The sequence below is a fragment of the Entelurus aequoreus genome, linkage group LG18, assembly GCF_033978785.1.
Source record: "Entelurus aequoreus isolate RoL-2023_Sb linkage group LG18, RoL_Eaeq_v1.1, whole genome shotgun sequence".
In the NCBI taxonomy this organism is placed as follows: Eukaryota; Metazoa; Chordata; class Actinopteri; order Syngnathiformes; family Syngnathidae; genus Entelurus; species Entelurus aequoreus.
This window is the reverse complement of record NC_084748.1, coordinates 34,220,129-34,282,201: the sequence shown is the minus strand read 5'-3', so window position 1 is coordinate 34,282,201 and position 62,073 is coordinate 34,220,129. Positions and strand designations below refer to the sequence as shown.

General features: G+C 40.0%; 1 protein-coding gene and 1 long non-coding RNA gene across 2 annotated transcripts in view; both read right to left on the bottom strand.

Annotated features, from left to right (window-relative positions):
• Positions 1-3,731: 3,731 nt before the first annotated feature.
• LOC133633584 (uncharacterized) lies at positions 3,732-30,071 on the bottom strand. The gene is made up of 5 exons (XR_009821793.1): positions 29,998-30,071; positions 29,504-29,565; positions 8,093-8,169; positions 7,901-8,017; positions 3,732-3,810 (listed from the first exon to the last, which is right to left on the bottom strand). It is a non-coding gene; the product is annotated as an uncharacterized LOC133633584 (long non-coding RNA).
• A 15,180-nt stretch (positions 30,072-45,251) lies between these two features.
• LOC133634058 (alpha-1,6-mannosylglycoprotein 6-beta-N-acetylglucosaminyltransferase B-like) overlaps positions 45,252-62,073 on the bottom strand; it is a 274,128-nt gene continuing 257,306 nt past the window's right edge. The window contains 7 exon segments of the mRNA XM_062027016.1: positions 45,252-46,028; positions 48,192-48,322; positions 48,324-48,455; positions 52,058-52,132; positions 54,095-54,211; positions 56,752-56,898; positions 57,033-57,188. Coding sequence (XP_061883000.1) covers positions 45,830-46,028; positions 48,192-48,322; positions 48,324-48,455; positions 52,058-52,132; positions 54,095-54,211; positions 56,752-56,898; positions 57,033-57,188 — 957 coding nt within the window. The 3' untranslated portion in view covers positions 45,252-45,829.

Sequence of the window (62,073 nt, the reverse complement as noted above, 5' to 3'; positions counted from 1 at the left end):
TCACAGACAATAGTATCTCTTGCTCGGTCTTATTTGCCAAGATCAGGGGTTGTTGGTGAAAACATGTTGCCTCAAACAAAACGCACATCAGCATGAGACCAGGCGTGCTGCAGGGGAGAGGAAGCAAGCAAAGGTAACATGTAGCTAAAAGCACACGAATAATTCACATTGTGCCGCCTTGACATTTGCAGAGGTAACGCAGGAGCTAATTACCTCCCTGTTGTTGGACAGCGTGTGTGTGTGTTAATTATTAATTCATTATAATAAATGGGACATCCAGTAAGGGAGGACGAGCTTGGTTGTCACATATTTTACTTAAGTGTAAATTAGGGATGGGCGATACGGCCCAGAATCTATATTGTAATTTATATTGCATCCTCCAGCAATAACAATAGATATCACAATATATTATCGGCATTTGAATAATGGGATTATTTCAAAACATGTTCCTAATTTAACTGCTGATGTGTGCAGCAACATATTGCGTAACTTTCGGATGTCATCTTTTTACAAAACTATTATTATTTCTACTTGCTAATTTACTGTTAATATCTGGTAAGTCTCTCTTGTAATATATGGTTCTAATTACACTTTTGTTAAAATATAAGAAGTGTGATATTCTTCTATTGTTTGGATACTTTACTGTTGTTTATTTCCAATATTACACATTTGGGTATCCATCCGATACCAAGTAGTTAAAAGGACGCTCACTGTGCTCAAGCTGAGATACAGTCTGGTGTGCCGTGGGAGATTATCTAATTTCACCTATTTGGGTTAAAAATATTATTTGCAAACCAGTAATTAAACCAGTAATTATAGTCTGCAAATTATGTGTTTTTGTTGAGTGTCGGTGCTGTGTAGAGCTCGGCAAAGTAACCGTGTAATACGCTTCCATATCAGTAGGTGGCAGCCGGTAGCTAATTGCTTTGTAGATGTCGGAAACAGCGGGAGGCAGTGTGCAGGTAAAAAGGTATCTAATACTTAAACCAAAAAAATAAACAAAAGGTGAGTGCCCCTAAGAAAAGGCATTGAAGCTTAGGGAAGGCTATGCAGAATGAAATTAAAACGGAACTGGCTACAAAGTAAACAAAAACAGAATGCTGAACGACAGAAACGACTTACTGTGGAGCAAAGACGGCGTCCACAAAGTACATCCGAACATGACATGACAATCAACAATGTCCACACAAAGAAGGATAAAAACAACTGAAATATTCTTGATTGCTAAAACAAAGTAGATGCGGAAATTAGCGTTTAAGGAAGACGTGAAACTGCTACAGGAAAATACCAAAAAAAGAGAAAAGCCACCAAAATAGGAGCGCAAGACAAGAACTAAAACACAACACACAGGAAAACACCAAAAAACTTAAAATAAGTCACGGCGTGATGTGACAGGTGACAGTACACCTACTTTGAGACAAGAGCTACAGTGATGCATGGTTGGTTATGGTTTACATTCATATCCAACACTTGCAACAATTACTTTTTATTGTCTACTGAGTTTCATTTTTGAATGATTTCTGCTGCTGGTGTGCCTCTGGATTTTTTCAATGAAAAAAATGCGCCTTGGCTCAAAAAAGGTTGAAAAACACTGCTGTAATGAAACAACTGGACTTAAAGAACAATTTTAGAAGGTTAAAATATGAATTAAAAGGCATTAAACACATTGGGCTTTTCTTGTTGCACTCAAAGAACAATTTACAATTGTCCATTTTACATATAGTTTGTCATAATCAATGATTAGATTAGAATTAGAGGGGGTGGGATTAAATAAATTATCTTCTTCCCACTCCCTTTCAGGCAAAACAGGACAATAATGCATTACATACTATACATTACCTTTTGCACTATATTAATTTATATTATTAGGTGTTGTCAACTTTGTACTTTTTTATATCATTGCCTGAAATAAATAAATAAATGAAAAACAAAAAAAAGATTAAAAAGCTTTATTGACATTATATTAAATGCTTCATGATTTTTTGGTTTCCAATCCTGGTCTGTGCTTTAAGAAAAATACAATTATTAGTAAGTACTATAAGCAAAACTGTGGATAAAACTACACAGATAAGCCATGTAGCAGGTCAAACACATTTATTAAAGATAAAACACAAAATTCGGTCATTTCACTTGCATTCGTTGACGCTAGATGGGCAATTTTAAAGGCCTACTGAAACCCACTACTACCGACCACGCAGTCTGATAGTTTATATATCAATGATGAAATCTTAACATTATAACACATGCCAATACGGCCGGGTTAACTTATAAAGTGACATTTTAAATTTGCCGCTAAACTTCCGGTTCGAAACGCCTCTGAGGGTGACGTATGCGCGTGACGTAGCCCGGCGAACACGGGTATGCCTTCCACATTGAAGCCAATACGAAAAAGCTCTGTTTTCATTTCATAATTCCACAGTATTCTGGACATCTGTGTTCGTGAATCTGTTTCAATCATGTTCATTGCATTATGGAGAAGGAAGCTGAGCAAGCAAAGAAGAAAGTTGTCGGTGCGAAATGGACGTATTTTTCAAACGTAGTCAGCCACAACAGTACACAGTCGGCGCTTCTTTGTTTACATTCCCGAAAGATGCAGTCAAGATGGAAGAACTCGGATAACAGAGACTCTAACCAGGAGGACTTTTGACTTCGATACACAGACGCCTGTAGAGAACTGGGACAACACAGACTCTTACCAGGATTACTTTGATTTGGATGACAAAGACGCAGACGTGCTACTGTGAGTATGCAGCTTTGGCTTCTAAACATTTGATCGCTTGACCGTATGTGCGCAACTTTTTTTTGCGTATGTACGTAACTTTTTTAAAATATATAAGCTTTATGAACCTTGGGTTAGGTGAACGGTCTTTTGGGCTGAGTGATTGTGTGTGTTGATCAGGTGTTTGAATTGTATTGGCGTGTTCTATGGAGCTAGGAGCTAGCATAGGAGCTAGGAGCTAGCATAACAAACACGCAGGTGTTTTTATGCAGGATTAATTTGTGGCATATTAAATATAAGCCTGGTTGTGTTGTGGCTAATAGAGTATATATATGTCTTGTGTTTATTTACTGTTGTAGTCATTCCCAGCTGAATATCAGGTCACCCCCGGCTCTCACAGCATCTTCCCTATCTGAATAGCTTCAACTCCCCACTAGTCCTTCACTTGCACTTTACTCATCCACAAATCTTTCATCCTCGCTCAAATTAATGGGGAAATTGTCGCTTTCTCGGTCCGAATCTCTCTCACTTCATGCGGCCATCATTGTAAACAATAGGGAACTTTGCGTATATGTTCAACTGACTACGTCACGCTACTTCCGGTAGGGGCAAGCCTTTTTTTTATCAGATACCAAAAGTTGCAATCTTTATCGTCGTTGTTCTATACTAAATCCTTTCAGCAAAAATATGGCAATATCGCGAAATGATCAAGTATGACACATAGAATAGATCTGCTATCCCCGTTTAAATAAAAAAAATTCATTTCAGTAGGCCTTTAACTCTGCTAATATTTCACACCCCCGTTTTAGTGTTTATGAAACAGAAGAGGAAGAATATATTTTCATGTTTGTTTGGACTGAGATAAAGGTTAAATGCAGCCAAAAATGCAGATTTTTCGTGTGTCCTTTGTGGTTTTGTGCTTTGTTTCGATTCGACCAATCAGTGGACATCAGTCAGGTGGCTTTTGATCAAAATATGAACCTCATCAAGCCACTCACATTTTTAAAAGTTTCCCTCTTTCGAAGTGGTCTCGCACAACTTTTCCAAACGCCTAATGATGTTGTTCTGCTGGTCGCACACACACGAAGCCTCTGGGGAGCACACAACAGATTGTCTCATTGGTGTCTGTTATTGCCGAGAACACATATATCTTTTCATGTGGCGAACACGTGCCGCCATATGTAGTGAACAACGTGGCGCTGCAGGAGCATGAGCCACGCAGTCCTCAGGGGACGGATGATGGACTTTAAGAACAGCGTTGACACAAATAGAAGCGCGCCACATGACTGCACACATGCATCGCAGTACGACTGCTGAAGCATCACATGACTGACAGATAAATATTCAAACAATAGAAATATATGTTATTACTGCACCAAGCACAGTCTCTGGGGTGTTTGGACTTCATAAACAATCTATACATTCTCAGTCTGCTTTCTCAAGCCTTTAAGATATATTATACTATCTATTTACCACATATTTTAAATATACAATACGTACACATTTTCATTTAGGAGTGGACTTTATTTTGTTGCCACACTTTTTGTGGCCCAAAACAAGATTTTATTTGTGGCCCAATTTTGGTTTTTGTTTGCCCTAGCTATGAAAATATTCAATATATAAATATTAATGCGAACTGCTTCGGAAATGTATTGACCACGGGCAGGCCTGGAACCAATTAGCTATCATGAATAAACAAGGGTTTATTTATTTATTTATTATTTTTATTTATTTAAATTAATCAATCCAACAAAATATTACACAATAATACCATAATATTCCAATTCCAATTCCAAAACCAAAACCCGGCCCAGCAACATTCAGAATAGCAATCAACAGAGCAATTGAGAGGACACACAAACATGACACAAAACAATCCAAAAGTAGTCAAACAAAAATGAATAATATCAACAGCAGTACCAATATTAATAAGAATTCCAACATAGCAGTGATTAGAAATCCCTCATTTAGATTATCATCACAGCCATTTATAAAAAATAAAATAAAAACATTTAAAAAAATGAACACTTACACTTGCATCACATCTCATGAGCTTGACAACACATTGTGTCCAATATTTTCCACAAAGATAAAATAAGTCATATTTTAATAGTTAAAACAAATTTAAATAATGGATCCCATATTCCAATATCTGACTCATTATCTAAACTAAATGCAGTTTTTTCTACTGATATCATCTCCATAGCTTGTGTATACCAGTCAGTATGAGTAGGACTATCAACATCCATCCATTTTTTTAATATTACCGTTTTTGTTATGATGCATATTGAAAGAAATTCATTTTTAATCTTTGAAGGAAATTGTAATTTTATTGACCACGGCCAGGCCTGGAACCAATTAACTATAATGAATAATAAAGGGTTTATTGTATTACATGGGAGCCTGAGTGTGTGCATAAGAGACACAACCAACACAAATATTTTTAGTTAGACATTAGTTATACATAATAATGAATTATTAATATTTGATGTACATATTTGTATTTACAATAAAAAAACCAAACACGTATGAACAATACACAAAAAGACTGTGTTGACAACTACAATTCAGTTTATTCCAATATGTTCAATTGTTATGTGTTTATATTCCAGATAATGTCCAAAGTTTATATGCAAATGTGCAAAAGGTTGACAGGTCCCAGGGGAAAGTGTTTGATGTCTCCTACATGAGTGATGCACATTCAATTGAATGGAAAAGGTAAACAAAACACAACAAATGGGCAAAAACTATGAAAAAAAAAATAGTTTAGTGGTAGAAGATGAATAATTAATCTACTTGTTAATTTACTGCTAATATCTGCTTACTTTCTCTTTTAACATGTTCTATCTACACTTCTGTTAAAATGCAATAATCACTTATTCTTCTGTTGTTTGATACTTTACATTAGTTTTGGATGATACCACGAATTTGGGTATCAATCCGATACCAAGTCGTTACAGGATCATACATTGGTCATATTCAAAGTCCTCATGTGTCCAGGGACATATTTCCTGAGTTTATTAACATAGTACAATTTTTTTTTTAAACGAAAAATGATTTTGTGATGCTAAAAAATATCGAGATGTAATCATAGTAGTATTGACTGGATACACTACTGTACTTGGTATCATTACAGTGGATGTTAAGTGTACATCCACCAATGGCTAGGGACATATTTCCTGACTTTATAAACATAATTTACATTTTTTTAAAACTACTTTTCAGAGGCAGTATAGTACTGAAAATGATTCATTAGTATCGTTGTGACAATACGTGGACTATGGGTTGTTTGTTTTCCCGAGATGCAAGTAAAGCTGGATCGGACATGGCTTAGAGGTGAGTACATATTTATTCTAACAAAGTACAAACAAAAGGGTACAAACAAAAAGCGCGCACAAGGGCGGAAGTACAAACTTGGCTATGAACAAAATTAACACATAAACAGACTAAGGACATGAAACAAAACTTACTTGGTCAAGCATGAAAAGATCATAGAACCATGGTATGGACGCGTAATCATGGAGGTATCAGAGTTAATGTCGCCAGGCTGACTTCCTGGCAACAATGGGCTTAAATAATACAGACATGATTTGTGACAGGTGCGCAAGTGCAAAACGTGAGACAGGTGAAACTAATGAGTAGTGATGGTGACAAGGCAAGGGAGTGAAAGCAGGAACTAAAAAGTGTCCAAAAACCAAGCAGAACATAACTAAACAAAAACATGATCAACAGACATGACAGTGGTACTATATAAATACCGGAATATCGTACAACCCTAGCTACAACATAAACTTAAAGAGTGTGGTCGTTTTAAAAGTACAAATTTAAGTCTGTCACAACAAAGCGATGCTAAAAGAGCAATTATCTCTACGGGCCTTTGAATGGACGTGGCCAAGATGCTGCTAAACCGAACTAAAACTGTTACAAAGGACATGTTGACTCACCGCTGAATGAAAAACACAGTACAATTGTATCCACGAGGTCATTCAGTCCGTCAAAGTAGAACAAGCAAACACCTGTTCTAAATCTCTAAATGTACGACAAACTGTCTTGCTTTGAACTTCTTTGTAAGGAATTAATGCTTGGCTTTAAATGTATATTGAATTAACTGTAATGCTCATATTTGACTAAACAGTCAGATTCATTTCTATGTTTTTTTTGCACACAAACACGCGCAAAAACAATGAAAAAGCCTGACCCACTTTTGGACTTAATCTTATAAACGCTCACTGTGTTGTGGTTTGAGCTACAAGTTGTGTTTAAAGTTGTGTAGTTGTAACATTGTCACCTTCTATCTTATTTTTATTTTTTTTAAACCAGTGGAGCTCAGTAACAGCCGCTTGTTTTGGTCGCGTAAAAATAAGAATAACACAAAAAGAGTCATGTAGAACAGTCGGCGCATGCTACCAAGTGAGAATGCACACACAACAAGACACGCATTGTCTTATCAGTGTTGTATGACACACACACATGCATGCATGCATGCACACACACACGCACGCACGCACACACACACACACACACACACACACACACACACACACACACACACACACACACACAAATAATTAATAAGAATATAACAAGAAAAACTATTAGTGAGAATATACTTATTTTAAGGTATTTTTGGGTTCATTCAGGTAAGCTAATTTGACTTGTTATGGAAAGTCTTGACAAGCCAAATTTTTCTTGTTCTTTCTGACTGTCACTCTGATGCTGTTATGCCACCCCCCCCATCCCCCTCCCCACACACTCACCCCACACGCCCACCCCCTATGGAAATTTGACTTTAATTAGCACAGCAAAACATTTCCACAGCCAGCAGCCTCGCAGGGGAATGAGAAGCTATTTGTGCTTATGCATATACGTGTGTGTGCGTGTGTTTACACAACACCTTTGTTCAAATGTGTCTTTTGCAGAGAAAAATAATCATCTACCATTTAAATGCAAAAAGGAAAGAGGTGATCTGATGAGTTCAGTAAAGTAAGGTGAAACAACAGAAGATGTAGCGTGTCGCTTCCTGACACTGTTTGACATGCTATAATTCACAAAATAATATTGCATATTTTGTGTATAAACGAGCTTCAAGCCTAAATCCTGCGCTATTCCTGGTCCAACCATGCAAAAGTATAATGTTATGTTAAAAAAAACTATGTTTGAAAAGCGTGTTATTTCACTCACCGGTTCAACAGCGATATAGCAACCACTTGTGGTGGGTACATGATGCTCCAGTGAGTGTGTGGCACACTCACTGGCTGTATTGACTCAGCGCTGATACTGTGTTCATAATGGCGCCATCTGTGGGATTAAAAAAATATGAAATGCGCAACTCTGGTCAATGAGTCAAATAGTAAACAGGAATATAACCATTACCTTATTTGGCGCCAGGAGCGAAGCACCAAATTCTGGACTCCGACACACAAGACCATTGAAGGGCACTCCATCCCACCCTAAAGCCAACGTCGCCGCCCCATACACACACTTGGTATGTTTACATGCATTAAAAAAACATGCTTTTTAAAACACATGTAAAAATGTTATTTAGGTTATGGACTTTTTAAAAAAAGGGATAACATATACACAGTCACGGTCAAAAGTTTACATACACTTGTAAAGAACATAATGTCATGGCTGTCTTGAGTTTCCAATAATTTCTACAACTCTTATTTTTTGTGATAGAGTGATTGGAGCACATACTGTTGGTCACAAAAAACATTCATGAAGTTTGGTTCTTTTATGAATTTATTATGAGTCTACTGAAAATGTGAGCGAATCTGCTGGGTCAAAAGTATACATACAGCAATGTTAATATTTGGTGACATGTCCCTTGGCAAGTTTCACTGCAATAAGGCGCTTTTGGTTGCCATCCACAAGCTTCTGGTTGAATTTTTGACCACTCCTCTTGACAAAATTGGTGCAGTTCAGCTAAATTTGTTGGTTTTCTGACATGGACTTTTTTCTTCAGCATTGTCCACACGTTTAAGTCAGGACTTTGGGAAGGCCATTCTAAAACCTTCATTCTAGCCTGATTTAGCTATTCCTTTACCACTTTTGATGTGTGTTTGGGGGTCATTGTCCTGTTGGAACACCCAACTGCACCCAAGACCCAACCTCCGGGCTTATGATATTAGGTTGTCCTAAAGAATTTGGAGGTAATCCTCCTTTTTCATTGTCCCATTTACTCTCTGTAAAGCACCAGTTCCATTTGGCACTTTTGACCCAGCAGATTTGGTCACATTTTCAGTAGACAGATAATAAATTCATAAAAGAACAAAACTTCATGAATGTTTTTTATGACCAAGTATGTGCTCCAATCACTCTACCTTCAAACTAGGAAAAATAACATTTATATCATGTGCTGTCATCTGTGTCAGTAGAAATGTTCACGTTTCAGCCTACAAGAATTCTCCTTCTAACTAGAGGAAACATGTTGCAGTAAATCGTATATGATTTTTATGTTTTACACACGCATGCTCACATCAACTGTAATTGTAGTCCAAAAAATACTAAATACATCAGAAGTTACTCACAAATTACTCAATACTTGAGCAGTTTTTTTCACAGAATACTTACTGACTCCAAGTAATAATTTTGATGACTACTTTTTACTTTTACTTGAGTCATATTATTCTAGAGTAACAGTACTTTTACTAGAGTACAATTGTTGGGTACTCACCTGTGTTCATAAAACAGGGTTCAGCAACTTGCGGCTCTAGAGCCACATGTGGCTCTTTAGCGGTGCCCTGGTGGCTCCATGGAGCTTTTTCAAAAAAGTATGGAAATGGAAAAAAAATTGGATGAACATTTTTTTTTGTTTGAATATGGTTTCTGTAGGAGGACAAACATGACACAAACCTTCCTAATTGTTAGAAAGCCCACTGTTTAATATGTTCATACTTGCCAACCTTGAGACCTCCAATATCGGGAGGTGGGGGGGGCGTGGTTGGGGCAGGGGCGTGGTTAGGGGCGTGGTTAAGAGGAGAGTATATTTACAGCTAGAATTCACCAACTCAAGTATTTCAATATATATATATATATATGTAACTGCTGTGTACCCGTCCCACCAAGAACCCACACACAGGCTGGATTGGATGATGTGGTTCTTTACTGGTAGCTGCAATGAGTGATCAGAACGCACATACAAACAATATATGGTTAGCACGTCTGCTGCTTTCGATGTCAATAGCAGAGAACAGGAAGTCTGCCAATAAGCTTCCGGTTTGCGGTCATATCTACACACTTACAGGTACCAGCAGATGGCGCAATTGGACCTCTCATTGCATAACAAACCAATATACATATTTTAGCAGGAATTTCACTCAAATAATCAAAGTATTTCTTATACCCGTTACATACATATATATATATAAATACTTGACTTTCAGTGAATTCTAGCTATATATATATATATATTTATTATTATTTTATTATATATATAAATAAAGGAAATACTTGAATTTTAGTGTTCATTTATTTACACACACACAACACTCATCTACTCATTGTTGTACTTGAAAGTACAATGCTTTGTTAAGGGTTGAATTGTCCATCCTCTTTCTATTCTCTGTCACTATTTTTCTAACCATCCTGAACACCCTCTCTGATGATGCATTGCTGTGTGGCACGCACAAAAGTGCTTTCATCAAATGCACGAGAGTGTGGAACCTTCCATCTCTCCCTAGCATGGCCCAAAACCGGTCAATCCTTGCTTCCTGGGGAAGATCTTCCCTGGCAAGCAATTGGTACTCCAGTACTTGTACCCGGAGGCTGGTCAGGTCCAATCGCAGCTGCGGCAGACTTTTTTTTTGGGGGGCGTGGCCTCCAGCTCCGGCTGAATACCTTGGAGATTGTCGGGAGAAAATCTCTATCGGGAGGTTGTCGGGAGAGGCGCTGAATATCGGGATTCTCCCGCTAAAAACGGGAGGGTTGGCAAGTATGATATGTTTGTGCTTCACTAATGAGAGTATTTGGTCCTACTAATTTCAGCGGCCCTTGAACTCACCGTTGTGTGGACTGTGACTCAACAGTTTGTTTACATGTATAACTTTCTCCGACGCTGCCACAGAAAGACGTGTTTTATGCCACTCCTTCTTTGTCTCATTTTGTCCACCAAAGGGTTTATACTGTGCTTGAATGCACAAAGGTGAACTTTGTTGATGTTATTGACTTGTTATGGAGTGCTAATCAGGAATATTTGGTCACTGCATGACTGCAAGCTAATCCATGCTAACATGCTATTTAGGCTAGCTGTATGTACATATTGCATCATTATGCCTCGTTTGTAGGTATATTTGAGCTCATTTAATTTCCTTTACTTATGTCCTTTGTGTAATTAATTTATATTTGTTTCATGACACATTATCTGTATGTAATATTGGCTACATTTCTGATAGTTTTTTGAGTGCCATGTGTTCCAGACCACAGCAAACATTACCCAGCTTGCAAAGATTGTAATAAATCCATTAGAAGAAGACAGTCTGTCGTTTCCTTTAACTTGGACACACACACACACCTTTAGCCATTCTAAGAAAGTCATTTCCAGGAGTCATTTCCAGGCTCTGAGAAGTTTTACTAATGTTTTCCAATGTTGTAAAAATGTGTAGAATAAATATTACATTTCAACATTTCTGTCAACAAAGATTTGTGTCAGCCTGCGACACACAGTCATTTTGATAGTAGGCTAATATAGTTCATTAGTTACTTACATCATGTGTTGCCATCATTATAAGACTTACATAAGTCTTTCAATTTTTTGCAGCTCCAGACCGATTACTTTTTTGTATTTGTGGTCCAATATGGCTCTTTCAACATTTTGGGTTGCCGACCCCTGGCATAAGACAACCGAAAGCATTTTAACTACCCTCTTCGATTTTAATTTGATTTATGATTATTTTATATTTTCATTCTTGTGATTCTCAGTAAAGCACTTTGAGTGGCTTTGTGCTCTGTAGATAAACTTGCCTAATATTGAATGGAGAAGTCCGGTCCTTAGCTTGAAGGAGATGACAACCGACTACTTCCTCGCCCTAAAACGTGACGCCGTCCCAAGAATGGTCGTCGCGTGATTTCCTGAGGTTGGCGAGGAATCCATCATGGACTTACTTGACTTCCTTCACACAGTCTTTGCCTCGTTGTGCCAAGCTGGCCACTGATAGATTCCCCCTCATTAAAAGACGGCCCCTGAAGGGATCCTTATCGCTTTCTCCCCGCAGAAGCAGCCGTTAAAGAGGTCGGCACAGGATGGACATAAGGACTTTGACAGGAGCTAAAAGAGGAGGACGAGAAAGAGGAACGGCACAACCTTCACTCGTGGGATTGCTCATCGATTCACTTGCGTTTAAATATGGCGCGGTGTCTTTATTTAAACACAACGTTGTTTATTTAGGCTGGTGTGGCGGATCAGGAGGAGGCAGCCAATTAGCCATGAATTATTAACAAAGACACCTCTTCCCCTCCCGGCTCATTCCTTTCCTCCTCCTGACCAGCACCCATCCTTTTATTTACTTTTATCTTGTCACCCTCTGCTCATAAATCTGCCGAGATAATGTAAGCAGGCCATTGCTGAGGTGAGCAGAAGCCTCGCAGAATTAATGTACAGGAGAGGAAGTTACTGGACAATGTTCGACGGGGAATAAACAACGTATGCTGGAAGATTACGCCATTGAAATAGTGGAAAAGCCTCAAGAAGCTCTCCTGAGTTGTATTAATAAATTGAGTAATCAAACAAGAGTCCAAGTATGCTGGCATGTTTAAATGCAGAATACTTAAAACAAATCCATCCATCCATTTATTTATTTATTCATGTATTTATTTGACAGGGACAGTACAATTTAGCATTGCTACCCACAGGTAACCGATGTCATAGTACATAAGGCTAATTTGCAACCCTTGTCCCTGGATAGGCTTTTTTTAAAAAAAAAAAAAAAAGATGAGAGAAGTGTAAAATACACACAAAAGGATTAAGACGAGTACAGAAATAAAAACACATTGAAAATAATTGGCCCCATTTGTGCATACTACACCCAGTTCTAGTACTCACACTTCTGATTTTCCTTAAGCCACTTTTTCCGTTTTGTGGAGAAAAGTTTAATGTCCGACTGGGACTTTAACTCAAGTGGCAAAGAGTTTTCTACCGCAATTGTCTCTTTCGAGCATACTTGCCAACCCTCCCGATTTTCCCGGGAGACTCCCGAATTTCAGTGCCCCTCCCGAAAATCTCCCGGGGCAAGCACTCTCCCGAATTTCTCACGATTTCCACCCGGACAACAATATTGGGGGAGTGCCTTAAAGGCACTGCCTTTAGCGTCCTCTGCAACCTGTCGTCACGTACGCTTTTCCTCCATTCAAAAACAGCGTGCTGACCCAGTCACATAAAATATGCGTCTTCTACACACACATGAGTGTATGCAAGGCATACTTAAACAACAGCCATACAGGTCACACTGAGGGTGACCGTATAAACAACTTTAACACTGTTAAACCCACACCAAACAAGAATGACAAACACATTTCGGGAGAACATCCGCACCGTAACACAACATAAACACAAAAGAACAAATACCCAGAACCCCTTGCAGCACTAACTCTTCCGGGTCGCTACAATATACACCCCAGCTACCACCGAAAAAAACCCTGCCGCCCCCCCATCTCCCGAATTCGGAGGTCTCAAGGTTGGCAAGTATGCTCTCGAGATCATCAAATATTGTAAAATGCAGTGGCGGGCTGTGCGTTTCCCACCTAAGCCTTCAGTGACCTCTCAAAATACCAGAATTTATGTCACCACATGACCATTGCTGGATAAATACGATACAGTAACACATTTACACCCTACTGGTCATTGAATCACATCAACAGTATACAAAACGGGTTATTTACTGGCGCATATAAAATAAATCAAAACGCATCAGCAATTAAAACATATACTGTAAATTTCTCTTCTTTGCTTATGCAACTTCCGGTCAATGAAGTTTGATTCAAAGTACACACTTCTCAAAGAGATATTAACTGTCCTGACCACATGATGGCGACAAATATACATGTAACAATGTTAATTAAATGACAAGCATGACACACTTTAACAAGAGTTTACAACTTTTAGTTGTAACAGAACAGCTACTGTCAACAACATGTGATCTGATTGGCTATCGCAACTGTCTCTCAACTCTATGTGTTCTCAAATTCATCCGCTAACGTCCCGATGAGTATCCAATCACAGGACGCGTAAATGTCACGTTCAACGTTAGGCCATCTAGAAGGCCCTACTGACAACAACTCGTGATCTGATTGGCTATCGCAACTGTCTATCAACTGTATGACGCCTGCATTGTTGATTCTGAAGGTGTCTGGCAGATTTGGTACAGCATGGCAACATAAGCTGGCTGAATTCTGATTGGATACAAATTAAAACTAAAAACAACAGCACTGGAAGGAGCATACTAGGACATGAAGAGGATATGAATACTTTTAAATATTTAGAGAAAATAAATAAAATAATAATTTTATCTTTAATTATGATCAGGATTTCTGGTTATGTTAAACCAGCAGAGAAGGCCTTGCTGGCCTTGACGGCCCACCACTGGTAAAATAATACAAAGAACAGTTTATTTGAGGTATGCTTGGATTTGTGCGTGCAAACACTTTAATTAATCGGAATTTTAACTTGTGCACGCCGTTTTCTGTCTATTTTTAATAGGGAAGCCAGGCAACTGTTGTCACATGAGGCCCCTGGGCCTACTCGCTAGCATTAGCTTATAGCTAAAGATGGACATGAATTAGTTTTAGGAAAAAAGTGAGTGTGAGAAGAAGAAATTAAAGAAAGAAATCATCAAAAAACATGACTGACCATGTTGCTGACTTGGTGAAGCAATGTGAGCGAATCATTGCTAGTCTGCGTCACCCTGAAGCAGAATGAGTCTAACGCCCGGCAAGAATGCTAAAAAAATATCTATCCATAAAAATATGGAGAAGCTGCTGATGGTGTGTTTGATAGATATACCGTTGAAGTCCACATTATTATTACATCACCTCACCAAACTACTGTTGTTAGTACTACATTCTATGTTATTGTTTTTATAAAACACTTCCTGTCCAAAAGTGTTTTTTTCCTTTTCAAAAGGCATGCTACGTGTTAAGATTGTGCTGTTTCGGTTACATTGATTACAAATGATTTCAATGGACAAAGTTGATTTGAGATACAAGTGTTTTGAGTTAAGAGCTCCGTCACAGGAATACAGGAAGAAAGAAGTGACAGGAACAAGTTATTGTAATCTTCAATGCAGGAAGTACATTATATTGTTTGATGCAAGAATTCTAAGTTCTTATGTGCAATAATACATTCATTAAGTCACTTATTGTACAAAATATGAATATGTTAGCTGTATTGTTCCTAAGTGTACTGTTTGATTTCTTATTGGTTAGCAATCCTTTGTGTTAAATGTTGTTTTACCTTTCTTTTTCCTGGTTTTGAAACTGATGGTACCTTCAGTATTTGTCCGCTTTAATCAGTACTTGGGTTTCATCCATAATCCCATACTTCCTTAAAGGGGAACTGCACTTTTTTTTGGAATGTTGCCTATTGTTCGCAATCAATATGAGAGACAAAGGTGTTTTTTTTGGTATTCTCACATGTAAACATGGGCTCGTTCGAGGTGGCTAGCAATGCAGCTAATGGGAGATATCAATTCTACCTCTAAATCACTTTAAAATGCATTCAAAAACTGTCAACAATACTTTATTCACGTTCCGTAACCTGTATAATGACCAAGCTGTAGCAACATTGAGCGAACAATGAGGAACTATTTTTCTGGGTAAGCACTCCACTTATGTCGAAATAGCTTGGCTCCAAATTTCCATATTTGCAGCTTCGTGCCACGCCGACCTCACTCTCTCGGCTTCCGTCTGCTCGCTTCTAGAAGCAGCAGTTCATCCTCAGTATATTCAGCTTCAAAAAGATAAGGTTGTGAATCCTCTTTTGTCCAAAAATAGTTGTCCATTACCAAACCTGCCATGATATCTCCAGCTAATGGGAGATATTAATTCTACCTCTAAATCACTTAAAAAATGCATTCAAAAACTGTCAACAATACTTTATTTACGTTCCGTAACCTGTGTAATAACCAAGATGTAGCGAACAATGAGGAACTATTTTTCTAGCGTAGTAACACATTGACATGCTGCGGTATTAGCCGCAAAAGCTAAGTACGGAAAGAGATAAGCTAGCTTCTATGACAACACGATCGCACTGCGATAAAACACCAATCGGTACTGACTGAAAAACATGAACAACCATATTACAGCGTCTGTAAAGTATTAGCCCACATTTCCAGTTTTGTCTGTACAGAGCTAGCCAAACAACACATGTACTATAGTTGTAATAACACACATGACGTGCTACGTATATCATGAACAGTATTAAAGTGACTCACTCGATGGTTGTGGGTTTGGTCCAGCTGGCCGGAGACATTTTTTACCTGATTATTTGGGTAAGCACTCATTTATGTCGAAATAAATTGGCTCCAAATTTCCATATTTGCAGCTTCGTGCCACGCCGACCTCACTCTCTCGGCTTCCGTCTGCTCGCATCTAGAAGCAGCAGTTCATCTTCAGTATATTCAGCTTCAAAAAGATAAGGTTGTGAATCCTCATTTGTCCAAAAATAGTTGTCCTTTACCAAACCTGCCATGATTAGAAAACACATATGCCTTAGTATCTGGAAACAGAAATCAGTACTGTAAAAGATTAAAATGACCAAAATGCGGTAATATATTGTACATATTACAATATTGCTCCCTTTTAAGTCGCGTCTTTTCGTGGCAATGTCGGCGTTGCGTTTGGTCAGTTGTGTAATGTTCAGACGTTTGCTCCTCTGCTTCAGCAGTGCTGTTTTGTCTTTCTTTTGGGCAAACTTTATGATGAGGTCAGGTGCGGTGCGGTCTAACTGCCCCCTTATGGTGACGCCCACGCCTCGACGTTGCTGACGCAAACATCATTTCCCTTTGATTGCAGGAAGTTAGCTGCTTGTTGCGCTTTTCAATCAGCAGCTGTTGATTCTTGTTCTCTTCTTCTCTTAGAGCCGTTTGTATTCTGAGCTCAGTCACAATCACAATGTACGTCATGTGTTTCCTTGAATTGACCTTTTACCTTTGCTTGCAAACACTTGGCTCCAAACTTGGGATTTACTGTATATAACTGATCGGAAACCAAATCAGTGGTATCGCACATCACTTCATCACTACTGAAAAGTATGGTAGATGTTTGATGTCCTTCAATCATTTGGACTCCTGGCACACACCACATCTGTCATGTCCACTTTTATTCTTCATGCTGACTCACTTTTTCCACTCGTCTTGTCCCTTTCCTTTGTTTACGAGGACTTTCTGGGATTCTTCCCATGGTCTAGCACATCTTAGGAAGGACACGGTTGTACTGAACTCTTCAGCTTTTAGTTTTATCTCGCATCTTCAGATCAACCACAGGCTGCCTCCACAAATCAGAACCGGACAATGGACGGACTTCTCCAGTCCAGAATTTGTGGAGGTTTAACTGCATGCGAAAAGTAGACACCATGCATAGTGGGCTGGCCCACTTGACTGGGAAATATCCAGAAGGGTTTCTTCCCCCACTTGACAGGAGAGTTATCTTCATTTCACGTGAATGTGCCATGAAACCTACTCGCCTGAGATCTGTATCGAGATCAAGAACAACCGACTAGTGCACAACGAGAGGCTGATCACACATTAGTGTGTGTGGGTGTGTGTGCGTGTGTTGGGGTAAAAGCCAGCACAAGAAGTAATTAGAGAGGCACGAGCTGGAGCAGCTTAACTGTGCTCCCAAAGTAGTGTGTGCCAAAGTTTGGCAGTCAAATGAGAATGAAAGTCCAAAAAGTGAACAAGCGAGAAGACAGACAGAAAAATAAACAAACAGTGTTTAATTCCTGTGATGGATTATAAACTATTTTGGTACATTTTTGTCCAGTGGTTCTCACACTTTTTCCACCTCAAAAAAAACAACTTGGCTCTCCAAGTACCACCATAATGACCAACATTAAAATACAGTAGCATAGTAGGCCTAAAGATTCATTAAAAACAAGTCAGAGGTTTTAATCAACAAGTATATTTAATATTTTGGTAACACTTTAGTATGGGGAACACATATTCACCATTAATTAGTTGCTTATTAACATGCAAATTAGTGACCTATTGGCTCTTAATTAGTCATTATTAAGTACTTATTAATGACTTATTCTGCATGGCCTTATTATACAACCAGTAAGCCATTAACTAAGAGTCTAAGGCTGAAACGACGCGTCGACATAGTCGACGTCATCGGTTACGTAAATACGTCGACGCCGTTTTTGTGCGTCGACGCGTCGCATAATGACGTCACACTACCGTCATGGCGAAGCGCAAAGCAAACGATCAAAGAAGACGATGCGAGCGGTGCGAGCGAGGGGGGAAAAGCATGCCAAAAGTGGTCAAAAGTGTGGGAGTATTTCAATAAACGGCCTAATAATGTTGTTGTATGCACACTGTGTCGAGCGGAAATGGCCTATCATAGCAGCACAACGGCTATGAACGAACATTTGAAAAGAAAACCATCAACTAGTCAATCGTCCGCGCGAGCATACGTTGTCATCATTACACAAAAACATGAATGTGTCATTTGTATCTGCTAGGGGTGTAACGGTACGTGTTTTGTATTGAACCGTTTCGGTACGGGGCTTTCGGTTCGGTACGGGGGTGTACCGAACGAGTTTCTAAGCTAAAGCTAAAGTCTTAACAAGCTGCTTTGCTCCGTCTGCCTCTGTCTCAGCACGCAGCATTGTCCCACCCACACAACCATCTGATTGGTACACACAAAGCATTATCAGCCAATCAGCAGTGTGTATTCATAGCGCATGTAGTCAGCGCTTCAGCGTGGAGCAGATAGGTGTTTAGCAGGTGAGCATCAGGCAGCGGACTCTCCCCAAATGATAATAAACACCTCCCAGTCAACTACTAGTAACATCGCTATGAGCCCGTTGACCTTCTAGAAACTTAAACTGCAGCTCAGCTCGCTCGCAATCCTGGCTTGAGGTGAAGGCTAATTACCTCTCAGTTCCAGCCACATCGACCCCTTCTGAGCGCCTATTTTCAGCTGCTGGGAATATTGTAAACAAGAAAAGAACCAAAGCAAGTAGACATGCTAACCTTTCTTCATTACAACTGTTAGTCACTCACTGGAATGAGTAGAATTGGTTATTGTGTACTGTGTTGGACTGGATGTTTATTTTGCACATTTTAAAAGCAATACTTAATGTTTACAGTGCTCCAGAATATTTAGATTGGCACTTTTTTGTATTGGATGTTTATCTTTATTTTTGCACATTTTAGCAAATAAGTAATACTTTCACTTTTGTTGAAATGTTTACAGTTGTTACAGAATATTTCGTTTTGCACTTTTTTGTATTGGATGTTTATCTTTATTTTTGCACATTTTAAAGCAAAATAAGCAATACTTTTACTTTTGAAATGCTTATACTATTGCAGAATATTAAGATTTGCACTGGATGTTGACTTTTATATTTGCACATTAAAAAGCAAATAAGCTACTTTTAATTTTGTTAAATGTTAAAAGTTTTAAATGTTTACATTGTTACAGAATATTTAGTCATGTTGTTGTCAATGTTGACTGAGTGGCCATACTTCTTTTTTTTTGTAAATAAAAGCCATGCCTTTTGAAAAAACGGGCCTACATTTATTTTTTCATCTTCATTTTGAATAAAAAAATAATCGGTAAAAGGAAAAATAATCTATAGATTAATCGGAAAAAATCTATAGATTAACCGATTAATCGAAAAATATTCTATAGATTAATCGATAGAAAAATAATCGTTAGCTGCAGCCTTATAAGAGTCTTCCCTCAATAACCTCAGAATTATTGCTTATTAGTAACCCTAACCCTTATATGTTCCCCTATGTCCAAATAACTCTAAATTAAGTCTTTGTTACTTTAATAAGCAACTAATTAATGGTGAATATGTTCCCCATACTAAAGTGTTACCAATATTTTAAGCCACTGTAACATTACACAGTTTGAATATAGAAAAATAAAACACTGTACTTTAATTGATTCCACATATACCACAAATGGTCTAATAGTCTATTTTCTGACAGTTAAAATGGAATAAATCGCAAATGTATAGGAGTCTATTAAGAAAGAACTAACCAGCGCCAGGCTGGAAGAGTCCTGCACACATAGCATTTCTCGTAGAATAATACATGACTAGGGATGATACTCGAAACCGGTTTTCCCGGTTGATCGATAAGAAAATAACCGAGTCCTCGGACTCGAATCCCTTTTTGAGAACCGGTACCCGTTATCGAGACCACTATAGTAAAGAAAAGAGTTGGTTCTTTATTCGAATCCCTCGGAACAAATCCCGTCCCGACCAGAAATGCTCCGTGTGACATCACAATAAATCAGTCACGTAGCTCAGTCATTAGGCGCAGATAGCGAAAGCAGGAAAACAATGGACGGGAAAAAGCGCTCCAAGGTGTAATAAAGTTCAAAACAAAAGGTATAATCCAATGAATAACTTTACTGAGAGATTTGAGCAGGGTACAAACTCATGAAGAACACTTTTACGACCCACCGGAAACATAGCAACCAGGCTAGCAACGCACCTCCTTTACGGCAGCTGGCGCAACGTTCTTAAAGCAACCGCAGCACATACATATATATACACAACACATCTCCCTTTTTTAACTTTTGTTTTTCACACTGTATATGTGTTGTCTGTCTAATTATAAATAATGCAGACGAGGCGTGTTGGCTGAGTTCTTGACGTTTACTTTCACGGGTGACGACATGCAACAACACTTTTCGGGGCTACCGCGCATGCTCGTCACTCCCGTTGCATGACGGGTAGTGTAGTTGTTATTAGGGCTGGGCGATATGACTAAAAAATGTATCACGATATAAGTGTTTCATATCGGTCGATATCGATAATTATTGATAAAAAAAACAAAAAAACATATTCTAAATAAAGACCAGGAGAAAAAAAGTCTGAATTTAAATACTTTTATTTTAAATATAACCTTTAGCCTTTAGAACGAGGTCAGCATTATGAAACAGTTAAATAAATGAAAATACTGGTCGATGTGCAAATATTGACATTAAATAAATGCTTAATCCAACAAAATGTGCAAAGTATTGTAATTAAGAAATGAGTAGTGTACAACTCAGGCTTTAAAGCCATATTGGTAACAATATATGCAAATAAATAACAGTCACATTAAGCAAGCAAAAACAAACATGTCTTACAGAATATTGTAAACATCAGAATAAACTTGCGTCTGAACATTTGTGACAAAACCAACCTGTTACCCTCTTCAGTCATTTATGGAAAAATCAAACCAACTTCAGTATCTCCTTTTCCACGGATTCCCTGCACATTGTGTAAAGCTTAGGAATAGCTGTCTTGGAAAAGTGCTTTCGGCCAGGTAGAACATAACGGGGGTCGAGCACGTGTATGAGATTCTTGTACCCAGACTTCTCAACTATGCTGAGCGGTAGCATGTCCTTCGCTAATTGATACACCACTGCATCCGTTATTTCTTTATAACGTTTTGAATTTTTGTCGTATGGCACTGCTGCCGAGTAATACTGTCTGCGGCAACAACAGACCACCATCGAATCGATGGTGGTCTGTTGTTGCCGCTTCGGTGCTGTTCCACTTGCACCGGCTGATGTAGATGGTTGTGGCTGTTTGATACTGTTGTACTCCAGCGGGTGAGAGCGGCTCAGGTGCTAAAATAAGTTTGTCGTGTTCCCAGACTTGGTCGGGACGACGACCTTGCAAAGTTTGCAGACAGTATTACTCTGATTCGTATCGGATTTTAAAAAAATCCAAAATACTGCCAAACTGGTGACGTGACGTTTCCTTTTTTATTTACAATTTCCTCTCGTGCTGCCGCGCTCATATTCCCGTTTGGTTTCACTCCTCGTCGTCAGCTAGCCGTTGTTGCTTTCTTTTTTTTCCCCAGTTAGCATTTCCCAGAATGCCTTGCGGTTCAGGCTCGGCCATGATAGGTCGAGAGGCCAAAGCCCTTCTTCTGCCTACACCCCCCAGAATGCCGTGCGGTTCCGGCTGCGCCTTTCTTCCTATTTTTTTCTAACAGAACTCAGTGACATTATCGAACGTTCTATCGACCCCATTTTCTATTAATATTGATCACATGTCTATCGCGATATATATTGTTATTGTTTTATTGCCCAGCCCTAGTTGTTATATTCCCTAGCTCATAACATCTTTCCCCCTATAAAGAAATAATGTTAACTCAATAAAGTGTATTTCTTTTTTTAGCTTTAACTTTTCATTTTTTAGCATTGTAACCACATTTGCAAGCAACTTTTCTCTTCATAGAATTTTCTTTCTTTCTTTAAAGTGCAAAAATGTCAAAGCATCATAAACAGTTATGTCAAATAGCAGCAGAATTGCACTTTTTGGAGAGCTGTATTATTTCCAGTTTTGAGCCCAAGGGACTGATTTTATTTAACACTATATTATTATTTATACACCTATAGTGATCACAGAGACAGGTTGTTTTTGTGTTACTGTATATATTTGTTTTTCTGAAAAATCCCACTTAATATACTTTGGGTAACAACAGTCAATGTTTATTTTTTTATTTTATTTTTTTTAGGGGGGTAACAGTCAATATTTATTTATTTATTAGATTAAATTGTTTTCTTATATAATAAAAGTGAGCTTTTGTTAAACCAAATATTGTGTGTTTTCCATATACAACAACCTATCTGGACTCGATAAGAGAATCGATAAGGAATCGGTTCGATAAGAGGATTCGATAATAGACTCGAACTCGATAATTTCTTATCAAACATCATCCCTATACATGACTCACATTATGTTTTTTCCTTTAGTGACTGAGCCAGAGGTAGACGTGCATTCTACTGAGGTGGTAAATTATGAAGCGCAGCACCAAGCATATAATCTCAAGATCCCCACCGTAGCAATTCGTAGATGTGGTCGAAATTATTTGAGGCGCACTACGCAATATAGACATAATGTTATTAATATCAGTACTACGGATACCATTAACAAAAATGCCTCAAAACAGCACTACCTATAAAATGGACTATTTAAACATCAAATTTCTCTCCCAAAACATTATTAGTTAATGAGGTCATTAGAGACAACAATCTTAACGTCATTGGTCTCAGTGAGACTTGGCTAAAACCAGATTATTGTTTTTCCGCTTAACAAGGCATCTCCTCCTAACTATACGAGTTCACATGTACCTCGTCACCTTAAAAGGGGTGGAGGGGTCACACTAATATCCAATAAAAACCTAAACCTCACCCCTAACCTAAGTAATAAATATAAACCATTTGAGGTCTTTACCATGAGGTCTATTACAGCGCTACCTCTCTATCTGGCTGTTATCTATCACCCCACTTGGCCCTATTCAGACTTTATCAGCAAATTCTCAGAATTTGTTGCAGATCTAGTGACAAAAGCAAATAATATAATCATAATGGGGGATTTTAATACCCATATAAATACCCCTATGTGCTTGGCTCTCCAGACCATAATTGACAGCTGTGGTCTTACACAAATAATTGGGGTTGAGGGGGCTGGCCTCCTAAAGTTTCTCATTGTTCCCATGGGGTTGAATTTTTCCCGGATGTGGGTTCAGATCCGAGGATTTAGTTTTAGTTTGTGAAGCACTTGTGATTTACAGCTATATAATAAATACATTTTGATTGATCGATTAAAAAAACATTTATTCTTCTGTTGTTTGGATACTTTACATTAGTTTTGGGCGATACCACACATGTGGGTATCGATACAAAACTAAGTAGTTACGAGAGCAGTATCGGTCATTACAATGCTGATACTGATCGTTTACATTTTCATTATCTCTTAATGATTCTATTTTTTTTTTAAAAATGTAATCAGACAAAAACACAGGACAGCGGTATAACAATATCTATTAAATATTCAACTTTTTTCCTTAAATACAATATTTTGATTAAAATACAAGTCAATAGTGAAAAATAAGACATTTTTGTACTCAAAGTCCTCCTCTGTCCAATGACTAATTCCCTCAGTTTGTAAAAATAAAAACAACCTACATTTTTTTTTACAAAATACTGATACAATACTTGATATCGTTACTATCGATATTTATAATGATTCTCCCACCTGTTTACGCTCAAGAGTTAGCGGTTAGCATGTCTCTTTGTATCCTTCTACAGCAGGGGTGTCAAACGTACGAACAGGTTTCATCCGACCCGGGGAATGAGTTTGCTAAGTATAAAAATGAGCCGAAATTTTTGAATGAAAGAAACTGCTGTTCTAAATGTGTCCATTAGATGTCGCATAGCAATATGTAAAAAACACACAAAAAAAACACATGATCTTAGTGCACCAGTCGAGGAAAATGATCAAACTACATAAATAACATCCTGTAATTTGATTTTGATATTATTTTATCTTGATAGATTGAAAATGAACACCAATGAGTTGACTGAGGAACATTATCACATAATTTATTCAGAAAGTATAAATAACGACAAATAAAGATAGAATACTATTAACCGCAGCATGTAAGTGTAAAAAAACCACCAACATTATGATTTGTACATTTTCAGAATGTGCATGTTCTATTTTTAAACAAAGAAAACAATCTGAAGTTCTCTTTATTTTGAAGTTATCGTGCCGTGATTTTACCAGTCCGGCCCACTTGGGAGTAGATTTTTCTCCATGTGGCCCCCGATTTAAAATTAGTTTGACACCCCTGTTCTATATTGTGTAGTGTAGCATGTTTAGCTAGTCCACGTCCTCCAAAAACCGAGAGTCGACTTGTCAACGGTGTACCTCGCCTTCCACTCGAGTGCAGCTGGGTTAGCCCCGAGAGGGACAAGCGGTAGAAAATGGACGGAAAGAAGTAAAAGTCCCCTCGATGACGCCGTAACAGATAAATTCCCTTTAATGAGGATGAAGAGCACTCGGGAGGTTCCAGGGCATCTCCCAACCAGTTAATGGTTTACTGTGACGTGCTCCCACTACAACAACGCACTGTCTTGTGAACAAGGCCTAAGTGCTTTTTTATCACCACTGTAAATATTTCACTCAAGCGCAGTGGATTTATGAATTGAGGCGGTAAGTATTCAATGTGGTGTGAAGCACCTCTCTTGTCAGCCATTGACATCATCCAATAGATTATCAAGGAGACTTGATTTACACTGCTAAGTCTGTCCATGTGGAAAATGATGACGTTTGTCAGCGAGTGGAAATTACACCCGACTATCAGGGCTGCAGCTATCGATTATTTTCGTCCATTAATCGAGTAATTGGATAAAACACACTTATAGCGTCAATGTGTTTTTTCAGATTTCCATAATCTTTAGAGATGTCCGATAATATCGGGCTGCAATATTATCGACCGATAAATGATTTAAAATGTAATATCGGAAATTATCGGTATCGGCCGCTGTACGGAGTGGTACACGGGCGCAGGGCGCCAATAAACCTTAAAGGCACTGCCTTTGCGTGCCAGCCCAGTCACATAATATCTACGGCTTTTCACACACACAAGTGAATGCAAGGCATACTTGATCAACAGCCATCCAGGTCACACTGAGGGTGACCGTATAAACAACTTTAACACTGTTAAAAATATGCGCCACCCTGTGAACCCACACCAAACAAGAATGACAAACACATTTCGGGAGAACATCCGCACCGTAACACAACATAAACACAACAGAACAAATACCCAGAACCCCTTGCAGCACTAACTCTTCCGGGACGCTACAATATACACCCCCAGCTAGCCCCCCCCCCCCAACCCAACCTTCTCATGCTCTCTCAGGGAGAGCATGACCCAAATTCCAAGCTGCTGTTTTGAGGCATGTTAAAAAAAATTATGCACTTTGTGACTTCAATAATAAATATGACAGTGCCATGTTGGCATTTTTTTCCATAACTTGAGTTGATTTATTTTGGAAAACCTTGTTACATTGTTTAATGCATCCAGCGGGGCATCACAACAAAATTAGGCATAATAATGTGTTAATTCCCCGACTGTATATATCGGTATCGGTTGATATCGGAATCGTTAATTAAGAGTTGGACAATATTGGAATATTGGCAAAAAAGCCATTATCGGACATCTCTAATAATCTTTATTGGGTTTTTTCCCCCAAAAACTGCTCATCATCAACATTGAAATTGCACTTTTAAAATGTGTGTATTAAAAGCCTACTGAAATGATTTTTTTTTACTTAAACGGGGATAGCAGATCCATTCTATGTGTCATACTTGATCATTTCGCGATATTGCCATATTTTTGCTAAAAGGATTTAGTAGAGAACATCGACGATAAAGTTTGCAACTTTTGGTCGCTGATAAAAAAGCCTTGCCTGTACCGGAAGTAGCGTGACGTCGCAGGTTAAAGAGCTCCTCACATTTCCCCATTGTTTACACCAGCAGCGAGAGCGATTCGGACCGAGAAAGCGACGATTACCCCATTAATTTGAGCGAGGATGAAAGATTTGTGGATGAGGAACGTAAGAGTGAAGGACTAGAGTGCAGTGCAGGACGTATCTTTTTTCGCTCTGACAGTAACTTAGGTACAAGGGCTCATTGGATTCCACACTTTCTCCTTTTTCTATTGTGGATCACGGATTTGTATTTTAAACCACCTCGGATACTATATCCTCTTGAAAATGAGAGTCGAGAACGCGACATGGACATTCACAGTGACTTTTATCTCCACGACAATACATCGGCGAAACACTTTAGCTACGGAGCTAACGTGATAGCATCGTGCTTAAATGCAGATAGAAACAAAAGAAATAAGCCCCTGACTGGAAGGATAGACAGAAGATCAACAAGGAGACACCGAACCAAACACTGGACATGTAACCACACGGTTAATGCTGTGCCGCCTGTCGAAGCCTAGCAATGCTGTTGCTAATGACGCCATTGAAGCTAACTTAGCTACGGGACCGCGTCAGAGCTATGATAAAAACATTAGCGCTCCACCTACGCCAGCCCACATCGGCTCATCAACACTCGTGCTCACCTGCGTTCCAGCGATCGACGGCGCGACGAAGGACTTCACCCGATCATTGATACGGTCGGCGGCTAGCGTCGGATGGCGCGTCTGCTATCCAAGTCATAGTCCTCCTGGTTGTGTTGCTGCAGCCAGCCGCTAATACACCGATCCCACCTACAGCTTTCTTCTTTGCAGTCTCCATTGTTCATTAAACAAATTGCAAAAAATTCACCAACACAGATGTCCAGAACACTGTGGAATTTTGCGATGAAAACAGAGCTGTTTGTATTGGGATACAATGTGTCCCAATACTTCCGCTTCAACCATCGACGTCACGCGCAAACGTCATCATACTTAGACGTTTTCAACCGGAAGTTCCGCGGGAAATTTAAAATTGCACTTTATAAGTTAACCCGGCCGTATTGGCATGTGTTGCAATGTTAAGATTTCATCATTGATATATAAACTATCAGACTGCGTGGTCGGTAGTAGTGGGTTTCAGTAGGCCTTTAAGAATTAAAAAATGAAGTATCCGCTGTATGCCGCCACACGTATCCTGGCAACACTGTCTCTACTGCAGTGTTTTTCAGCCTTTTTGGAGCCGAGGAAAATTTTTTTCATTGAAAAAAATGCGAAGGCACACCACCAGCAGAAACAATTTAAAAAATTAACTCAGTGGTCGATGTTGACGGTAAAAAGTCGTTCTAGCAGTTGTAGGATATGACTTTAAACCATAACCATCACTATAGCTCTTGTCTCAAAGTACTGTCACGACCTGTCACGTCACACCGTGACTTATTTGGACTTTTTCTGTGTTTTTCTGTGTGTACTGTGTTGCACTCCTATTTTAGTGGCTTTTCCTGTTTTGTTGGTATTTTCCAGTAGCAGTTTCAATGTCTTCCTTGAGCGCTATTCCCCACACCTGCTTTGTTTTAGCAATCAAGAATATTTCAGTTGTTGCTATCCTTCTTTGTGGTGACATTGTCTATTGTCATGTCATGTTCGGATGTACTTTGTGGACGCCGTCTGCTCCACAAATTGTAAGTCTTTGCTGTCGTCCAGCATTCTGTTTTTGTTTACTTTGCAGCCAGTTCAGTTTTAATTTTGTTTTCCATAGCCATCCCTAAGCTTCAATGCCGTTTCTTAGGGGCACTCACCTTTTGTTTATTTTTGGTTTAACCTCTTAAGGCACAAGCTGTTTGTTTACATGCTTTTTTTTATTTCTCTTTGCTATTTGGGCTTATTGGACCCTAATTAGAATAAAAACTAAGAATCATCTTTTCATATGATGTACTTAGTCCATAAGTAACAAACGTGTACTTCATGTTTAGTGACATGCTAATTCTTATTTTTACACTTTTTTTTTCCAAATTCCATAGTATGTTATACTCTTCTGTATAAGTGTCCACATAAGGGCCATAAGACCCCAATTCAGTAGTGTAGACAATTTTGGAAATAAGAGCTAAAAGGTGCTGTCCACGCATGTGGCCACTCAGGCCTTTAGAGGTTAAGCATTAAATACAACGTTTACAAAGCAATTAGCTACCTGCTGCCACCTACTTATACGGAAGAGTATTACACGGTTACTCTGCCGAACTCTAGACAGCACCGACACTCAACAACGGCACTTTATTTGCAGACTATAATTACTGGTTTGCATAAAATATTTTTAACCCAGACTGTATCTCACGACACAGTGGTTGAAAAACACTGCTCTACTGTATGTTGGGAGTTGGTTGCAACGATGAATCGATTATTGCCATTCGAAAAAAACTCAAGTGCAACCTCGATGTACAAAGTTAGGTCAGGTCCACACCAACACGGAGAGTTTCAAAAACACATATTTGGGGTTAAAACGATCTCCATCCACACAAGTGTGGTTTCAAAACTGTCTACGTCTACACACAAACACATACACTTGCTGTCATTACACCTCTGTTATGTTTATGTTGATATACTTTAGACCAGGGGTTGGCCCAAAATGTTAAAAGAGCCATATTGGACTAAAAATAAAAAATAAAAATCCTTCTGGAGCTGCAAACAATTAAATGCCTTATATAAGTCTTATAATGCAGGCAACATATGATGTAAGTGTTTATACTAGCTATTAACCATCACAATGACTATGTGTCGCAGGCTGACGCAAATCTTTGTTGATAGAAATGTTACAATGTAATATTTATTCTACACATTTTTACAACATTGGAAAACATTAGTAAAACGGAGGCTTCTCAGAGGGTGAGATAACTCCTGGAAATTACTGGCTTAGAATGGCCGAATGTATAGATGTGTGTGTCTAAGTTAAAGGAAGCGGCCATTGGTGTATTTATTATAATATTTGGCAAGCTGGGTAACGTTTGCTGTGGTCTGGAACAACATGGCACACTAACAACTATCAGACATGCAGCCAATATTACATACAGATAATGTTGTGACGATCTGTCACTTCATTTCTGTTTGTTTTCCTTGTTTTTGTATTTACTTCCTATCAGTGCTCTTATTTTGGTTTCCACTTCCTGCTTGTTCCGCTGAGCACGGTTTGTTCACACACCTGCTGTTGATTGGCAGCTGGTCCACACCTGCGGCCAATCAACATGTATCCTATTTATGCTTTGTCTTAAGCACTCCTCAGTGCTCGAAGATCACTCTAAGTTTGGAACCTTTGTATGCAAGACTCCTTCATTTTTCTGTCGTGTGAGATTAAAACTCATTTTACCTCCTCTTAGCTCTCCTGGTTCCCGCATCTTGGGGTCACAAAAACGGCAGCCAAGCAAGTTCCTAACAAATGTGTCATGAGACATGCAAATATAAATTAAATACACAGAGGACATAAGTAAAGGAAATTAAATGAGCTCAAATATAGCTACAAACGAGGCATAATGATGCAATATGTACATACAGCTAGCCCAGGGGTCGGCAACCCAAAATGTTGAAAGAGCCATATTGGACCAAAAAAAACAAAAACAAATCTGTCTGGAGCCGCAAAAAATTAAAAGCCATATTACATGTGTCATGAGATATACATTTAATTAAGAGGACTTAAAGGAAACTAAATGAGCTCAAATATAGCTACAAATTAGGCATAATGATGCAATATGTACATATAGCTAGCCTAAATAGCATGTTAGCATCGATTAGCTTGCAGTCATGCAGTGACCAAATATGTCTGATTAGCACTTCACACAAGTCAATAACATCAACAAAACTCACCTTTGTGCATTCATGTACAACGTTAAAAGTGTGGTGGACAAAATGAGACAGAAAAAGAAGTGGCATAAAACACGTCCTAGAAAGTCGGAGAAAGTTATGCATGTAAACAGACTATAGGTGAGTTCAAGGACCGCCAAAATAAGTAGGACAAAACGGCGCTCGCCAAATACTTGAATCAGTGAAGCATATTTAATATAAACAGTGTGATTTATAACAATTACGGAGGTTTGTGTCATGTTTGTCCTCCTACAGAAACCATACTAAAACAAAAAAATTGACTTTTTTCCCCCTCATCTTTTTCCATTCTTCATACATTTTTGAAAAATCTCCAGAGAGCCACTAGGGCGGCGCTAAAGAGCCGCATGCGGCTCTAGAGCCGCGGGTTGCCGACCCCCGAGCTAGCCTAAATAGCATGTTAGCCTCGATTAGCTTGCAGTCACGCACTGACCAAATATGCCTGATTATCCCTCCACACAAGTCAATAACGTCAACAAAGCTTACCTTTTGTGCATTCACGCACAGCAGGAAACGTTTGGTGGACAAAATTAGACAAAAAAGGAGTGGCATAAAACACGTCTTACTGTAGCAGCTACATGTAAACAAACTACGGTGCATTCAAGGACCGCCGAAATTAGTAGGACAAAACGGCGCTCGCCAAATCCTCTCGTCAGTGAAGCATGTTTAATATAAACAGTGGGATTTCTGACAATTAGGAAGAAACAATATTAAAACAAAAATCATGTTTTTTTCCAACATCTTTTCCTTTTTCATACATATTTGAAAAAGCTCCAGGGAGCCACTAGGGCGGCGCCGGTTGCCGACCCCCGCTTTAGACTTACAATAATGACATGTAAATAATCTTTAAATCCAGCCTGCATGTACACAGAGACCTGGGAAGATTATTAAAGAGCGAATGCGCGCCTGTGCTGCTGAAACCCAACACTCATAAAATTATAACGTGTAGTGTAATGTGCAGGGAAGTGTATATTATTTCTAAAATCAGCACGCACTAACGAGCCAAGGAAACCATTTTGCATGTTTAAGTGTCTATACAAAGCAATATCTATATATATATAGATATATACAGTATATATTCTAAAATACTGTACATATATTCTATATATGTTTAATTGTACATATAATATACATATTTATTGTATAGATATATTCTATACATACATATATTCTATATATATATATTCTATATATATATATAGAATATATAAATATATTATATACATATATATATATATATATATTTATATATATATATATATATATATATATATATATATATATATATATATATATATATATATATATATATATATATATATATACTGTATATATATAGAACAAAAATATAATTTTTCAAGAGTTGAACTCAAAGACCTAAAACTTTTACTATATATACATTACTGTATATACAAAACTTTTGTATATACAGTATTTGAGAGGAATAGGTCTTTTGTAACAAAAGACCTATTCCTCTCAAATACTGTTCCCTAATCTGTCTAAATCTGTGTTAGTGAGCATGTTTTCTTTGTCAAAATAATCCACCCCACCTCACAGGTGTGGCATATCAAGATACTGATTAAACAGCATGATTATTGCACAGGTGTGTCTTAGGCTGCCCACATTAAAAGGCCACTCTGAAATGTGCAGTTTATCCTACAGCACAATGCCACAGATGTCGCAAGTTTTGAGGGAGCGAGCTGTTGGCATGCTGACTGTAGGGATGTCCACCAGAGCTGTTGCCCGTGAATTAAATATTTGTCTTCCATAAGCCGTCCTCAAAGGCGTTTCAGAGAATTTGGCAGACATCCAACCGAACAATATTTGAGAGTAATATGTATTTTGTGTACATAATAAAAGTTTTAGATCTTCGAGGTCATTATATATATATATATATATATATATATATATATATATATATATATATATATATATATATATATATATATATATATATATATATATATATATATATATATATATATATATACAAATACAAAATATGCACAATTAAACAAGAATATAAATAGAATAGAAACTAGAATATAAAACATGTTTTCAGTTATTTCACCTTTTTTTGTAAGGTACATAAGTCCACGTGTGTTCATTCATAGTTTTGATGCCTTCAGTGACAATCTACAATGTAAATAGTCATGAAAATAAAGAAAACACATTGACTGAGTAGAAAGGTGTGTCCAAACTTTTTGTCTGTACTGTACATTTTTTTATATATATCTGCCACGTTTTAAACAACAGCCCATCATAATATTCATTGTATTTCAGCTGCTATGGTGGTTTAACCCATTTATGCTTATCAAAGCTCTGAGAATCATGCCTATTGTTTTCCGGCGCCATCTGGTGGCTTGTACAGTCCTTTGAGACACTTGTGATTTAGGGCTATATAAATAAACATTGATTGATTGATTGATTGATTTTTCCGTCCAATGTTTAGTTTCGGCTCCATGGCCATTAGACAAGAGGTGAGAGCGCAAACATGTTCAATTTAAGTGAATGGCGTCCACTTTATTTTTTTTAGAGGGCGGGAGAGCGGGAAGAAAGGTGTTTCATTTTGTGAACAAAATGTCTTCCTGGCTCGGACGTGGCTCGAAACTATGCTGTCACCCTGAAGTGCCCTATTGGTCGGTACCTAGATTATTTTCTGTCTTGCCTCTGGTGAGGGCGGTCACATTTTTTTCCGCTCCCTTCTTCTCCCTGCTTGCTCTCTTTGTTTTGTCTTGTTTACACTTTTTTTTTTGGACCTCCCTCCCTCCTCAACGACACCTGGAGTCGAACTTTTGCTTGCATGCAGAACGGCCCCAGGCCTATGGACACTACATCAACACACCCAAGACAATGAGCATATACACACACACACACACACCCTCCCCCCACCCCACGCCTTCACCACCGCTTGACTCCTCTTCGGGGTGATGGACGGCTGGCAGTGCTTCATAGCAGCAGTCGACCTCCAGGGTCCCAACCCCCCCCCCCCCCCCCCCTGTTGCGAGTTGCCGTGATTATATGTATGGTTTTTTCCCACTCCAGACTGGGCCCCCTCAGGAGCCCAGTCTAGATTGTATTTTTTACTCATCTTCTTCCTCAGCGTTTTACCTTTTCCCCACCTTTTACGGGGCGCCTCGTGGCGACCCATCAGCGTTCCTGTTCTGTAACCCTGTACACTGTTTGTTTGTCAAATCTTGAACGGGTTTGTGCTGAACACATAATTTTGTTGTACTTGTTGCAATGACAATAAAGACTTATCCTATCCTATCCTTTTCGCAGTGGCCGCAGAAAACTGCTTCTCGCCATCAAACTGCTTCTCGCCATCAAACTGTACTTCACTTCAGATTATCGGATCTTCTTCCAAACTGACAAGAGGCTTTAAGGTCGAGATCTGATCATGTCTGGACATAATATCGACAGCACCCCTTGTGGTGAAAGATTATGACAATCATAACTTCCTTCCAGATGCTTCCCAAAGTTTTGATGGTGTGTCAGTGCATTGGGAACATTAGCTAATGCTAACTATTAACATGCTAACATTAGCATCATGCTAACATTTTAAGCTAATGTTTACAGCTGTACACCTTAGTGTAATATTGATACTTGACACATGCTAACTTTGTATTTATTTTTTTACTTAATTTTTCAGCCATACACCTTAGTGTCATACCTTGGTACTTAAAACACACTTATTTAGCTAATTTGACAGGCATACACCTAAGTCATATCATTGGATACTTGACACATGCTAACTGTTAGCATGCTAACATTAACGCAATAACTTTTTCAGCCGTACAGTCGTATAACTCGGTACTTGACACAGTTACTGTTGGCATGTTAACAATAATATGCTAGCATACTAATTTTTTTAGCTAATGTTACAGCCGTACATGGCAGAGTCTTATAACTTTGTACACTTGACACATGCTAACTGTTAGCATGCTAACAATAACACACCAACTTTTTAAGCTAAATTTACAGCCGTACAGTCATATAACTCGGTATGGCGTGGCGAAGTTGGTAGAGTGGCCGTGCCAGCAATCGGAGGGTTGCTGGTTACTGGGGTTCAATCCCCACCTTCTACCATCCTAGTCACGTCCGTTGTGTCCTTGGGCAAGACACTTCACCCATGCCCCTGATTGCTGCTGGTTAGCGCCTTGCATGGCAGCTCCCGCCATCAGTGTGTGAATGGGTGAATGTGGAAATACTGTCAAAGCGCTTTGAGTACCTTGAAGGTAGAAAAGCGCTATACAAGTACAACCCATTTATCATTTATCATTTACTTGACACGGTTACTGTTGGCATGTTAATGTTAATATGTTAGCATGCTAACTTTTTTAGACACTTTTACAGCCGTACATGTCAGAGTCATATTACTTGGTACTTGACATATGCTAGATGTTAGCATGCTAACATTAACGCACTAACTTTTTCAGTTAAATTTACAGCCCTACACTCATAACTTGGTACTTGACACGATTACTGTTATAAATGATAAATGGGTTATACTTGTTTAGCGCTTTTCTACCTTCAAGGTACTCAAAGCGCTTTGACAGTATTTCCACATTCACCCATTCACACACACATTCACACACTGATGGCGGGAGCTGCCATGCAAGGCGCTAACCAGCAGCCATCAGGAGCAAGGGTGAAGTGTCTTGCCCAAGGACACACGGACGTGACTAGGATGGTAGAAGGTGGGGATTGAACCCCAGTAACCAGCAACCCTCCGATTGCTGGCACGGCCACTCTACCAACTTCGCCACGCCGCCCTGTTGGCATGTTAACGTTAATATTTTAGCATGCCAACTTTTTTTAGCCAATTTTAAAGCCGTACATGCAGAGTCATATTACTTGCAGTGGCGTGCGGTGAGGTTAATGTCTGGTGAGGCACTGCATCATCACAGTCAGATTTACAAACATATGAACCCTAAATAGTATCTTATTCACCATGTGATTGGCAGCAGTTAACGGGTTATGTTTAAAAGCTCATACCAGCATTCTTTACACAACTGTAGCACACAAAAAAGCACATTTAATTAAAAAAAAAACATTATGGTCTTACCTTTCTTGCTGGCCAGCCTTTGCGTGTGTACCACGCCGTTTGAAAAGAACGGGTCTTCTGTCCCGAAGTCAAAAGCAAACCTTTTAGCTCCGGCGTTGGTCTACCTTTAATTATTACCTCCTGCTTCGATTGAAAGTCCAGTTTAGAAAACTGTTTTATTTTACATATGTAATCCTCCATGTTTTAATAAAAGTCCAGGCTAGAGGAAATAAACAATCGCTTGCAAACTTTTTTTCTTTTTTTCTTCTGCGGCCGAGGAATGATCTCTGGGATCACTACCGCCCTCTACCACCAGGAGGCCGGATTACTGCGAGCCTCAACCAGTACGTCTTTTGCAGCAGATTTATGATTGCTCAGCACAAGAAATACGTTACACACATCCAGTTGTTGACAAAATACACTGTACATTATATACCTCAGCTAACTAAACTATGCCATAGTTTAGTTAGCTGATATAATTCATATAGCAATACAGTCTCACTGCACAGCAGCTCAGCAGTTAGCCGAGTCATTGTGCACAATCCATGTTGAGGCACAAATCAGTGACGTGCCTCATCTGGCTGCACCGTCTCTTCTCAGTATTTGAACGGCAAATGTGAAAATAAAAATTAAAATAATCTAAAACTGGTGAAGTTAAATGGAAAATAACTTTAGTATTGTTGCGGCGATCTGCCTGGAGGTGCGGCTGAAGGTGTGTGTGTGACAGCGGCTGTGCTGCTGCATGCGCGTCACAGCAGAAGCGCTGCATGCGCGTCACAGCAGAAGCGCTGCTCCGCGGCGCGCCTCACCAGGTGCGCTCTCCAGCAGGTGAGCGCAATCAGACTGATGAGCAGCGCAGACAGGACAAAGCAAACAAATGCACCCGTTTCATTCAGTGTGCAGGACGGAGCTGAGAGACAGAGACGATCACTAAAACCACGAAAGCACTTCACAAACGCATGGGAAAAAGGACTCAAACCAAACGGACTACCGGTGAGCTCACCTCTTTCCACTGGACTGTTTAATCATGATCCGACTGTTGAAGTTTATGCGCTGTGATTGATGGCAGAGCTCAACTTCAGAAGAATGTTTATTTAGATAATTGAACTGTTAAATAAGGTACAATTGGTGCTTATTTTGTTTCTTTTCTTTATCTTATTCACCACAAATATTTGTTTTACTTGTAGAGACAAGAAATGGGCAATTAGGGCGCTTAAAGCCTTGTAAATGTAATTTGAAGTATATTAATATAGAGAGTGGATTTTGCTTTATTAAAAGGCAAAGTAAAACATTTAATTCATGTATAAAAATAGTATTTCTGTTAAAAGTGTTTATGTTAAAAACTACAGTAATATTGGTTTAAAATGCTTGATTTCATATGAATTAATAGAGAAGTGTCAAGTTAAACTTGTTGTAGAAATTCATGTCTAAAGTCTGTATAAAATAATTTAGGCTAAAACTTAAGGTAAAACACGTTGCTTTAAAAGTAGATGGTTCTAACATGTGAACTATATTTCTGTTTATTTAATGCCTAATTTACCTTATTAATCTAAGTTAATTAAGTTAAGTGAAATGCTGGTTAATGTGTATTAATTAATGTTAAAAATGTACTTACCTTTATAAAATACCTGAGTTAATGTACTTACTTTGTTTGTTGCAAAATGCTGTATTTTATTTAAAAGCTTTTATTCTTGTGTGTTTAAAGGTTTTTCACCTTCCAAGATTCCAGTTAATAAACTGAAATACGAGTGAAATCCTGAGCCTCATCGAGTCCTTCCTTTTCAAGTGTGGGAAGCCATGTCGTTATAAATACACCTGACAGTGAAAAACCGTCTGTGACCAGCAAAAGACTCCACTTGCGGCCACCACCGAGAGGGAGGACACTCCACCTGGGGCCTGGAGGACAAAGACTGCTGTCTGTCAGCCAAAGAGAGCAAGATGGCTGATCCAAAGCCAACAGATGAACTGAAAGTGGAGAGGGCCACAGCTAAGAGACAGTTCTCCCGCCTTGCCAACAACATTACGAGAACCTACATAGAGATGTCTAAGGAGGAGTTACAGGAGAACTTCAAGAAGCTGATGCTAGAGAGCTCTCGTGTCTTCGAGGCAAACGAAGAAGTGGAAGCCGCTTACATGGCAGACGCTGAGGAGCTGAGCGACCCCCAGAAAGCCGACATAGCAAAGACGGAGAAAGAATGTGAGCAGAAGACGAAAGAAGTCAAACTCCTAATCCGAGAGACGCTCTGGACCACATATGGAGAAAAGGAACTTTCCCTGGCTCTACAAGTTGCAGAGGCCGAATTCAGGAACGTCTCCTTCCAGCCAGACACAACTCTGGAGGCTTGTGAGTTCATGCTGACCCACCTACAGAAGTTGGTGGACAAGGCAAAGGAAGCGCACCAGAACTGGAACCACTGGGCTCCGCTTGCCGAGAAAAAGGACTTTGATTACCGTTTAAGAGAGCTCGAGGTGGTCCTTCCCAAGCTGGTGTCACAGAAGGCCCCCCTCATCCAAGCAGCAAGTATAAAGAAAGACGCTGGACCCCAGCCCATCTCAGCCCGCAGCTCAGCTCCAGTGGCAGCGATAAAGCTAAAGGCCACAGCCTTACCAAAGTTTGCCGGCAACCAGCGAAACTACTACAGATGGAGGAAGGAATGGGAGGCTCTGCAGAAGCAAGGTGAACCAACCGGATCTTCAGAGGTTAAGAAATTCCAACTACTGGATAGCCTTGATGAAAAGGTGGCCAGGGAACTACGTCTGTCAACGTACAGCTCAGCAGATGAGATCTTCAGAGTCCTGGAAAACCGGTTTGGGAACCAAGCCAGCATTGCTCTTGAGATCATAGAAGAGCTACAAGCAAGACCATCAGCCAGGAGCGGCCATCCAAGGAAAATCGTAGAGCTCATCCAAACTGTGGAAAAGGCCCTTTATGATCTAAACGAACTGGATAATGCAGACGCCTTAAAGAACCCACTGGTGATTAGATCCATCGAGAGCAAACTCCCAGAAACTCTGAAGAAAGACTGGCTCACCTATGCTGCTGACAGAGGAAACACTGTTAACCCCCAGAACCGCTTCGACAAGCTCATCACATTCCTAAAGTCCCAAGAATCTATATATGAGCAACTAGATCAACTGAGCAACGTCTTTGAACCCGCCAAGGAGCAGACTAAGCTCATCAAGTATGCCAGAACAAAGTCAGCCAAGTCCAGCAGTGAAACAGCAGGCTGCATCATTTGTGGTGACCCAAAGCACAGAAGAAGACTCTATTTCTGCAGAAGGTTTAGGATCAACCTAAAGCCATCGGAGAAGAGGGATGCAGCACAACAGCTCGGTGCCTGCAAGAGATGTCTCGAGGTCCACAGCAGCGACCCCTGCAGAAACACCACGTATCTGTGCGGGAACCCAGAGTGCAAAGACCAACACCATTACCTTCTCTGTCCAGTTGCCAGACCCCAGTCCCAAAGAACACCTAAATCCAGTCCAGTGAGAGCTGAGGGGAAAAGATACACCGAAGCTCAAAAAGACTTCCTATCCAGGCTTACCCCTGAGCTGGCGCAGCAGTGTCGAGACACCTTCTGCAACGTCACATCCAGAGCATACAACACCACAGCAGTTGAAAGAGGTCTTCTAGAGGAAAATGGCTTGCATGAGTATCCAGTGATCCTGATGCTCTCTGATGTCACTGCCAACGATGGACAGAGAATTGGGACCCTCATCGACCTGGCATCAGACACGAACTATATAACACATAGAGCTGCCAGCAAGTTGAACCTGAGAGGTGAAGATGTGACACTGGTGGTTTACGGCGTTGGAGGGATGAAGGTGTCTGTTGCAACTAAGCGCTACCTCCTCAAGATTCGGGTCAACACTCCGAGAGGGACCCTCAGGTCACATCAACTAATCTGCTATGGCCTTGATAAGATTGCAGAGTTTCACAGACATGTTCCAGCTATTAAGCTACAGAAAATCTTCCCAGATGTTCCCCTAAGAGACCTTGCTAGACCCAAAGAGGTGCAACTCCTGATCAGCCACAAGGAAGGCCAGCTAGTACCCCAGAAGGTTCGTTCTGTTGGCAACCTTGTGCTCTGGGACGGCCCCCTCGGCAAGACGATCGGAGGCACACACCCGGACCTCTTTGAAGAAGTCACCTTAATGGCCCACACATCAAAGACACACTTCGCAAGATCCATGAGAACTGCAGCAGTCAAATACAGTGAACTCATCTGTAGAGATCCAATCTCCTGCCAGTCTCCCGACAAGCCCCACACCCAGTCCAATACAGCCACTAGCAGCAGAGACTTTCTGAAGTGGTGGAAGTGGGAAAGTATTGGAGCTGCTTGTGAGCCAAGATGTGGAGGATGTCGCTGTGGGAATTGCCAACCCGGGGGAAAAGAAATGACACTGGCTGAAGAAAGAGAGATGGAGATAGTGAAGAACGGGTTGATGTATGTGAATGGAGACCATCACAGCCCTGATCCCCACTGGCATGCCAAGTATCCCTGGACAGAAGATCCAGCATCTCTACCCAACAACAGGAGAGCGGTTGAAGCCACATTCCTCAGGACAGAGAAGCAGCTGGCAAAGGAACCGGAGTTGAAGACAGCCTACATGTCACAAGTCCATGAAATGCTTCATCGCAAAGCTGCAGTGAAGCTATCCAAAGAGGTTCTGCAGAGTTGGACTGGGCCAGTGTGGTACATAAGTCACCTGATTGCACCAAATCCACATTCAGTCTCCACCCCAGTGAGGCTAGTATGGAACAGCAGCCAGAAGTACAGAGGCCTGAGTTTGAACGACATACTAATCAAAGGTCCTGACGTCCTGAACCCAATCAGAGCTGTCCTACTGAGGTTCCGAGCTGGTGTCTTTGCTGCCCTCGGTGACATCCGCAAGATGTACAACTCTGTCTGGTTGGAAGAGAGAGAGGTCCACCTGCACAGGTTCCTGTGGCGTGACACTGAAAAGGCTGAAATAGAAGACTTCGCCATAACAAGGGTCAACATGGGAGACAAACCTGCTGGTTGCATAGCCCAAGTCGCTATGAGAGAGACCGCCAACTTGCCTTCATTCAAACACTTCAAAGAAGAGAAACGTGTGATAGAGGAAGATGCATACGTGGATGATATCCTGACCTCTCACAACAACCTCCAGCACCTCAAACTCCTCACATCCAACATCGAACAGATCCTTAAAGCTGGAGGATTCATCATGAAGCCCTGGGTCTACTCCGATCAAAGTGGGAGGAAAGGGCCGAGAGGTGAGAAGATGGAGTCAAAGACCATGATCCTGCCAAACCAGCTCACTGAAGAGGATAACAAAGCCCTCGGCCTTGGTTACACCATTGAGGATGACACACTACATGTCATGGTTGCAGTGAACTTCTCCAAGAAGAAGAGGAAAATGCGCCTTGGTCAGGACTTACTGAGAGATGAAGTAAGAAGACAAACCCCAGATCCATTCACCAGAAGAGAACTGTTGAGCCAAGTCTCTGGTCTCTATGATCCACTCGGCCTCGTGGCTCCTGCAAAGCAGAAGGGAGCCATCCTCATCCGAAGAGCTTTTCAAGAAGCAAAAGTCATGTACTGCATAGAAGACACCTGGGATGCCGCCTTGTCCAAAGGACTCAGAGAAGATGCCATAAAGCTCCTAGAAGACTATGCAGAGCTGAGCCAACTCAGATTCACCAGACCCCTGACACCACCAAATCCACGTGCAAAACCAAGTGGCATCACCTTCTCTGATGGCAGTGAGCACGCATATGGCGCTGTGCTGTACCTACGCTGGAGCTGCAGCCATGGTGTTGTTGTGAGGCTAGTTGAATCTAAGGCCAAGCTGACCCCTCTCGACCACAAGGGTGACCCTGTGAAGGCGGAGATGTGTGGAGCAGTCTTTGCCGCCCGGTTGAAGAACTACTTCCAGAGACACTGCCGAATCGATGTTGAGAAGTGGTACCATCTCGTCGACAGTCAGACCGTCCTAGGCGCAATCCAGCGGGAGAGTTATGGTTACCAGACCTTCTTTGCCAACCGAGTCGGCGAGATCCAAAGCAGCACAAATGTCCAAGACTGGTGGTGGATTCCAGGGCCCGAGAACATTGCAGATATCATAACCAGAGGGGCCAGTCCAAATGACTTAACTGAGGAATCCGAGTGGCAGTCAGGTCCAAAGTTCCTTCGACTTCCTGAAAGTGAGTGGCCGAAGAAATCAGCCAAAGACGTCGCCGCACAAGCAAGAGACAATATCACAAAAATACAGAAGAAAACATTTGTCGCCGTACTCACCCGAAGTCAACAGAAAGCACAGGACCCAAAAAGAGTCCAAGAAACAGAGTCCAGATTCAGAAGACCACCTGCAGCAGCAGCAGTCCAAAAGCTACTGGACGAAAGGCGCTTCAGCAATCTAAGACGGCTGGTCGGGACAATAGTATGGACTTGGAGAGCAGTAAAGAAATTCCTGTGCCCCGGCGATAAAGAAAAGTGGGAGGCAGTACCTTCATCTGGTGTCATCACTGTGAACGAAAGAGAAGATGTGTTCAGAGACCTATGCTTGGCAGCACAGGAGGGCGTACACTTTCCAAACACAACAACAGACAGACTGGTTGTTTACAAGGACCAAACAAGCGGACTCCTGATGTGTGGTGGCAGGATCCAGACCTTCGGAGAAGACCACAGAGCTGTTCCCCTGCTACCGTTCCAGGCCTGGATCTCCACCCTCCTAGCCCGGGAAGCACACAGTGAGGGACATGAAGGAGTGGCAGGAACTACACTGCGGATGCGAAAGAAAGCATGGGTCATCAAAGGAAGAATTATTGCCCAAAAAGTTGTTGACGAGTGTGTCGTGTGCAAGAAAGCAAAAGCAAAGACCTGCCAGCAAATAATGGGAAACTTGCCTGAGGAGAGATCGAATCCGGCTGCACCATTTCAATTCACATCTGTCGACCTGTTCGGACCGTACCAAGTGAAGGATGATGTCAAGAGGAGGGTGAGCATGAAAGTATGGGGCGTGCTCTTCTGCTGCATGTCCAGCCGAGCCATCCATGTCGAACTGGCAAACACGCTAACAACGGAGAGCTTTCTACTTGCTTACCAGAGGTTCACTTCTGTCCGAGGCCATCCTCAGAAGATCTGGTCCGATCCAGGTACGAACTTTATTGGAGCAAAACCTGTCCTTGAAGAGATGTACAGTTACCTGAGACGACAAAACAAAGGATCACTAGAAGAATATGCTGCCAGGAATGGGACCGACTGGATGTGGAGAATCCTTCCAGCCGATTCACCTCACCGAAATGGTGCCGCCGAAGCTGCTGTCAAGATCACCAAAAGAGCTCTACAAAGCCTTGGTAGAGGAGAAGGCCTTGCCTTCAGTGAATTCCTGACTGTACTCAAGCTGGCCGCCAACCTTGCCAACGAAAGGCCTATCGACGCTAGAGTCCAGTGCCGTGAGGACGGCATCCAATACATCACTCCAAACACCCTGTTGCTTGGTCGAGCCACACAAAGTGGAGATTTCAAAACATTCGACTACACAACTTACCCCTTCAAAAGGCTGCAAGAGATTAAAATGCAAGTCAGCTACTTTTGGAAGTCCTGGAGCCAACTCGCAGGTCCAAACCTGTTCATCCGCAGTAAATGGCATACTGCTGAAAGAAATGCTGCCATTGGAGACATAGTGTGGCTCTGCGACCAAAATGCACTGAGGGGTCAGTTCAAGCTAGCAAGAGTTGTCAGTGTGAACGCAGATCCCAAAGGCATTGTCCGAGATGTCCACGTGAAAGTCTCTCCAAGTGGGTGCGTTCAGGTGAAGACTCCAAACCCTGTCGTTAAAGAGTCCAGGTCTAAGGAGAAGGACTTCCAGGGCACCATACTGCATCGAGACGTCCGACGCCTTGTCGTCCTCATCCCGGCGGAGGATCAGGTCAGGGGAGACCAGCTCGCCTGAGAGGTGCGATCTTTCCAGGTTACACTGCAAAGATCGAGTGGGAGGTGTTGCGGCGATCTGCCTGGAGGTGCGGCTGAAGGTGTGTGTGTGACAGCGGCTGTGCTGCTGCATGCGCGTCACAGCAGAAGCGCTGCATGCGCGTCACAGCAGAAGCGCTGCTCCGCGGCGCGCCTCACCAGGTGCGCTCTCCAGCAGGTGAGCGCAATCAGACTGATGAGCAGCGCAGACAGGACAAAGCAAACAAATGCACCCGTTTCATTCAGTGTGCAGGACGGAGCTGAGAGACAGAGACGATCACTAAAACCACGAAAGCACTTCACAAACGCATGGGAAAAAGGACTCAAACCAAACGGACTACCGGTGAGCTCACCTCTTTCCACTGGACTGTTTAATCATGATCCGACTGTTGAAGTTTATGCGCTGTGATTGATGGCAGAGCTCAACTTCAGAAGAATGTTTATTTAGATAATTGAACTGTTAAATAAGGTACAATTGGTGCTTATTTTGTTTCTTTTCTTTATCTTATTCACCACAAATATTTGTTTTACTTGTAGAGACAAGAAATGGGCAATTAGGGCGCTTAAAGCCTTGTAAATGTAATTTGAAGTATATTAATATAGAGAGTGGATTTTGCTTTATTAAAAGGCAAAGTAAAACATTTAATTCATGTATAAAAATAGTATTTCTGTTAAAAGTGTTTATGTTAAAAACTACAGTAATATTGGTTTAAAATGCTTGATTTCATATGAATTAATAGAGAAGTGTCAAGTTAAACTTGTTGTAGAAATTCATGTCTAAAGTCTGTATAAAATAATTTAGGCTAAAACTTAAGGTAAAACACGTTGCTTTAAAAGTAGATGGTTCTAACATGTGAACTATATTTCTGTTTATTTAATGCCTAATTTACCTTATTAATCTAAGTTAATTAAGTTAAGTGAAATGCTGGTTAATGTGTATTAATTAATGTTAAAAATGTACTTACCTTTATAAAATACCTGAGTTAATGTACTTACTTTGTTTGTTGCAAAATGCTGTATTTTATTTAAAAGCTTTTATTCTTGTGTGTTTAAAGGTTTTTCACCTTCCAAGATTCCAGTTAATAAACTGAAATACGAGTGAAATCCTGAGCCTCATCGAGTCCTTCCTTTTCAAGTGTGGGAAGCCATGTCGTTATAAATACACCTGACAAGTATAATCACTGGATACATATAACAATTTAATTATTATTTTTTTCTTTTTCCATTTTTTTTCTTTCCATGACGGCAGGTGAGGCCCCGCCTCCCCTGCCTCTAGTGACGGCACGCCACTGATTACTTGGTACACTTGACACATGCTAACTGTTAGCTTGCTAACATTAACATGTTAACTTTTTCAGCTAAATTTACAGCCGTACAGTCATATAACTCGGTACTTGACTTGGTAACTGTTGACATGTTAATGTTAATGTTAGTATGCCAACTTTTTTAGCCAATTTTACAGCCGTACATGTCAGAGTCATATAACTTGGTACTTGACACATGCTAACTGTTAGCATGCTAACATTAACACACTAACTTTTTCAGCTAAATTTACAGCCGTACAGTCATATAACTCGGTACTTGACACGGTTGCTGTTGGCATGTTAATGTTAATATGTTAGCATGCCAACTTTTTTAGACACTTTTACAGCCGTACATGTCAGAGTCATATAGCTTGGTACACTTGACACATGCTAACTGTTAGCATGCGAACATTAACACGTTAACTTTTTCAGCTAAATTTACAGCCGTACAGTCATATGACTCGGTACTTGACACGGTTACTGTTGGCATTTTAAAGTTAATATGTTAGCATGCCAAATTTCTTAGCCACTTTTACAGCCGTACACATCAGAGTTACTTGGTACTTGACAGATGCTAGGTGTTAGCATGCTAATGACCTCTAATCTTCAACCTAAACAATTATAACACATGTAATTCCAGTTTTGGGCCCGAGGGTTGCTGAAGGGTTAAGAAGACCGTCACGGTGCTGGGGGATTCGAACAGTGGTTTTTGTATGAAAGTGGACTTGGGGTGAGAAATGGTGTGGCCAATATAAAAACATCCACAGCAAGCCGTGTGTGAAAAAGGGGGCGTTGATGTTTCCACATCCATCAGGGCTTGAATAGGCGTGCTCGCAGGTTTGAATCAGATAAATCGTCGCCTTCTTCCGAGATCAAAAGGATCCCGGTGAAAAGAAAAGCCCGGGCAATAAAAAGACACCACAATTCTTTGATCTTTTTATTTTTATGGTCACGAAGCCCGAAGGACTTTGAAAAAAAATCCACTTGAGCGTCTGAGAGCTTCATCGTTGAAAAATAATTTTGCAGCCTTTTATTGTGCGCTTCCTTCCTGCCTTTTGTGACCACCGATGATTGCATTGACCGACGTCGCCCTCCGACTCGGTCTGATAAATGTCTCTGCCGATAGACTGGGGGGGAACGGGGGAGGGGAGAAGCGGGAGGGCGATAACCCGCTTGTCCGTCTTCCCTTTTGTGCATGCGCCGAGAGGAGATTGGATATTGAACTGCGCTCGCCTCCCCTGCGTCCGCACGTCTGAAAGAATGACACCGCCGGCTCTTCTCCCCGCTAACGCTTGCCAAAATGGAAGCCTGCGCTCCCCGAGTGTCCTCCGGGGGGCAGGCTGCACGCCGCTTTGCATCTGGCAACGCAGCGCAGCTGTCGTAGTTATAACACTATGGCAGCCCCGCTGTCAATCCATAAATCCATGCATAGTGCATCATGGCCACCACTCACACATCATTACCTCGCCCCTTTGTGCCGTCACACCGTGCCCCCCCCCCCCCCCGCGTCAGAGGCAGCCCCCGCACAGCGCCACCTGCCCGCGCCGGAAGTCCCTGCAGGGGCAAAGGCGGCGGTACTTGGGCGACTGTCCCGCGCAGCTGAACAGCAGCGGCTCCCGTTGGAGTCCGCACTCGCGACGCAGCACGGAGAAGGCCGGGAGGACGTGGTTCATCTCGTAGTCCAGGACCTCGCACTGCACGTCCAGCCTTGGGAAACACACAGAACCAAAAAAGGTGGGCTTGTGAGTAAAGATGTCCGATAATGGCTTTTTTGCCGATATCCGATATTCCGATATTGTCCAACTCTTTATTACAGATTCCGATATCAATTGATACCGATATATACAGTCGTGGAATTAACACATTATTATACCAAACTTTGTTGTGATGCCCCGCTGGATGCATTAAACAATGTAACAAGGTTTTCCAAAATAAATCAACTCAAGTTATGGAAAAAAATGTATATTATGTTTATAAACTCAGGAAATATGTCCCTGGACACATGAGGACTTTGAATATGACCAATGTATGATCCTGTAACTACTTGGTTTTGGATCGATACCTAAATTTAAGGATATCATTCAAAACTAATGTAAAGTATCAAACAACAGAAGAATAAGTGATTATTACATTTTAACAGAAGTGTAGATAGAACATGTTCAAAGAGAAAGTAAGCAGATATTAACAGTAAATGAACAAGTAGATTAATAATCCAACCGAGCGGTATAGCTCGGTTGGTAAAGTGGCCGTGCCAGCAACTTGAGGGTTCCAGGTTCGATCCCCGCTTCCGCCATCCTAGTCACTGCCGTTGTGTCCTTGGGCAAGACACTTTACCCACATGCTCCCGGTGTCACCCACACTGGTTTAAATGTAACTTAGATATTGGGTTTCACTATGTAAAGCGCTTTGAGTCACTAGAGAAAAGCGCTATATAAATATAATTCACTTCACTTTTTACAGCTTGTCCCTCATAATTTTTTACATAATAGAATGATAAATGACACAATATGTTACGGCATACGTCAGCAGACAAATTAGGAGTCTTTGTTTGTTTAAGACAAGTTGTCTTGTATGTTCACTATTTTATTTAAGGACAAAATTGTTCTTCAATTGCAATAATAAACATATGTTGAATGTACCGTAAGATTTTTTGGTTAAAATAAAGTCAATAATGCAATTTTTTGTGGTCCCCCTTATTTAGAAAATTACCGAAAAGTATCAAAATACATTTTGGTACCGGTACTAAAATATTGGTATCGGGACAACACTACGAGCTGACTATCAAATTAGTCGTTAGTTGCAGCCTTAATTTATGGTAGTTGTATGGATTCCACTGTCTTTTTTTAATTGAAGTGTCCGGCATTATGTTGTTACTGTAAATTAGAGATGTCCGATAATGGCTTTTTTGCCGTATACGATATTCCGATATTGTCCAACTCTTAATTACCGATTCCGATATCAACCGATACCGATATATACAGTCATGGAATTAACACATTATTATGCCTAATTTTGTTGTGATGCCCCGCTGGATGCATTAAAAAATGTAACAAGGTTTTCCAAAATAAATCAACTCAAGTAATGGAAAAAAAATGCCAACATGGCCCTGCCATATTTATTATTGAAGTCACAAAGTGCTTTTTTTTTTTTAACATGCCTCAAAACAGCAGCTTGGAATTTGGGACACGCTCTCCCTGAGAGAGCATGAGGAGGTTGAGGTGCGCGGGGTTAGGGGGGTAGGGGGTAGATATTGTAGCGTCCCGGAAGAGTTAGTGCTGCAAGGGGTTCTGGGTGTTTGTTCTGTTGTGTTTATGTTGTGTTACAGTGCGGATGTTCTCCCGAAATGTGTTTGTCATTCTTGTTTGGTGTGGGTTCACAGTGTGGCGCATATTTGTAACAGTGTTAAAGTTGTTTATACGTCACCTTAAGTGTGACCTGTATGGCTCTTGACCAAGTATGCCTTGCATTCACTTGTTTGTGAAAAGCCGTAGATATTATGTGACTGTGCCGGCATGCAAAGGCAGTGCCTTTAAGGTTTATTGGGGCTCTGTATTTCTCCGTACGTCCGTGTACCACTCAGTACAGTGGCGTTTTAAAATTCATACATTTTACTTTTTGAAACCGATACCGATAATTTCCGATATCACATTTTAAAGCTTTTATCGGCCGATAATATTGGCAGTCCGATATTATCGGACATCTCTAATCGTAACATTCGGTTTCGGCAGTGTTGTCACGGTATAAAAGCCTTTCGGCCGAAAAAACTTTTCCGGTGGCCAAAAACAGGATGTATCATTCATCTATATGATGCACTACAGTGGGTTTATATTATAGATGCACATGTTGAAGAACGCAACATGTCTGGCATACCTGAGGAGTGCCTCCTTGTTGTTAATGAAGGCAAAGTGAGCAGGTTCACAGATTAAGTTGTGGGTTCTGCAAGCGTCCACACACGACTCCCCCTCCTGCGACACCAGGACCCGCAGGGCGCTGAGAGGGGGGCCAGGCGGGTGGAACAGATATGTTGGCTGTGGAATTGGGCAGGAACACAGACAAGGGTTCTGGAGAGCTGCTGGCAGACCCTCGTCTGGTCAGGTTGGCGGGGATGAAGAAAGGCTGCGAGGCACAGAAGTCCTGCGGGGGAAAGGTTTGAGTCAATATGTGTCAAATCATTTTTAAACTTATGTTGTTTCAGGGTTTATAGGTAATAACATTTTTTAATGGAGAGCATTGTACTTCATTGTATGGAGTGTATTTGCTCAAATGTCCCCAGGAAAAAAAGTTTTTCATCTAGAAAATCTTTGTTCACACATGACGGCGATTTGAATGCCTTAAACGCTAACCAAAACCGATCTGATACCGATATAGGTCCAATATCCGCAAAAAATATCGTATTGTATCGGCTTGCATCTGAATTCTCCGATGTAAGGCGCTCATACAAGCAGTCCTGCAGTTTGTTGACTTGTGCAAAGATGGACATCCAGTTAACATCTGAGTGTAAGTTGTAAATGTGTTGTACTTAAGTTAAAAGGTAAAACAGCTAAGCACACAATAGTAAACAAACTAGACATGTTTAATAAGCATACTTGCCAACCTTGAGACCTTCGAATTCGCTGTTTTCGACATCTACAAAGCAATTAGCTACCGGCTGCCACCTACTGATATGGAAGAGTATTACACGGTTACTCTGCCGAGCTCTAGACAGCACCGACACTCAACAACAACACATCATTTTCAGACTATAATTAGTGATTTGCAAAAAATATTTTTAACCCAAATAGGTGAAATTAGATCCTCTCCCACGGCACACCAGACTGTATCTCACGGCACACTAGTGTGCCGCGGCACAGTGGTTGAAAAACACTGGATTAAACCACCTGAGCCAGCTCATTGGGTGTCTCTGAGTAGTCAGAAATGTTTCAAGGATAACATTCAACCACTAAAAAAAAGGTATCTGCTGAGTAAATAACTATAATTTGACATCATAATCAATACATAGTAATATACTTCTGTTTTTTGGTGTAAAACTAAACATGTATTGATAAAGCAATCGGAGAGAGCAAAATCCTTTAAAACAATAACAACATCTAGTCGCTTGTTCTTTATCCTATTTCGGACAGTTCCTTAAAGTTTCATCCAATTCAGCCCATAACTTTTGGAACTATGTTGCTCACAAACACACAAAGTTCTTGTATATAAACTCCTGCGAGGGTAATTCATTGAAGGATAAATGACACAGGCATGCTGTGGCATAACGAAATACACAGAGTGAACACTCTTGTCAGTCATTTGCTGTCTTTGTCACTGTGGGTGGAGGCGGGGCTGCAAGCATAAACACAAAAAAGTTCAGCCTCGTCATGCAACAGTTTTCAAAGTAAAAAAAAAATCCTGTTTTTCCATCGATTTCAACAATTCCACCATCAAAACATTCCACTTGTTCAGGACACGCAGTCTTTTCTATTTTTTAATATAAAAAAACCCCCAAACCTCACAGTTTCCCCACTGTTCTGCAACACTTACCTATTGAAAAGTGTTAGTACGTCCACATTTCTGGAACAATTCAAACCGTTCCAAAGTCAAAAGGGTTATTTAGTTTAGTTTAGGCTAATTTTGCAGGTATAAGCCCCGTAATTATATCTTGGTACATGGTACACTTTTGCATGCCAACTGCTAGCTTTTGCAGCTCATTTTGCAAAAATACACAGACAAATCTTACTTTTTGTTACCTGACTCTATCCATTTTAGTTGGACTTTCCAGCATTCACACGCATTTTCTACGGATTTTTTCCAAATTTCTTTATGTTTGATTGAATGATTGCTTGAGACTTTTATTAGTAGGTTGCACAGTGAAGTACATATTCCGTACAATTGACCACTAAATGGTAACACCCGAATAAGTTTTTCAAAGTCGGGGTCCACTTAAATTGATTCATGATACAGATATATACTATCAGATATATACTATCATCATAATACAGTCATCACACAAGATAATCATCAGAGTATATACATTGAATTATTTACATTATTTACAACCCGGGGTGTGGGATGTGGAGGGGGGCGGGGGGTTATGTTTGGTTGTTATCATCACTTCAGTCATCAACAATTGAGAACAGAGAAATGGACATTGAAACAGTGTAGGTCTGACTTGGTAGGATATGTACAGCAAGTAGTGGACATAGAGAGAGAGAGAGAGAGAGAGGAGAGAGAGAGAGAGAGAGAGAGAGAGAGAGAGAGAGAGAGAGAGAGAGAGAGGAGAGAGAGAGAGAGAGAGAGAGAGAGAGGAGAGAGAGAGAGAGAGAGAGAGAGGAGAGAGAGAGAGAGAGAGAGAGAGAGATCAGAAGGCATAAGAAAAAGTATCTACATTTGATTGTTTACATTTGATTATTAACAATCCGGGGAGGGTGTTAGTTTAGGGTTGAAGTTGCCTGGAGGTGTACTTTTAGTGCGGTTTTGAAGGAGGATAGAGATGCCCTTTCTTTTACACCTGTTGGGAGCGCATTTAACATTGTTGTGGCATAGAAAGAGAATGAGTTAAGACCTTTGTTAGATCGGAATCTGGGTTTAACGTGGTTAGTGGGTGGTTATGGCGGTCATTTACGTTAAGGAAGTAGTTTGACGTGTACTTCGGTATCAGGGAGGTGTAGTGGATTTTATAGACTAGGCTCAGTGCAAGTTGTTTTACTCTGTCCTCCACCCTGAGCCAGCCCACTTTGAAAAAGTGGGTAGGAGTAAGGTGGGATCTGGGGTGGAGGTCTAGAAGTAACCTGACTAGCTTGTTCTGGGATGTTTGGAGTTTAGATTTGAGGGTTTTGGAGGTGCTAGGGTACCAGGAGGTGCATGCGTAATCGAAAAAGGGTTGAACGAGAGTTCCTGCTAGAATCCTCAAGGTGCTTTTGTTGACCAGAGAGGAGATTCTATAGAGAAATCTCGTTCGTTGGTACAGATGCTGTTAATTTAGAGCAGGGGTGTCAAACTAATATTAGATCGGGGGCCACATGGAGGAAACTCTACACCCAAGTGGCCCGGACTGGTAAAATCACGGCACGATAACCTAAAAATAAGGACAACTTCAGTTTGTTTTCTTTGTTTAAAAATAGAAAAAGCACATTCTGAAAATGTCCAAATCGTAATGTCGTGTTTATTTATTTTTTAACACTTACATGTTGTGGTTAATAGTATTGTCTTTATTTGTCGTTATTTATACTTTCTGAATAGATTATGTGACAATGTTCATCAGTCAACTCATTGGTGTTAATTTTCAATCTATCAAGATAAAAAAATAATATCAAAATCAAATTACAGGATGTTATTTATGTAGTTTGCTCATTTTCCTCGACTGGTGCACTAACATCATGTGGTTTCTTTCTTTCTTTTTTTTTTTTTTTTTACATATGTAGCATCATCTACAAATATACAAACGTTTGTACAAAGAATTGCTATTGCGACATCTAGTGGACACATTTAGAACAGCGGTTTCTTTCATTCAAAAACGTTTGACACCCCCGATTTAGAGCACCTGTTGGGTAAAATACATTTTTAAGCACGGTATTTGCTTTAAGGGCTTGTTTTCCAGGGACACAGCACATACAAATCTGACTCTTTTTAGTGTCCGTGCTGTGTGTGTGTGTTCAGAGACACACACACAAGTGTAAAATATTTGTATTGATGTGAATAAATAACTCCGCATGGTTCATCAGTGTTCATATGGATGAAGCAGGTGTGCAGCCCCCCACCTGATGTTGTATGTAAGCGTGCACTCTCTCCAGCATGCCCTCACACGTGTACTCGTGAGGCAGGTATGGCTCCACCTGGTCCACAAAAACACAACACTCACTTATTATTATTATTTTTTGCATACGTTCCATATTCAAAAGCACTTTTTCTGCCCATCTCTTCGTGATCGGTGGAGAATTTTAGCAAATGACCTCGCAGTAAAAGCGGCGCTGAATAATGGCGGATCCATTTTTGCATGCCTGCCTTGCTCAACATGCTTTATTTGCCCAATTAGCAGCAAATCAACTTCGGTATTATGAGTGGGTGAATAATCGGACTGTTGCAAGAACAGTATGAACCGTTCATTTTCCTGTTAGGAAAAGAAGCCATGAAGCATGTGGCGCTCATCTACTTTCATACAACTTTTAAAAAAACATCCAGGTCCATTCGATTTAAGACAGAAAGAAGGATTTATTGGAACATGATGACTTGTCAAACAGCAAGAGATTGCTTCTTCCTGCTTCACTGACCACATGTGTGTGTGTGTGTGTGTGTGTGTTCTTGTATTCCTACCCTTCTTGAGACATCAACAAGGAAAAATACCTTTCATATGAGGACTGGTGAACAAGTTAGGACCGAAATCCCAAAAAGGAAAACCATTGCATCTAATAGAGAATGTCTCAATTGCACCTGGGTGGTGAAATCTATGAAAATGAGGGTGGTCCCAAAAAGGAGGGATTTTTCAAATTGACTGTGTGTCGGTTTTAAAAGTCCCCCCCCCCCCCTCTGGTCAACACATGAAATAACAAGTGTGTGTAAGAAATTGAAATGTGCCCCCTTTGGCCAAAATTAATTTAAAAAAATAGATAAATATGTATATGGAGACATATTGTAATAACTTGAAGTAAATAATGCAGATTAAAAACAAATTACAAAAAAAAAAAACCAACAACAAAAAAAACAACTAAAATCAGTCTTTTTCTCACTATGTGTCGACTTTTTTCTTATAAAATTGGGAACAATTTCTCATATTCTTTCTGTTTCTGTAATATTGCAATATTTTCTCATAAAATTAGTACTTTTTCATGTAAAATTATTACTTTTAATGCAAAATGGTGACAGTTGTCATACAAAAATTCAGACCTTTATCACAATATTGGCAATTTTTTTGTTCTTGTAAAATAGTGATATTTTTGGAGTAAAATGATGACTTTTGTCATATTTTTGCCAAGTGAAATTCCAATTATTATTATAATAGTGCCAACATTTTACAGTTTTCTTATAAAATTGTAACTTTTGTCGAGTAAGATTACGACTCTTTTCATAACATTTCCAAAATGTTGAGCTTTTCTTCTAAAATTACGATTGTCATCGAGTAAAATTCCAACTTTTATAATAATACTGCACAAATGTAAAATTTTTCTTGTAAAATTTTGACTTGCGTTGAGTAAAATTACGACTTCTATTATAAAACTGCCAACATTTGAAGTTTTTCTTGTGAAATTGTGACCTATTTCTTGTGAAATTCCAACTCATTTTTCACAACTAGCTTTTTTATATTTACATAGTTTGTATTTATTATTAATGTTGTAAACACAAATCTTTATATTCTAGAAAGGGTGGTCCTAAAGAGAGGCATTATTCGGAGGTCTCAAGAAGATGACAAATACAAGAATGTGTGTGTGTGTGTGGTTTGTAGATAATGGCCATAATGTGCAGTTTGGACTCAGTGGGCTGACATGGCTGATTCAAGGAATTTCATCTTCTCAAAACTATCTTCAATCCTATTTGTGTTTGGTGCACATAGTGGCAGGAGAGGAGCATTTTGTGCGAGGGACTCTCAGTGGTCTGACAGTGAAGACAAAAGGGTGGCGTTTTAACATGAATGACAACTTAATAGCAAATCAATGAGGAGAACGAGGGTGAGAATGCAGACGATGACAAAGAAATATCAGTTTGCTTTAAAGACTGCATGGATATAAAGTGTCAATGGTCGAGGATTCTAAAATCTCTCGAAAATAAAAGCTTTTCTTCTGGTTTCTGGACGGCGGAGGTACCTTGGTTCGAATAATCTTTTTGATGGCGGCTTCAAACTCCACCGCGTTGTTGTAGTCCACGGTCATTACGTGAGGACTGCCAATGTACTGCTCTGCGTACGGATTCTGGGAGGACACCTGCACAATACAACGAAACACAAAGGCTCCATGCTCTCGCTTTTCATGTTTATTTAAAGGAGACCTGTGATGATTTTTTATCTACCTTTATAATAGATATGGATATGTTTTGGTGTAAATTTTGCTCTAGAGTCACTTTTATTACCTGTTTTTTGGGAGTGTCTGCAAGACGTTCAATTCTGGAGGCATTCCTAGAGTCCAAATTAAACTACGCCCAAGCCTCTACAAAAGTATCATAATCTATCTTTAGAAAATGTATACCGTTTGAATATACATATTAAGTTGTTGCCGCAATTTTTTTTCTGAAATGGTCAAAAATAGACTACATAAACGGTGTATAGATTCACCCGGCCACAACATTAGGTACACCTGCACTCTCTGCGATTGACTCAGTGCATAAAAAACACTGCTTTTATCAGTCTGTGTTGCTATGCACATGCCAAGATTAGATGAAAATAATACTTTATCTTACCTCTTTTTGTGTGTCCTTATAGCCTGAAGCAGAGCTCCTCCCCCTCTGGCTGAGAGAGAGCTTGACTTCTAAATAAGTACGTCCACCTCACAGTGATGTCACACCGTAGCCAAACTGCACAGATACATCCAAAACGGCGTGCATGCTCACACAAAAATATTGTACCGTATGACTACGTTTAGACTGCAGGCCAAAGTGGCCCTAATCAGATTTTTTTCGAAATCAGATTTTTTCCAGGTGACTGTTCACACTGCAAGTAAAATGTGAACTTTATCAGACATATATATACATACATACATACACATAGATATATATATATATACATATATATGTACATATAAATATATGTACACACACACACACATATGTATACACACACACACACATATGTGTATATATATACACATAAATAAACATTCACATATATATACACATATACACACACACACACACACACACACACACACACACACACACACACACATATATATATATATATATATATATATATATGTATATATATATATATATATATATATATATATATATATATATATAAATACACACACACGTGTATATATACACACTTATATACACACATTTTATTCACACACACACACACATGTATATATATATACACACACACACACATATATATATATATATATATACACATGTACATACATATACATAAATACATATACATATATATATATATATATATATATATATACATACATATACAGTATATATACATATACATACATATATATACATATACACATATATACACTACTATACTATTTTTCAATGAAGATAACTTTAAACTAGTCTTAACTTTAAAGAAGTAAACTCTATACATTGCTAATGTGGTAAATGACTATTCTAGCTGCAAATGTCTGGTTTTTGGTGCAATATCTACATAGGTGTATAGAGGCCCATTTCCAGCAACTATCACTCCAGTGTTCTAATGGTACAATGTGTTTGCTCATTGGCTCAGAAGGCTAATTGATGATTAGAAAACCCTTGTGCAATCATGTTCACACATCTGAAAACAGTTTAGCTCGTTACAGAAGCTACAAAACTGACCTTCCTTTGAGCAGATTGAGTTTCTGGAGCATCACATTTGTGGGGTCAATTAAACGCTCAAAATGGCCAGAAAAAGAGAACTTTCATCTGAAACGCGACCGTCTATTCTTGTTCTTAGAAATGAAGGCTATTCCACAAAATTGTTTGGGTGACCCCAAACTTTTGAACGGTAGTGTATATACATACATATATACATATATATACATACATATATACACATACATATATATATATATATATATATATATATATATATATATATATATATATATATATATATATATATATATATATATATATATATACATATATACACACACACATATATATATATACATATACATATATACAGTATATATACATACATATATAAATATATACATATATATACATACATACATATATAAATATATGTATATATTTATACACATATATACATATATGTGGGAAGAATGGAGAAAGTGTACTGTACTGAATTTATATAAGTGTAATTTTAAATTATATATAGTGCTTGAACTTTTTTTTTAATGTCCACAAAGTTCAATGAGCAGGAGGTGTGTAATGTGCGCGTGTGTTGACTGTATTTGTTGGTTGTAGTTAATTTATACCATGAGTAGGTAAAGTTGTTTGGATTGGTTCATATACATTGTTGCTGTGGTCAAGTCCCAATTAAAGTCTGGGGTTTTGACCATAAAATACGCCGCGTGCCAATCGTCTTGTTAAACTTGTGATGGCCGTAGTTTGGACATCCCTGGTTTAGACGGGGGAAAAAATGTCCGATCTATGTCACCCGATGGCAAAAAAATCTGATTTGGTGTGCAATGTAAGCGGAGCCTAAGATTTAACGCTTTGACATTGTTTAACACGGGTATTTAAAATTTGAGCAACATTTATATGTCAGAAAAGACAAAACTCATCATAGGTCCCCTTTAATACCTTGTTTGTGTGTTCTAGCCCTTTTCCCCTGTGGTGGAGTTACCTCTCTGGATGTGGGCTTTCCTTTAAAGAAATTGTGATTGAGCGAGCTGTGAGGGGGGTTAAACTTTGGCTGCAGGAAAACACACCCGTTGGCTATCGCTTCCAATGGGGCGGGGCCTTCGTAAGGAAACCCAAAGCCGATGAAGAGCTGCAGGTGGAGGAACACAAAGAGAGAACAGCGATAAGATTCTACAATGCTTTGCCTCTAATTAGGACTCAGTGAAATATGTTTCATTTCACTCAAAACAGGACATTAAATGTGGTAGCATCTTCCTCGGGTACCTTTGCTTTGCGGAGCAGCTGCTGCAGTTCTTGCTGGGGCAACACGCCATGGTTCTTCACAAAGGCCGGGACCTCAGGAGGCCTCTGGGTCTCATAATACACCGTACCATGGACCTCCATGTACTTGTTGAGAATCTGCAGGAATCCTTCTTTACCCTAATGGACAGGACAGAGGGAAATAAAAAGGTTGGTGTGGGAGAGTAAGGGTAAAGAATTGATTTACGTGGACCCCGACTTAAAGAAGTTGAAAAACTGATTCGGGTGTTACCATTTAGTGGTCAATTGTACGGAATATGTACTGACCTGTGCAATCTACTAATAAAAGTTTCAATCAATCAAAAATCAAAGTATGTATCTTATTTGGGGTCAGTATGTATTATACAGTACATTCATTGGAAATAAAATTTCTGCAAGTGTCTGCTGGCAGTTTAGTAACAGTGTTGTCCCGATACCAATATTTTGGTACCGGTGCTAAAATTATTTTGATACTTTTCGGTACTTTTTGATACTTTTCTAAATAAAGGGCACCACAAAAAATTGCATTATTGGCTTTATTTTAACAACAAATCTTAGGGTACATTAAACATATGTTTCTTATTGCAAGTTTGTCCTTGAATAAAATAGTGAACATACAAGACAACTTGTCTTTTATTAGTAAGTAAACAAACAAAGACTCCTAATTAGCCTGCTGACGTATGCAGTAACATATTGTGTCACTTTCCATTCTATTATTTTGTCAACATTATTAAGGACAAGTGGTAGAAAATGAATTATTAATCTACTTGTTCATTTACTGTTAATATCTGTTTACTTTCACTTTTAACATGTTCTATCTACACTTCTGTTAAAATGTAATAATCACTTATTCTTTTGTTGTTTGATACTTTACATTAGTTTTGGATGATACCACAAATTTGGGTATCAATCCGATACTAAGTAGTTACAGGAAAATACATTGGTCATATTCAAAGTCCTCATGTGTCCAGGGACATATTTCCTCAGTTTATAAACATAATATACCGGTACATTTTAAAAAAATGAAAGAAGATGTTGTGATGCCAAAAAATATCGACATAATCATAGTAGTATCGACTAGATACGCTACTATACTTGGTATCATTACAGTGGATGTTAGGTGTAGATCCACCAATGGCGTTTGTTTCCATTTTGACTCCGGTGAGCTACGGTGTGTAGTGAAGCATGTTTAGCTATTCCTCGTCCTGCAGGGATGATACTTGTAAGAAACTTACTTTATTTGTCGCCATGGAGGCGAGGATTAGTGATTTAGAAGTAGCTAAAATACTGCAGACAGCGGCTTGACTTTAGCTGCTAGCTCGCGAGTCATGTCTTAAAGCACCTCTTCCGGTGGCCGTTTCAGATATACTGCAGTGAAATGTTAGGTTGTCCCGCTCAGATATCAGCAAAAAATGTAATTATATAGGCTTGCATCTAACCTTACTGATGTAAGGCTCCGACAGTCCCGCAGCATGGCCTGACAGCCAGTAACAATGTCCTCCAAGATGTACGCAATGTTGGTCTTTGTCTTTTAGTCAAGTCATTTACAAAATGTAAACATGGTAGGGTATACACTACTAGAAGCTGCTCGCAGCTACACAACAGCCAAGCACACAAGCCAGACATACGTAATAGTTGTCCTTAATTGAAAAATTTAGCAGTCCGATGACACAATACATTTGTCAATATAAACAACGTTCAAATATTTTTAAATGCATTATAATTAGAGGTGGAAATCTGTGGCCACCTCACGATTTGATTATGATTCAGTAGCTACGATTCGATTAAAAATCGATTATTGATGTATCGTGAATTCATATATATCATACTTGCCAACCTTGAGACCTCCGAATTCGGGAAATGGGGGGGAGGGGGCGGGTTGAGATGTTGGGGTTGAGGTGGGCGGGGTTGGGGGGGGCGGGGTTTGGTGGTAGCGGGGGGTGTATATTGTAGCGTCCCGGAAGAGTTAGTGCTGCAAGGGGTTCTGGGTATTTGTTCTGTTGTGTTTATGTTGTGTTACGGTGCGGATGTTCTCCCGAAATGTGTTAGTCATTCTTGTTTGGTGTGGGTTCACAGTGTGGCGCATATTTGTAACAGTGTTAAAGTTGTTTATACGGCAACCCTCAGTGTGACTTGTAGGGCTGTTGATCAAGTATGCCTTGCATTCACTTATGTGTGTGTAAAAGCCGCATATATTATGTGAACGCCATTTGTACGGAGGAAAAGCGGACGTGACGACAGGTTGTAGACAGTGCCTTTAAGGCACGCCCCCAATATTGTTGACCGGGTGGAAATCGGGAGAAATTCGGGAGAATGGTTGCCTCTGGAGATTTTCGGGAGGGGCACTGAAATTCGAGAGTCTCCCGGGAAAATCGGGAGTGTTGGCAAGTATGATATATATTGATGCGGTTTTACATTTCTTTTTGTTTCACTAAATAAGCGTTTATCACTTGCAGCAAAAGGAACACAAAACAGTTGACCTACATTTATTAAGTTCAGGAACGTGTGTAAAACTGGAACATAGGTGCCCTAAAATAAAGGAGCTGGTCTGATCTCTCAGTGAGGTGGCTTGCTCCAGTCAGACACATTTTAGAACTGTCTTCATTACATTATTTGCAATAAATAAATAAATCATCGTTTATTGACGTATGCTAATCAATTTTGTAATCGACCAGGTCCGATTTGCGATGCATTTAAAAATCAATTATTTCCTCTACCTGTAATTAGAAAGTAATCAGAAAGTATCCAGTAACAAACGTGTACGCATCATTCAACTTACTGAGTCGTGAGCTTAACTTACCGTAATTTCCGGACTATAAGCCGCACCTGACTATAAGCCGCACCAGCTAAATTTAGGGGAACATACAGATTGCTCCATATATAAGCCGCACCCGACTATAAGCCGCAGGGTTTTGATGTGTAATTACCGTAGTATATAGGGGTTCCTGCTACCACGGAGGGGATTGTCGGGACAGAGATGACTGTTTGGGAACGCAAAGCGTCCCATTTATTAACAATAAATCTTTCAATCATTCAATCAAACTTTCACATCTTTGACATGGCGAACAGCATTCGTGCAGAGTACAAATAATACAACGGTGCAAAGTAATACAAAGTGCTCACCTGTACGTTATCAAAATAACCAGCCTACCGGTATATGAAAAGTCAGTCTTTAATCATTGTGTCATCGTCTTCCTCCTGCGTACTAAAACCACCGAAATCCTCTTCGTCTGTGTCGGAGAAGAACAGGCCGTAAATAAGCCGCACCCTTGTATAAGCCGCAGGGACCAGAACGAGGGGAAAAAGTAGCGGCTTATAGTCCGGAAATTACGGTAAATAGTGTGTCGTCACCGGAAAAAAAAATATCACTCCACTTTAATCTAAAAATAGCCATTCCAGGCGGTTAACAATATAACAATAAACAGGTCACTATTATTCATGTCTACAATAATTTCACTTGATCAAACATTTTCTAACACGGCACACTACAAAATAATAAAAGTATGTATGATTCGTGCTGATATCGTATCGAATCAAAATAAGCATCGGCCAATAGACAAGGTTCCAATATCGGCTATGGAATCGGAAGTGAAAAAGTTGTATCGGGACACCCCTAGTAAAATGTTTGGTCATACTTTCTAATCTAATGGCATGAGTATGTGTGCAGGGTTTTGTGACTTTTGATGTTTATGAAGCCATCAAAAGTGACGCCAGAAGCCCATCATTCTGCATGAGTGTAAAGTGTGCGGATGCAGATTGGACTGTCACCAAGACCACGGGGAGACAAGGACTGACAGACACATAATCAATCAAGTGATGATAAGTTGTGTCGTGATACCAAGGCATGCTGTAAAAAACTGAAAATTACTTTTTCAGGAAAAAAACACTTCCATGGTTTAAAATTCCTTTTTTGTAAGGATCCGATTCACCCGCAAAACACTGACTACCTAGTGAATAGCTTGTTGCCCTTTTCAAAGCACTGAAATACTTGATGTGCTATAAAAGTGAGTTTACAGCACAAAGCCAGCAATATCTCTGCACAACACTTTTGATCTAACTAATTGTGACTTGTCCTTGCGCAGAGCTGCGCCTTTGTTTCCTTCTTTGCTATTCCAACACTTTCGAAGAATGCTTTGTGTTTGAAAGAGCACAGGGCATTTAAAAGACGAGGCTGAAAAGAAATTTGCTGTAATTAATAAAAACTAAATCAATGGAATCCAGTTTAGTGTATGCACTAGTGCAGGGGTGTCAAACTCATTTTAGATCGGCGGCCACATGGAGAAAAATCTACTCCCAAGTGGGCCGGATTGGTAAAATCACAGCATGATAACTTAAAAATAAAGACAACTTGTTTGTTTTCTTTGTTTAAAAATAGAACACGCATATCCTGAAATTGTACTGAAATTATTAGGGATGTCCGATAATATCGGACTGCCGATATTATCGGCCGATAAATGCTTTAAAATTTAATATTGGAAATTATCGGTTTCAAAATTATCGGTATCGGTTTCAAAAAGTAAAATTTAGGACTTTTAAAAACGCCGCTGTGTACATGGACAAGTACAGAGCGCCGATAAACCTTAAAGGCACTGCCTTTGCGTGCCGGCCCAACCACATATTATCTACAGCTTTTCACACACACAAGTGAGTGTTAGGCATACTTGGTCAACAGCCATACAGGTCACATTAAAGGTAGCCGTATAAACAACTTGAACAGTGTTACAAATATGCTCCACACTGTGAACCCACACCAAACAAAAATGACAAACACATTTCGGGAGAACATCCGCACCGTAACACAACATAAACACAACAGAACAAATACCCAGAACCCCTTGCAGCACAAACTCTTTCGGGACGCTACAATATACACCCTCCGCTACCCCCCCACCTAAACCAACCCCCCCCCCCCCAACCACCTCAACCTCCTCATGCTCTCTCAGGGAGAGCATGTCCCAAATTCCAAGCGGCTGTTTTGAGGCATGTTGAAAAAAATAATGCACTTTGTGACTTCAATAATAAATAT